This window comes from Gracilinanus agilis, chromosome 5 (assembly GCF_016433145.1).
Source record: "Gracilinanus agilis isolate LMUSP501 chromosome 5, AgileGrace, whole genome shotgun sequence".
NCBI classification, from domain to species: domain Eukaryota; kingdom Metazoa; phylum Chordata; class Mammalia; order Didelphimorphia; family Didelphidae; genus Gracilinanus; species Gracilinanus agilis.
Window position 1 is genome coordinate 141,890,123 of NC_058134.1, and position 72,089 is coordinate 141,962,211.

The window sequence follows — 72,089 nt, forward strand, 5'->3', positions numbered from 1 at the left end:
ATTTATATAAATATACTTTTATATTAACATATATGATCAGTGTTTATATATGGATATAAATATATCTATTTACATTTATATGTGCACACAAATATATATACACATCATAAAGGAGGAAGGATGTGACCCGTGATTTCATTCATATTTGGAATTCTCAAGTGAGCAAATTCTTTGTGCCAATTCAGGTCAACTTTTTCTGTATCGTATAATCTTTAAGAGTTATGTACAGGGGGGCAGCCAGGTGGCTTAGTGGATTGACAGCCAGATGTAGAGATGGGAGGTTCTAGATTCACATCTGGCCTCAGCCACTTCTTTGCTGTGTGATCCTAGCCAAGTCACTTAATCTCCAGTTGCCTAGTGCTTACTACTATTCTGCCTTGCAATCAATACACAATATTATTCTAAGTTGGAAGGTAAGGTTTAAAAATGTGCAGTATGAAGAGACTAAATGGATTTTCCCAGGCTAACAAAGTCATTGTGTATCACACGTGGGACTTAAATTCAAGTCTTCCTGGCTTCAGAGCCAGCACCCTGTTACTATACCATGTTGCTTCTCATACATTTATATTTGTGTATATATTTCTACATAGCTTTATAATATATGAATATATTTCAGAGGCTGCATGGTGTGTAGCTGGCTTTAGAGCAATAAAGACTTGGATTCATCTTCTTTCTCTGTGACCATGAGCAAGTCATTTAACTCCTCTGTGTTCCCAGAAGATTTTCTAAGTTTATGACTTACTATTGACAATTTGCTGATCTGCATTGAGAGAGGAAGTTTCTATACTGAGTTTATCATATCTGTAAAACCATGGGATGTCCTCAACAGATGCAAGATGTCCACCTGTGTCCACCTATTTACACATACATGTGCACATATTTATAAAAGTTCTATATTTTGCATTTATTCAAATCTATAGACTTCTTATTGAAGAGGAGGCGAATAAACCAGAAATGCTATTTTTAAACTACATTGTCCTAGGATTTTTTTTGTCTTTTTCTAATTGCAACAAATGCATATTGAACCTCTCTACTTGTAAAGGCTTTGAGTTCCTTAGGAAAAGGAACTCTCTAAATACAGTGTTATTGTAATGGGATAGTGGGCGTTCAACAAGAAATTCTACTCTAGGAGACCCTATTGAGCGCATGGCTCCTTTTAGCACAAATTGTCTTTATAAGCATAGAAGATGCCAGAGTGGAGGATAATGCTCTATTGAATGGGAGCACACAAACAATGTGTGCATAATGCTTTTACAACTGAAGAAGTCACACCTGATTAATGCTAGTATAAATGTTAATACAGTTTGAGTGCTGGAAGAAGGGTTAGCTGTACTTATTCAGCTAGGCTGCATGTTTGCTCTTTTGTAAGGAGAGCTAAAATTCAAGAAAAGTGGTTCTGGAGAAGGAGTCCCACCATGTAGATGGATCTAACTTTCTTCCTTCCTGATAGGAACTTAACGGATGCACAAGTGACTTCAGATGTCTAAACTTTCCCATCTTTAAGGAATGGGCTACCTTCTAAAACAGGGATCCTTATCCCTTTCTGCATCATGAACCCCTTTGACAATCTGATGAAGTTTATAGCTTCCTTCTCAGAGTGATGTTTTGAAATGCACGAAGTATAATAGAATAAACTACAAAGGAAACAAATTATATTAAAATAGGGGTATCAAGACTTAAAAGAAAAAAGTTCAAAGACCAAGGTTAAGAATCCCTGCTTCACAATATCAAGTGTGAACAAAAGACAAAAGAATGAAGCTCATTCTCTGGGGATCATAATAAGGTCGTAATTATGGTGGAGTTAGTATTTTTAATGTTGTTGTAATAGCAATTGCATTTCTAGATATTTATAACTTACTCTAAAAGTAGTTAGTAAATGAAGTCAGGCAAATAAAACCTGAGTTGCTGAACACCTTGCGAATGTTTGTTTCTTTTTAAAGAGTTTATAAAAATAAAAAAGGTTTCTATTTTTAAAATTCCAAGACAATTCAATTGCTTAGAAGGTACTGACTTTTTCTTATTCTCTAAAAAAAGATATTAAAAAATATAGAATTAATTTCCTTTTTACTTAAAATAATTGAAGTCTTTCTTTTTTCAAAGTCAGATTTCTGAATTTTCTATGAGTAAAAATGAAAATATCTAATTAGGATGATGTTCCTGATATTAATGAGTTGTTTTTGATACTTGGAATTATAAATATGAAATTCAATTAATACTACTCTGAGATAGATAGAACTTTCTTCATTTGTCAAAAGAGATATTTAGACTAGATATCTTCTGAGGTCCCATCTAGTACTATGTTACTAATATATTTGTTTCCTTGAAAAGATTGGTTGACATGGGGGCAGCTGGATAGCTCAGTGGATTGAGAGCCAGGCCTAGACATGAGAGGTCCTGGGTTCAAATGTGACCTCAGACACTGCCCAGCTGTGTGACCCTGGGCAAGTCACTTAACCCCCATTGCCTAGCCCTGACCACTCTTTTGCCTTGGAGCCAATACACAGTATTGACTTCAAATCATCAGCTGGGGCTTTTGTTGTTGCTGTTTTTAATACAGAGATATTTGTTTATGTGGGTTTCACCAGAGAGGCAACTTAGTATAGTGAATAGAGGGTCAGTCTCAGAGTCTAGACCACTTGGGTTCAAATTCCATCTCTAACGCATACTATGTGTGAGATCTTCGGAAAATCCCCAAGCACCTTTCAAGTTTATGTGTTGCAAAGCTGCATCAGTAAAAAGGGGAACCAAAAGCTTCCCTTACCAAACAAATCATTAGTTCAGACAAAAGAGCTAATAACAATATTCTAAGTAGGTAATAGATAAGTGAATTTAAGACACTAAAATCTACCATTTTAAGCCTCTAAAATTTAATAGGTTAAAAAAATTAATAGGTTAATAGAGCCCAATAGGTAAATTTAACTAAAAAGGTTAGATATACCTCTAAAATCTAATATATCTTTGTTTCTTTGGTATTTCCCTGTGATTTTTTTAGAAGTATATACATATCAAAATGCAAAGTTCTGCTAAACAGAAATCAGGTCACTGATTAATCTTCAAATACCAGTAATATAATTTAAATGTGAAATTAAAAATAAGAAAAATACAATGCAATGACAAGATAAAAAAGCAGTATTAATTATAATTACTGACCCTATTATCTCTTACCATTGGGACAATAATCCTGTCACAAATAAGCTATGTAGATAATTATAATAAACCCTAAGTTTATTTTTAGTAGAATTTGATTACCACAACAAACAACCTGCCAAATCTCTGTGACAATAAGATGCCAGTTCAAAATTTTAGGAATGATATTTTAGTGTCAATCTCTTCCTATGCCTGGAAATTGCAAAAAACAAACAAACAAAAAATAATCCAAAAAGCAAAAAAATAATCCACACAATTAATTCTGTAGGAAATGTTAGGTTCTTAAACTCCATTAAACCCCATAGGAAAGTGCAGTCTCCGAAGGTATCATGAAGTCAGCTTTTGCTGACCCCCCCAGGCATGGAATACTTATAGAATAATTTTCTACTCTTATGATAGTTTCACTTAGATGTCAGGGAATCTGGATAGCACGGCTGCAGATGCTTTTAGGGACACATACAGATCATGCCCTGTTCATCCCTTTCTCAGAGTAAAGCATAATGATACTCTAGAGGGAAAGCACTGAGGGATCTCCAGATATTGTAGCCAGACTGCCTCAGTGTCACAAGTTCATTCTGTATTCTCTCCTTGAACTAGATCTCTTGTCTATAGATTTATGAGGGCTGGTCCAAACCAGTGTCTATAATAGGTTTGCATCATCTTTCATTCTCCTTCCCTTCCTGGGGTCCAGGTACCCTGAATTTTTGAGAGGTACAGATAAAACCAATAACAGCTGATGAATATCTGACATTCATATGGGGAGTCCCAAAAGTTTCAGTGCAGTTTTAAACTTTAATAGCTAAAAAGAAAGCAAAATGCATCAAGACTTTGAGGACATTGTATTTAACAATGGTGGTTACTATCCTGAGCTGATGAGCAGGCTGGTAGGTCCCTCTTACTCCCTCCTTCACACCTTCTCCATGAGCCAATGCTACTCACTCCCTTGGGTGTGATTTTCTCTCTTTCCTTGGCTCTTCTCCTCTTGGGAGTGGCTTTCTTTTCAAGTCAGACCTGTGAAAATGCCAAATGGCCACCTCCAGTCTTCATTCAGTCTACTGACTGGTGGCTGCTGTAGCCACTGACATTGACTCTTTTGCCCTAGGCAAACATGGGTAAATTATTCTCTCTGCCCTGGAAAGTTGAAAAAAAAAAGAATCAACAGTTATGTAACTCCAAATCCTCAGTCAGATATTGTACTCTGGCAAAATATCACATTTTAAAATGTTCTCCGCCTTGGCTGGCATTCCCAATCACTCTCTTTCAGTGGTACCTTCTGAGAATTAAGTGTTCATTTTAGCAGGGAGAGTGATTAATCTAGTTTTCATAGTTTGATGCTAAAGAGTTTGTTTAAACTTGTAAAGCCCTCAAGCCCTGAGAGCAGACATTGGGTTCATTTTACCTAGGAAAAAAAGGGAGAGAAAATAGAGGAATGGGGGAAAAAGTATCCTTAGCTGGCAGTCCAGATGAGTTTCAAGGATATCTAAGTAGTATGGTGGATAGAGTGCTTTGCCTCAGTTTCTCCATCTATAAAGCATTCTGGAGAAGTGATATGTGGTACAGGCTTTCCCTAGACATCTCAACATCCCAGATTGTGTAGCATTCAGGTAGTGTTAGGGAAGGTGACCTTGAGGCCCTCTGGCCTCTCTCTTCTTTCTTGATGAGCACAGATAGGCACATCCCAGCTTGCTCCTGATAGACTTCTATTTTATATCACAGAGATCTGATTATCCTCTACATTGGACTTAACTTTGAGGTATAGGACATAACCGCATGACACATCTCAGATCCAGAAACATGCCATCATCGTCCTTTCTCTAGTCATATAGATCCTGCTGTGAAAAGGGTAGATAAAGCCCAGAATTCATCAACTCTAGAAGGAAGTTCTCCCCCTGCACACTGTCTCTGTGGTCTCTCACCATGAATTCCAAATTAATAAATTTCTCATTTTATTTTTAAGCTAAACTTTGGAGTCTTGCATTCTTTCAAAGGGTAACGTGTCCCAAACCTTGTATTTTTACTGTGAAGCTTTCTCAACAGAAGGAACTGGCATACTACTGCTAGGATCTTTGCCAAGAAAACATCCAATGGAGACATGAAGAATCAGTCACAATTGAAATGACTCAATAGCACCAATGACAACCATCACCAAATGAATCTCAACAATGAGGCATCCACTTTAGTATAATTCATTCATATATTTTGGAGGTATTTTCTTGGATCAGTATCTGCTACTGGCAACCATATGAATGATGCCTCTCTGATCCTTCCTTGGCTGCTGAGACTGTTTCTTCCATCTAAGTGACTTCTTGGCTTCTCTTTTTCTCACAAGTTCAGAGAGATTCCTTCTAGAATGTTATGAAATAGGTAGTAAAAGTGCTATTATCTCTTTTTTAAAGATGAGGTTCAGTGAGGTAAAGTTATTTGCCCAAGGATACAAATAGTATGTGGCTGACTTGAAACATAACTAGACCTTTTTATTTCAATTCCATTTTCCTACTATATTATTTTTAGAAACTATACTTTTGTAACCTCTTCATATTAGCAAATAGGAAAAAGTAGAAACTATGATGATTGAAATTTGTATTTAAATGTATGTCACCAATGAGTGTACCATAAACTCCTTGAATTCTAGTTTCTAGTTTTAGAGCTGGAAAGAGGAAACGTAAGTATTATCAATAAATATCTATGGATAACTCCCTATGTAGGTGGCACTGATAGCTAGGTAGGTACTGAGTGTCAAAAGGCACAAAACACAGCTCTTTCCTTCAAAGAATTTATTGCATAATCCAGGAAATTTATATAAATAGATGATAGGATGAAAGACATTTTCTTCTAATTGAAGAAAACCTTATTTTATTTAAAAAGGAGGATAACTAGGAACTGTGAGCTACTTTTAAAGACAGAGAAATGGATAATACTTCCTTTCTTTTTTTTTAAACCCTTACCTTCTGTATTGGAGCCAATACTGTATATTGGCTCCAAGGCAGAAGAGTGGTAAGGCCTAGGCAATGGGGGTTAAGTGACTTGCCCAGGGTCACACAGCTAAGAGGTGTCTGTGGTCACATTTGAACCTAGGATCTCCCATCCCCACGGCTGGCTCTCAATCCACGGAGTCACCCAGCTGCCCCCTAATACTTCCTTTCTTGAACAATCTCCTTTTAGTTAATGTAATATGAATGTTAGGAGACCAGGCTATGATTTGTTGTTATTGGGAAGTAGGACAAAAATCATTCGATTTTTTGTTCTTTTTTGCAACTAACCCAACCCTTGTAATTTCCATAATTTCCTCACCAGATATTCCTTAAACTCTTTTATTCTATTTAGGAAGTAAAACCTGAGGGATATTTGCATCAGCAAAGGGACAAATGATAAGGACTAAGAATCAAAGTAGATTTTCTGACTAAAAGTCAAAATGAGAGTTGAACAAGGTACTCAGCAAAGACAATAAAGGAGAAAGGAGTCAGAAGAACAAAAATAATTTTACTCTAGGTATCTTCTATCTTGTGTGAGCAGCCTGACTAAAAAGAAAGGCTTCAAAATCATTGACTAAGAGGAGAGTAAAGAGAATTAGTGCTTTCCTGTAAAGAAAATATCTGTTAATAATAGCACTGCCTACAGTTAGAGGAAGGACAGAGTAACTGTTGTTCCTGAAGGTAGCACCTCTATTTAAGGCTACATGGGAAAACTAATGGGAGAATGAAAATGATAGTTGAATGATAGACATGATAGATAGATAGATAGATATATAGATAGATAGATAGATAGATAGATAGATAGTTGAATGATAGAGCTGATAGACAGCCCTAGTACTTTTCTAAGGATGGGCAAGGGGGCTTAAAAACCCAGTTACAGAACTAATGCTCTCCCTTACAAGTAATGTTTACTTTACAGAGAATGTTGCAAAGGGCATTAGATGATGGTGAAGTTGGATAACTGAAGACTATCTGTAGCAGAAAAGTGATGCTCAAATTGGAAAAATGCAGTGAATAACTCAGGAGAAATGGGCAGCATTCCCTTTACACATCAAAGAATATGTACTAGTCACACATCTTTGCTGTAGGAAGATCCCTTTACTTAGATGTTCAAATGACAAGAATATTCCATATGTGATCCATATGTGTAGCTACTATTTCCAGTGAGGTTACATTCATTTGTGAGAGCATTAAGTGATAGAATAGGGGATTTCTGTTGCTAATTTTTATTATTAAGCTATTCCATTTAAAGACTTTGTTTTGAAGCAAATTTGTCCTTTGACTAGTAAAAGTAAACATATCAGTGGGGCTCATAAGAATGACATGAAGAAGATTCTGATGCTAAAAGAGCTTATGACCTATAGTGGCATTCTGGGGGCTCTTGAGTGAGGTGTCTTTTGTATACATTAATCAATATCACTATCACTTGGATAAAGTAGCAAAATTGAATTCTGATATAAATGGAACAATGACAATCGTAGGTACAATTCTACCCAAATTCATCCATAAGTAACTCAAATAATTGCTCCCAAAATGCTTATTTTGGTTATGCACAAAAGCAATTTTAGTTCTTTATTTGCAATTAAGAAAAATATTTCATTTTAGACAACCCATGATTTTTGTGATTAATGGGTAGCGGTAAAGGAGGCTACCAGTTAGCAAACATTTCGTTCTGTTTCTGAAATCCAGTTTCCAATACAAAGCTAGCAAGTAATTTGCTAGATTATTTCAACAGTAGGATATACTATCCTATGTATGAAGCCTAAAAAATTTTGGCACATGGACTTGTGAATCAAAACATCACTCAGAAAAAAATTATTAGGTGGAATGTATAACCTATGAAATAATTTCAAATATATTTCAGAGCCATTCAGTCATGATAATTTTTTAAATAAAATATAGAGATTGAATCTTCGTGATGGACATTCTGCATTAATTACCTTAAAATGTTGTGTAAATTTTTCTTCAAAGTATGAAATTTTTTCAAAGTTAATTTTATATTTTCATATACAGTTGGCATTTTATATTTTGTGTCAAATACTGACAGTTATTGTCAATCTGAACATAAAAGAAATTTTTACCCAAGGTGAGAAACAGCGTGGAATGATGGGAAAAGCATTGATTCCATAGTGAGGAGTCAGTAATTCAAATCTTTCCTCAGAACCATCCTAGTTGTGTAACTATGAAAAAGTGATAAATTTTCAGTCTTACTTTACTGATCCATAAAACATGAATAATACTATTTACCTTGGATATTGCATAATGTTGTTAGTAAGATAATTAGTTTTACAACTTGAAGTTCTTTTTTGTAATATACTTAAATCTGATCTACCAGACCTACCACAACTATGTCTTATACAATGAAATACTAATAATTACTATAGAGTGCTAGAAGTCAGAATGAAGATCGTTCTCACAAGTCCTTCTCAAGTTCTTCAGTGAGGATGTGCTGGATGACTCACATCAAAAGAGCTAGCCATTAAGAACTGATGACATCCATTCATTTACTCATTTATAGATGAATTTAGCACAAACCATTCTAAGAGGATGAAATTCTAGAACTTAGTAGTTTACTGCTCAGTATTATTCTCCAAGCATTTTACAGGCATTCAGTCTTATCACCACAACACAATAATAAATTCCCTACCTCATTGGATGACTCCTTATCTTGCCCAAGATAAGGGGCAGCTAGGTGGCAAAGTGGATAGTTCCAGTCCTGAAGTCAGAAGTCTCATCTTCCTGAGTTAAAAAAAATCTGGCCTAAGACACTGATTAGCTGTGTGCCCCTGGGCTAGTCACCTAATCTAGATTGCTTTAGTTTCCTTATCTTTAAAATAACCTGGAGAAGCACTCCAGTATCTTTGCCAAGAAAGCTCCAAATGGGGGTCAGAAAGAGTTGGATATGGCTGAAAACAACTGGACAACAACATCTTACCCAAAGTACCTCACTTGGCACTGAATACATAGTAGATTGCTCAATGCACCTATGACTTAACCTGTTAACCTTTTAAAGTGATTCAGAAAGGCAAATTCCCTAGTCTTTAGAAATCCAATCTGATGGTTATTGACTTTCACTGGTAAGAAACTTTCTTCTATATGCATCAATCTCATTCAAATGCATTATTTTAAGGGGTGTAGGTTGCAAAGAAGAAAATTTAAACTTAATGTAAGGGAAATCCAACAAATAGAACTGTCTTTTCTCATTTCTACTTCATGACTTCTCTGGCTTCCTTCTTCAAACATAATAAAAAAATCCACTTTCTACAAGAAGTCTTTCCCAGTTCTCTTCAATCTTAGTGCCTTCCCTTGGGGATTATCACCATTTTATCCTGTATATATCACATAATTGTTTTCAAGTTGTCTCCCTCATTAGCCTGAGTTCCTTTAGAGCAGGGACTATCTATTGATTTTCTTTATAAACCAAGCAACTTAGTGCAATGCCTCGAAAATAGTAAGGGCTTAATAAATGCTTGTTGATTTGACTTGATATTTATTATAGATCATAATGGTCAAGTCATTTGACCTCACCTTGACTCATTTTCCTTAACTGTAAAATGAGGATGGATAGTACCTGTGGTTCTTAACAGATAGGGTTATTGTAGAAATCAGTTGAAATAATAATATATGTAAAGGGCTTGATTAAATTTTAAGAACTATGCAAATGTCAGTTATTATTATTACTATAATTTTCATTGTTAAAATTCAAGATACCTAAGCTAATATAGAATGCATGATCTCTTTCTTGTCCTGGCACAGCCTATTTTAACCCAGGTTTTAAAAAATCAAGCACTGATTGTACCTTTAACTGGAAAGTAACTCTTGTCCCAATTATTGACACAACTATGTCTACCTTTATTATTAATTAATATTCAAGCATTAGTGCAAAAATTTTTGCTATGATTCATTTTCAATTATATGACACCTTTTATTCATTTATTTATTAAAATCTCATAATATCCTGAGAGAATAGTAGGTATTAGAACCATGTTCTGGAGGACCAAACTCCTTACAATAGGAGCAGGAAGGAGATAGAAATATAGAAGCAATAACTACTGTACCATTTAAATATTGCTGAAATCACTCGTATAACAGCAAAATTTATTTCTAAATTTTATGCCTCTTCTTTAAATTGTACCTTATGACAAAGTTTCCCAAACCAATATATGTGTTTATGGCTGGGCTTATTATTAACACTGTGTGTTTATTGTTCTGCCCCAAATTCTTTTACACAATGGACAATTGAGTATTGTAAGTATGATTGAAGTGTCTCAACCATTTATTGATTTGCAAATAAACTACATTATGTAATTTTTGTCAGTTCTCTCAAAGATTTCCTGGGTTGAACTCATCAGAATTACTCATTGTTAAAGGACTGCCTCAGGGTTTAGTCCTTGGACTTTATCATTCTTTATCTAGCTATTTAAAACTTGGGTTCTTTGGTAGGGAATGTTAATTATTATGATTTTTTGACTGATATCACACTGAGCTTTTTTATATATAAATGAAGCTTTACTTATGTAACTTCAAAAAGAAATCTTCAAACTCAATATTACCAACCTGAATATTATCTAATTAACCAACAAGGTCTGACAGACTGGGAGGTTATCATGAGATAATCATAGCCCCTCAGGTGCTATGAGGCACTAGGTGCAGCTAAGTGCCTCTAATTCCCCAAGGGTGTGATTAGCTCCTGATAACAATGCTCCCTTGAGTTGTTTTATTGCTTTTATATAAAAAAAAGCCTTTATTGTGGGGGAAAATGTTTATTTTTATGCAGGAGGAAGATGGAGTTGACAGTTTAGACTGCGGAGTGAATAGCAGTTACTTGTGACTTGTGGTACACGCCATGACAAATGTGCTCATTTAGAATGCTTCCTAGCCAATCAGGAGGTTGCCACTATCTCCTGTAGTTTTGTAATAAAGCATAACTTGCATAGGGTGCAATCCAGTAAAGCCAAGTTTTCACACTAATGCCGCTGGGTCTCTAAAATTAGATTTTGGCCCATTACTAGGAATTGTTGAATTTACGTGTAAAATAATTGACCAGTGCTAGTGCACTAAATTACCTTGGATTATGTTCATGACAGTCTCCTATGGATGGGGGGAATAGTCTGGGTCTATACCGTATCTGTACTTTGTTAGGAGTCTGCCTATGTGTATAAAATTACTTGCAAAACTTGACTTTTGGGGCATTTGGGGAATTATAAAAAATGCAAAAAAATAGTTTAGGACAGTCCAGAAAGTGGTACGTTTTCAATAAACTGAAATCTGAGACCTGTGAGAGAGTCTTTCAACTTTGCCCCTGGAGCAGTGCCTTTGCTTCATACCCTTTATCACTACAAAAGAGCCATTAAACTTAGATGTCATTCAGATTAATTCTGGAAATTGGCCAAAAAAACACCAAACACTCTAAGGAATTATGGAGCTTGTGGTAGTTATAGAAATGCTGATAGATCAATTCCATTTTTCTTTACTTTCCCCTCATTTTTCCAGTTTCACTTATAAATGCTATTGGGCTAATATGGTTTAGTTGGCTTCTGAATCAAACTTGCTTCAGGCTTATTTTACTTCATATGTTTTCGTCTTTGGGGAAATGACAGTTCTTATAATTTCCCACAATCCACCTTGATTACATTTTCTAACAGAGTTTATCTTAGGTTGTGTTTTCTTAGGCCACCATAACTATCTGCTTGGCAAGGAGACTACGTGTATGTTTTCCAGCCTACTGTGGTTAACCTTTATAGGAAATAGGGATTCTCTATATTGATATCTTTTCCTTTATCCATTTCCTTTTTTTTTTCAGTACCATTTCCGTGCTTGAACAGGTCAGGTTGAAATTGTTGAAATGATAGTCAAGCTGAAATTAATTTTTTTAAATGACAAAAACCTATTTTTATAGGAGGCCAAATAGGTTTCAATGATGGTCTCTCTTTTAAAAAATTATTCAGATAGGTAAGGCCATCTGGTAATAGTTTACATGATAAAATATTTATAGGAAAATGAGCAAAATAAGCAATATGATCGTTGCCTATTTGGGTCATCTTGATGCTTGGAATGGATCAAAAATTTGGAGATGGAAGCCATTGTATTCTCTTGATCTTCTGCTGATAGGTTCCTGATTAAAAAGTCAAGTTTCATTTGGGCACCATTGTCAGGTTTTTGGAATAATAACACTTTCCAGATAAAAATCAGATGATATCTGTTTCTCATTGTGCCCACTCTAATTTATTTTGAGGTTTAAATGGATGATACTTTAGGGAAGGGGTAATTTTATGTTTGTCTTTGTATCTCTAACATGTAGTGTATATAGTAGTACCTCACAAAATCTAGTTGAATGATTTTTAATCAGTCAATATAGAGCTATATTTATGCTTATGTTTGTTTAGAGTAGAATGTTTTAAGTAACAAATTCATTAGTTTTTTTCCTTTTCTTTTCTTAATAGTTTCTTTTCCCAATTATATATAATGACAATTTTCAACATACATTTTCCAAGGTTATAAAACTAAAATTATCTTTCTGCCCCAACTGAGATAGTAAACAGTTTGACCTAGGTTATACATGTGTGATCATGCAAAATATGTTTCCATATTGGTGGCCACTGTTGTGAGAAAATGTTCATATAAAACCAAAACCCCAAAATAAAAACATAAATAAAATAAAGTGAAAAAGAGTATGCTTTGATCTGCATTCAGACTCCATCTGAACTCCGTCAGACTTTCTCTGGAGAGAGATAGTATTATTTTTCCTAATTTTTTCAGAACTATCTTGGATTATTGTATTGCTGGGAATAGGTAAATCTTTTACAGTGTCTCAAAGTACAATATTGCTGATACTATGGACAAAGTTCTGTTTTTCTTTTTTTTTTTGAATATGTCTAATTAGTCTACTTCATGAAATGTGATGAGGAGAAATTATTATATTAGATCAATTTGGAAAAAATTGCTAAGTGTTCATGATGTATAAGTCTCTTACCATAATCATTGATGCTTTAAACTATGGAAGTAAGAAGACAGGAATAATAATAATAACATTTCATCTGTCACTTTAAGTTTTGTGAAGCACTTTATAAATACTATCTTATTTGATCCTCATAATGACCCAGAGGGAGGTGATATTTTTATCCCTATTTTATAGAGGAGAGGAACCTGAGACTTAATGAAGTCACATAAAATGTAATACATGGCAGGGTCATATTAGCTAGAAAATGTTTCAGGCAGTATTAGAATTCAGATATTTCTGCTCGTCAAAAAAGAATATTTGCTTTTCTACCATTCTGAAGCCACCAAGTTAAAAGAATTAGGAGTCATTTCCTCTGGGATAGTGTACCTAAATTAGCTTTTATATTGTGACTGAAGAACTAATTGTGTATGAAAGAAGTTAAGCCATAGAGGCAAGTGAGATTTTTCTGTGGCTGAGCAATACAATCTGGAAGTTACATGGGTGACTGGTTACATAGATAGCTTTCTCTCTATATATATCCATACTTATCTTTCCCTGTGTTGTGTATCTATTTTTATGGGAAATATTTATATGCTATACCCTGGAATGACAATTAAAAGATCTGGATTCAAGCCCAAATTCTATTACTTACCTCTTCTGTGATATCTCTGCAAGGTAATTGGTCACTCAACTTCCTAGGCTTAACAATAAAGGGTTTATATTAAAGGAAAGGTTCTTAACCTGAGGTCCATGAACTTTTTTTGGAGAGGTGGTGGTGGTAAATATTCCAATATACTTAGTTCCCTTTGTAATCCTATTCATTTTATGACTATTTCTAGCATCTAGCATAGTGCTTGCTACACAGTAGATGCTTAATATTAATAAATACATGCTGATTGATGTTGAATGTGATCTCATTTTATCTTATCTCTTCCAACAGATTACCCACTATGCCTTCCACACTCACTTGCTTTCAATCTCTTCCCTCTCTACTGTTATAACTATTATTCTCCATCTCTTTTGTCCTTTGTAGATAAACTCCAGCCTATGTACAATTTGTGCTTCTACTTTCTTCTTGCTCATCTACAACCTGGCTTCCAACCTTATGATTCCATGGAAACTTCTCCCTCCAAAGATGTTAATCATCTCTTAGTTCCCAAATTAAATGACCTTTTCTCTGTTCTTCTCCATTACCTCATTATCTTTGATACTCTTGATTATTCTCTCCTCTTGAGAGTCTTTTCTGCAGCCTTTCTAGACACCACTCTCCTAGTTTTCCTCCCAACTATATGATTGATCCTTCTCTGTCTCCTTTGCTGGATCTTCATCCACATCTTACCTTCTGTCCATAGGTATGCTTCAGGATCTGTCTGTCCAAGAACATCTCTTCTCCCTCTACATTAGTCTTATCAATTCCTATGAGTATAATTTCCATCTCTATGCTAATAATTCTCAACTCTAGCTTTCCTGTTCTAATCTCTCTCGACCTCCAGTCTCATTTTTAGACATCTTGAACTGGATGCCTAGGAGATATTTTAACTCAATATGTCCAAAATTATCTTTCATCCTAAACTCTCCCTCCATCCTATCTACTTCCCTTGTATATAGATGGCAATGCCATCCTCTTAGTCCCTCAGGCTTACAACCTAGAAGTCATCCTGGATTTCTCATTGTCTCTCACCCTCTCCAAATCCCTTAAGATCCTCCCTTGATCCAACCTTTCCAGTGATCTATTGTTTCATTTCTCTCCTCCCCTTCTTGGTTAAAATTCTTTAGAAAGGCATTTTTCTTGTGTCATCTGCTGTCTTTTCTCCCCCTTAAATTGTAAACCTTCTGAATTTGGCTTCTGACCTAATCATTCAACTGAAATTGAACTCTCATAATTATCCACAATCATTTAATTGCCAAAATTAGTGGCCATTTCTTAATCTTTACCCTTCTATCTCACCTCTGCTACTCATTTCCTTAGCTTCTTTCAGGACAGTTCAGATCTCACCTTGTGCCCCAATAGTGTCTTCAGTCAGGGATTACTTTCATTTACACTAGATATATCTCATATGCATGATTTTTGTTTATCTCCATTATAATATGAGCTCCTTGAGAGCGGGGTCAATATTTTTCCTTTGTATCCTCAGTGCTTAGCACAGTGCCTATCACTTAATAAGATCTTAATAAGTTCTTGTTCATTGATTCATCTCTCTTTTTGGACACTAAACTTCTCTTCAAGTAGCCTAGAAGAGTATGACTATTTTTTAACTTTTATGTCACTGTTGACACATATTGAGGTTGTAACCCATCAAAATTCCCATCCATATTTTTAATAGGAAGAGTTTATCTAGTGATACCTCTTCTATTTTGTGCTTGTGAACTAGATTTTAAAAAATAAGTATACCTATTCCTATTAAAATTCATTGAAAGATAGATCCATGTCAGGATCTCTTAGAGCCCTGACTCTATTATCCAACATATCATCTATCTTATCCACTTTCATGGCAAAGAGAAATCAGAGAATTTCAGAATCCCAGAGTCTTGGAGTTAGAAGAGACCTTAAGGATGATCTAATCTATTCAAAAATGATGCTTGCAATATTCCCAATGAGCTGTCGAGCCTTTGCATGAATATTTTCAGTGAGGCAAAATCCAAGAAATTCCACAGTATCCCATTCCAGTCTTGAATTGCTCTAATCATTAGGATGTTTCTCCTTATGTGGAGCCCCAAATTTTTCTTCCAGCAAATTTTACTCATTGGTTCTAATTCTGACAAGAAAATTATATACTGAAAGAGCCAATATGATACAGTAGAAAGAACACTGGACCTGTTAGAGGACCCGAATTTGAAACCTAGTTCTATTTCTTACCTTGAAAATGTTACTTAACTTTTCAGTGCTTTGGTTTCCTCACCTGTCATATAGAAGGGATATACTAGAAGATTTCTAAGGTCCTTTCTAGTACTCAATATATATCTAGGATCCTTCTATGACTTCATCCAAGTCATTGATTAAAATATTCAATTGCCCAAAATGAAGGCCAGATTCCTTTGTTACTCAATTACATATTTTCTTCAAAGATGGCACCAACCCATTAATAGGCCTGATGATTAATAAAAATAAATAAATTAATAAAATTGATAAAACTAACTTTTAAGCACTTCAAGTTTCAGAAAGACTTTGTTTCCATTATCATCCTCATAATAATTCTATAAGTGCAACAAGCATCATTATGCCCGTTTTACAGAGGCAAAAACTGAGATTCAGAGAAGTTAAGGAATCATATTCAGGGAATTTAAGCAACTACTTTCCCATAGTCTCATAATTAGTAAATATGAGAGGAAGAGAAATCAAATGTCTCTGAACGCTAAGTCTCATGCTTTTGTTCAGAATATTATCTTGCCTTTTGACTAGACATCTAATTAGCTGCAAATATACTGAACTATATTATCATCTAGCTCAGAAGTTCTCAAACTTTCTGTTCTCAAGACCTCTTTACAATCATAAAAATCTATTGAGAACCCCTAAATAATTTTCTGGGAGGTTATTTCTATTGATATTTACCATATTAGAAATTAAAACATCTTGATATTATTAGGAAAATAGTTTTGATCTCAAAGGCCCTGAAAGCATCTCTTGGATATACTTTTTATGAACCTTTGATTTCCTCCTTTTTTGTTTACTGCATAGGATGAGTATTTTATTAAATGCTTTATTTAATGTTTATAGTATTCCTCTCAATTTATCTCTACATATCTCTCCTTCCTTTCTATGTTGAACTTCTTGAACAATTAGTTTATATTTATTGTCTCCATTTCCTGTCATCCCAATCACTCTAAAACCCTTTGTTATCTGTTTTCTAATTTTACCACTCTACTGTAATCATTTTCTTGAAGGTCCTCAGTGAATTTTTGATTGTTAAGTTAAATGACTCATTCATCCTCTTTGACCATTTTGTATTACTTAATATTTTAAAGTAATTTCTTCTGAATATTATTTCTTCCCTCACTGTCCATAATGTAACTCTCTACTTATTCTCTTCTTACCCTCTAATCACTTTTTAATCTTCTTGCCCAGTTCATCAAGTATGTATATCACTCATCCCTCATCCCTTTTCTTTTCTCTCTCTAATGTGGTGACCTAATTTGCTTTAATTTTCACTTCCACCTAGGATCTCGAATCTATTTATCTGGTATTAATTTCTTTGTCAAGCTCCAGTTCTATGTCTTGAACTGCTTTCTGAGGATTTCCATATGCATATTCTATTAGCATCTCAAACTCAACTTATCAAAAAGTGAACTCATTTCCTGCCCCAAACTGTCCTGTCTCTTAACTTTCCAATATTTGTTGAAAACACCATTGATTTCCTGGTCACATAGATTTGAAACCTCAGATTATTCATTTTTATTTCTTTCTTTTGCCTTACCCCAGTGGTTACATTGATGTCAATTTATATCCAAACTCTTTCCTATCCATTTTATTTCTTTCCTTACAGTACCACCAGTTTCAAGTTCTTATTACTTTTGACAAAGACTACTGTAATACTCTCCTGATCTTCTTGCCTCAAGTCTATCTCCTTTCTAATCAAGCCTACATCATACATTTATCAAATTAATCTTCACATATATATGTATATATATATATATATATATCAGAGAGAACTATTTCACTCCTATAATCAAAAGCAACCAATGGTTCCTTATTGCCTATAGAAGAGAATATAAATTCAGGTAGTAAAATTCATCATTGATCCTCTGGAATTGTTTGTCATCATTATACTACAAAAGTTTTGACTGACCCCTGTTCATTGTTGAAAATCGAGGTTTTTTTTCCTACTTTGGGAGCCCAGCTTGTTTGACTCTTATAGTCAGGACTCAGGAACATTATTTGCTTCTTAGTGGAATTGAAAAATCCCAGGGATAGAGTACTGAGTTTTTCTTATCCCACATCATTTTCTACTACCTTATCCCCATATTTTGTTTATCTTTTCCCATAGGCTAGTATCCATCTATAGTTTTCTATAACTATTCACTTGATTCAATAACACCATGTAAAATTTGTAGTAGCATTTCTGCTTTAGTCACTTATTTTACTTATCATTCTCTTCATGTAAATTTGAGAAAATGAAAAATGCTTCTGAATTCTTTAATATCTAAAAACAATAAAGTAAAAATATGTTAATCATTTATTACTCATCAATTACAGCCTAATTTTTCAACTTCCATAAACCTCTAGTTGCAAAAATATTGTTGCTAATTGTCTCTTTCTGAGCATTAAGTTAAGTGACCCTTTTTGCTTTATGGTTAGTCACAATTTACATTTCTTTTCTGTAAATGGAATAAAATAATGTGCAAATGCTTTAATGCATTTGCAAGAAAAATATTTTCTTTTAATGACTCTTAATGAACCCCTGTTTTATTCAGGGTGTGAAAAGTTGCCAAGATGTGTAAAGCAATTAAGATGACAAAAAGCATGAGTTTTAAAAAGCCATTTCTCTTGTGCAATGTGTGTGAAAATCCAGAATAAGTCCTCAGGGAAAAAATTAATTTTAATAAGCTTCTCTTCATGCTTAAAGACTGTGTAAATCTATGTTACAAAGTAGTCTGTAATGCATTAATGGAACAAGGATCCAATATGATATTATTGATCTTATAAAAAAAGATTAATTCTATCATCAACTTGTTATTGTAAACTTGATTATATCGATGACAAATATTCTAAGAGACTTGATGTGGGATGACTTTGGTAAATGTGTTCTTTAAAACTACAACACTGATCCAAAGAAGCAAACAGTAAAATAGTCCATGTCTTTTTCTCTCTGTTTATTTTGTTCAATGGAGCAGGAAACTTTTATATGAGGAGTCTCTATGTTGGTAAAAACCAAATTCATTTGATTCGTAATGTAATTGGCCAGAAGTTACTTTGCTATTTTGAATACTTAGAAGTAGGATGTTTTGAAGAATCGATAAAAATTGAATTTTACATGCATTTAAGGACTCTATTCCAGGTAAAACATACATTTTGGCTGAGTGGGGTTCAGATGAAGGGGAATTAAGAGTCATCAGAAAGTAGGCAAACTCCTCTCTTTGATATATAAAGTCTTTTACAGACTGGCTCAGGTCCATTTTCCCATGAATATTATGCATTATTCTCCATTGCCAACTATTCATTTGAGCCAAATAGGACAACTTATTGTTCTTTGGACAAAACGTTTTATCTCCAGTCCACTGTTATAGGTGGTCCCTCATATTTGGGATGCACTCCACCCTCATCTCTACATCCTATATAAATGAACTGCTATTTAGGGAATTTTAAATTATAATTTGTTGGGATAAAAAGCAGACATTTACACCAATATCAAAGGTAGGAAAGCCAGCATGAAAATAACTATAGTGGCTTAAAAAAAACTGACTTTATAAAAAACACTTATAGAGAGTAATCTTATAATATCCTCTACTATTATGATGATAAGATTCTGGTAGAATCAGATGGCCATGGAAAATTTTTATATGAAATATTCAAGTTTTCCATAATTGGAATATGAAAAGAAGGACCTGGTTTAAATTATCATGACATATCTGCACAAGTTATTCATCATTTTGAAAGAGAGAAAATTATGATAAATGGACAGAAAGGAAGGTGAGTCATGACAGTGAGGGGGAGTTAGGAGCTTGAGAAGAATAGAGAAGCTTCAAAACAACTCTTCTGGGGAATGTGAAAGAGAGTCAATTATGGATGAATAAAAGGAATTCATAAGACAGGGAAAGCTCACTTAAAGTCAGCTGACATAAAATTTTAGTGGACCTGATCAGTATCTTTTCCTGATTTCTTCCAGCAGCATTTGGCTACACTAGGGTAGGAGGACAGGAGGAAAATGGTAAGATAAATGGAGACGTGAATAGTAACAGGTCAGAAATGCTTTCCTCAACCCCAATCTCCTTCTCCCCAAAGCCCCTGCCCAAAAGAAGGTTCAAGGCTTTCAAGAACATAGCACTACTGAAATGAAGACAGAATTCATATTGTAGGGAGAAAAGGAGAGGCATGTTGAAAGAATAAACAATAGTTAAGTGATGGTCACAATGGTTGTGAAGAATAGGATTGGGAAAAGAAAAAGAACAAGATATTGTGGCTAAAGGAATTTACTATCCAGGATATTGGAAAGGGAGATTTTGAGTGGCCAATGTGGCCCAAATTTAATAGTATGTCAAATTAGAGGGGAGATAGAAGTCACAGGAATTGAATTATTAAATCCATGAGGATTAAACAAATAGAAATTAAGATTAAGAAATAGATTAAGAAATAGAAAATCAAGAGGGATATTGTTCAGATTTTTTGATCCAGCAATCAGTCTCATGATTGAGATGTCAGTGACAGAAACAGAAATGCTACATATAACAAAATATGTAAAACCAACCTGTTGGGAACACATTTAATGTTCGTTAACTGAGAGATAGCTAAATAAATTGGGGTATATTGACATAAAGGCATATCAATATGGCCTAAGAGGAAATGAATATGAGGAATTCCAAAAATGTGGGAAGATTTCTATAGAATAATGTAGAACATAAAAAGCAGGACCAACAGAAAAAATGTACACAATGTCTATAATCATGTAAATGGAAACTAAAAATTAATTTATCCCAACTACAATGAACAGTGTAGATTCCTGAGAGCAGAAAATGAACCATAAATTTCTTCTCTCAATATAGAGGCGAAGAACTATGGGTTTGGAATATTCCTTAATCTGTCAGGTTGCTGGCTGGGTAGTGTGGTTTGTTTTCATTATTAAAAGATAAATTTCATTATGGAGTTGGTGGCCATGATTATGTTGTTAAAAATACTTAAAAAGGAAATTGTGTACTAAGAGACAAAGACCATGATAGAGGGGACTGTGTAAAGGATCTATGTCAATATATGCCAATATCATTCAAAGGCTTGTGATAACATCAATGTGAGAATTCCATCTGAGCAGATTAAAAAAAATTCTATCTAAAATTTTTTGTCTTAGGGAATTCTCTGAAGCAGAGAGAGGGGAAATGACTTGTTAAGAGGCACAAAACTAGCAAGAGTAAGAGGCAGGATTTAATCTAGTTCTTCCTGACTTCAAATCTAGCAATCAATCTATTGTGCTAGGCTGCTCTTTGTTTGTTTGTTTTTAAACAATTACATGTAATAACAAATTTCCACTCAAGTTTTCCCAGGTCATATAATCGAATTTATTTCCCTTCGTCCTTTCCCTTGCCCTTTCCTTATTGGCAGGTGATTTTATGTGGATTATACATATATTATCATACAAACCATGTTTCTATATTGTTCATTTTTTAAGTGAGTAATCTTATAAAACCAAAACCCCAAAATATAAACCCAAATAAACAATTAAAAACCATATGCTTTCATCTGCATTCAAATTTCAACAGTTCTTTCTTTGGAGGTAGATAGCATTTTTGTCCCTCAGAATTGTCCTGGATCATTGTATTCCAGGCTGTTTTTTGGATGGTGCTATAAGAGGATGAAAATCCCTTAGTAATGTTAGAACTACAGAGTTCATGTTGGATTAACGGGTGTAATAAATATTCTCTTTACTGCTATGGAAGAAATGAAGTGAACTTTAAATATTTCTCCTGTAGAATTTGAAACCATTTTATCCACTGAAAGATTAACAATACAAATAAAAGATTCTATCTATGAAGAAAAAATATGCTTTAGCCTAATAAAAAAAAGAGTCTAGGGGCAGCTGGGTAACTCAGTGGACTGAGAGCCAGACCTAGAGACAAGAGGTCCTAGGTTCAAATCCGGCCTCAGACACTTCCCAGCTGTGTGGCCCTGGGCAAGTCACTTGACCCCCATTGCCTACCCTTACCACTCTTCCACCTATAAGTCAATACACAGAAGTTAAGGGTTTAAAATAATAATAATAATAAAGAGTCTAGACCTGTGTTGGCGAACCTATGATATTTTTAACATCACTCACCCCTTTGTCCACCAAACCAGTGGCAACATATCTTCCCTCCCCTGCCTGGGATAAGGGGTGGCTCACATGAGGTGTGAGGGTTGCAGTTTAGGCACTCAGTCTTTAAAAGGTTCACCATCACTTGTATAGGTTTTTCTTACTGTAACAGAGAGGGAAAAAGGTTGATTATTGTATTTTTCTCCTTTAAAAAGTCATATTTCGATATGTGATATGTGGCAAGTGCCAAGCTTAAATGGAAAGCTTTGGGAAAATAGGGTACTCTCTTCTGATTCACTTTCCTTTTTAAAGGTTTTGCTTCTTCAGGATGGTTATTCAGAGTGAATATTTGCTATCCTAGTGCCATTTCTATGGTTTGGCAAAAGGAGTCTGACAGCTAAGACAAAAGCACCACTCTAGAATCCAGCCACCACATAGTTTGTTCTGTTACAAAACATCAGAAATAGAATGCAAATGTCAACAGATCTCCTATTGGAGAGAGTTTGCAAGCAAAAGCAGTCGCATGGTCTAGTTGAACTCCATTAGACTTGAAATCAAGAGAAACATGAATGTCAAAACCTCTGACACGAGAATTTTGACTGTGAGTAAATCCCTTGCCCTCTCTGAACCTCAGTTTTCTCATGGATAAAATGGAGATAAAAATATTTCAAATACCTTCTTTCTATTCACAGTCACTTACCCTAGTCCAAGACCAAATAATTTCCTATCTTCTACAATAACCTTTTGGTTGGAGACTCTGCTTCCATCCTCTACTCAGGTACCAAAGATACTGTCCTTAAAAGCATCTCACTCCCCTCCAACTCCTACTCCTTAAACTCCAGTGACTCTTTATTACTTCCAGAATCATATGTGATTTCAAATTTGACTTTCAAATCCCTGTATAACTTGGACCCTTTCTACCTTCTTGATTTTCTCATATTAGTGTTGCATATAGTTCTTCTATAACTTAGTAGGAAGTCTTAGAGAACTGCCTAAGGCTCAGAGAGAATGAATGACTTGTCCATATCCACAGAGCTAGTAAGTGTCAGAGGTAGGACTGAAAAGTCAGGTCCTTTTGACTTCATATCTAGCACTCCATCCACTACTAGGGGATGACTTGTTAGAGTTGCTATGAGGCTCAAATAATAATATATGCAATGTGCTATATTTACAGCCACATCTCAGTGATTCAGAGGTCATTCATCTGACAGCTTCAATTATTCATTACACAACCAAGAACCCAGGGTGCTGGACTGAGCCAGGAGAATTGGGATCTAATTCTGGCTTGGGCACTAACAAGCTCTTGTGACCATGGACAAGCCATTTATCCTCTTGGATTTTTTAGTTTCTTCATCTGTAATATGAATAAAATGGATTATAGCAGTGTTTACCAGTTTTAAATGTACAGATCAGTAAAATGTTTAAATTCTTTGCCATAAATCACCCTAAATTCTTAGCTCTTGGATTATTTAGTGGGGAATTAGTAACTGGGGAAAAGGGGCAATAAGGCAGGATTGGGAGGAATAGGAGATCATAAAAGAAAGAATGGGAAAGGACAGGGCAGTTTTCTGTAGTAATAGATTTTGAGAAATAGAAATCTTTCATAGAAAAAGGTTTAGGTTCCACTAACATTTTACAATGAAAGAGCAATTTAGGAATGTAAGATCCTGACTCTAAGATTCCATTCATGTCCAATCTCTCATGATCTTATTATTTTAGAAGGTAGCAAGACATTATCATGTCCCCAACTCCACAATGAACTTTCTCTTGTAATAATGAAAACAATTAAGCCCCACAACCCATAAAGCAACTTTCCATAACCATAGTTCTTTACTTCTTTTGAAAGAAGCCAGAAATAAGTATTGCAAAGTCATGCATTTAGAATTGGGAGAGATTTTAAACATCATCAAGTTTATTTAGTCCAATGCCTTTATTTTACAGAAGAAAAAAGTAAGGCTAATATGACAACTCAAGGGCAGCTTACTCGTGGTCACTCAGGCAGAAAGTGGGAGAACTAGGATTTGGACCTGGGTCTCCTGACTTAAATGTTAGTGTTCATAACTGTATCCCTCGGTCTCTAATCATACACAGTATTACTACTTATGTATTTTACTTATAGGAAAGCCCCTCAGCTCCTCACTCAAAGTCTACTTACTCCTATTTTAGACATAATTTTTAAATCATGCTCGTCTGTTTTCCCAGCCTAAAATAGATTAGCAGCAGCAAATGAGACAAAGGGGAAGTGCAAGAGGCAGACACTCTGACAGCAGCAAGAAGTGACAATCTGATATTGAGGGAGAAGATAGAAAAACTATAAAAAGCGCATACAATTTTTTTTAAAAATTGCAGTGTCTCTCAGTAAGTGGCTAAGTCAATGCCAAAAGGCACTCTGATAGAGCAAGCCCACAGCAAGGTGGGTTCCCTTTATTATCTGCAAAAATCAGTTCTTTTCCTTGTCCACAAACCTTTTACTACCAAAGATCCTTACTTCTCAAAATTCCCAAATAGATAAAACCGACTAGTTCTTTCTTACTCCTCCCTATCCCGCTTTCCTTCCTTCCCTTCCATTCTCAGTTCTTCTGTATTCAATCCAAGAACTAACTACCCAGTCATTTATAGGAAGGCACTATCAGAACAGGCAGATGGGTCTCTTCCCTTGGCTAATTGTCCTCTTGTTTCTGAGCTTACTGAGGCTGTCTAGAGTGGTGGCACCGAGGGTGGACCACTATTATAAAGTCTTCTTTTAGCACCCACAGAACATAACAAAATGTTTGCAACTTTGGGTGGTTTGCTCCCTTTTTATTCTTTTAGTATGGATTTTATGTCCCTTGCTCAGAATCAGAACTTTGGTCACTGGCTTGGGACCAGTTTTTAATCTGTATTTCTTGAGCCAAAGGTTACTCTGGGTCCTTTATTCTTGTTAACTTTAAGGGGCTCCTTTCTGGTATGTTTTGCTGTGAGGTGCTCATCATATCTTGGGGGAAGCTTGGATTAGTAGCGCCATGTTGCTCACAGTGGATGTTGATGAGAACCAGAAGGTTGACTTAAAAGTTGAGACTTGTTTTCAGCTATTAAAGGGCTTTCATAATAGAGCTAAAATATACCAGTTAAGACATTGGCCTCCTAGATGTCACCCGAATAAGACACTCTATCTCTTGGCTCCAGGCATTTTCTCTGGCTGTCATCCATGCCTAGAATAATCTCCCTCCTTGGCTCTACTGATCTCCCCATTTCTTAAGCCCCCACCTGAAATCCCATCTTCTTGCAGTAAGCCTTCCTCAACCCCTTTTTATTCCAATGCCTTCCCTTTTAATTATTTCCCATTTATCCTGTATATGGCTCACTTTGTATAGATTTGTTTGCATTCTGTCTCTCCCATTAGATTGAAAACTCCTTAAGAGCAGTCTTTTACCTCTCTTTTTGTATCCCCTTTTCTTAACTTAGTAATTGGACATAGTATGAATTTAACAAATGTTTGATTGATAATCAATTGATCAAAAATCAATAATCATCATTAAACACCTATTGGGAGGAACCAACAGGCAGCATGCTAGGTTCTGGGTATACAAGGTCAAAAATCAAACAGTGCCTCCTCAATGAATCTTCCTTCTAAAAGGGGAATGACAGTAGGGGGCTTTAGAGTGGAGCAAAAATGTCCTCTACTCCTCAGTGGGGCCTTTGGGAAACCATTGTATTGGGCAGTGTTTGATATACACTAAATTATTTTCCAATTTGAACAATCCAGTTCCTATTTCTTTCCTATTTGCCCCTCCACCCCTGAATAAATGGGTTCAAATTTATCCTCTAACACTCATTAATCTCTGTTTGTCTCAATTTCCTCAACTTTAAAATGGGAATGATGATAGAACTTACCTCTCAGGGTTCTTGTAAGGATCAAATAAGAATATATTTGTAAGGTACTTAGGATTATATCTAGCACACAGAGGGCATTTAAGAAATGCTTGTTTGCTATCTTCCTAAAATATTTTGGGCATATATTTTAATATTTTAATATTTTATTTTATTTAATATTTTAATAAGGCAAGAGAATAAATAATTAGGTTCACAGATTAGGGTCAGAAAAGGTAGTCAAAGCCATAAAATCTAATCTTTTCAGTTTACAGATGAGGAAACTGAGGTACAGAGATGTTAAGGACTTGTTCTATGTCCTTTTTAGGGAGACAGTACTAGTAAGTGTCTGAGGTATTAGTTCCAGACCCTTAAGTCTAGTGCTCTAGAGAATTATTTAAGAACAGGTGAGAAAGAGCTTCATTCATTTAAAAGTCAAATATTTATTTGGAAAATATGGATTACTTTCCAATCCAACTATTCAATAGATGAGGTGTTGTTGAATAAGGCACTTTCTTGTCAGGACCTCAATAGTCACCCTTATAGTATTCATTCTCACACTGAAATTATTTTAACAAATGTGGCTGGATCAGACTTAGACTTCCATGTAGGTAGAAAAGCTCCTCCCCCCCAACACACCCCTGCCCCACTAGGGCTGAAGAATCAAAGAAGAATGTAAACGAAAACCAAATGATGCAGGTGGACATTCAAGAGACAAACCTCAGTCAGAAATGAGGTGTCAGAAGATGCCCAGACTCCTGATTTGTTTCACAAATACACACAGCTGACGGATGCATTTCCTTTTGCTTTTTGGGGGGGAGACAAATTTTTTATTTGATCAGATATTAGAAACCTCCTTCTCCAGATACATACTGGCAACGCTTTTGTGGCTTCTTGTTTCAGAGAGTTACCTGAGGGGCTAAGACATTAAATGACTCCCTGGTGATGCAGTTAATTGTGCCGGAGGCAGGACTGGAGCCCAAATCTTCCTAACTTCAAACCTCTGGCTACTATATCATGCTGCCTCTCTTGTACTGTTTATGATTTGATGCATTTTCACACAAAACAGGTTATTTTTACTTGCTATGATATATTCATATATTTGCTTACATATCAGGCATAATATATTATAGAACACAAGATTATATAACATATAGTATATATTATGTGTATAATATTATACTCTAATATATTAAATATCATGCTAAATTAAATTATTTTGTCTTATGATTGGTAGTCCACGACTTCCAGAAAAGAGAAAAACCTTTCCATTTTGGTGGCAGGTTGGTCTGTTATTCTCATTAATTTTGCAGATGTCAGATGCCAAGAAATTTTGTAACTCTCTGTTAACTCACTTCCCACATAAGGGATAAACAGCTCTTGCCTCTGTATGTGACTCCTGGCAGTTAGTTATATTTGTGGTGGAAGAGGGTGAGGGGCACTTAGAAGGGATATAAAAATAGTACTATGAGAACACGACTGCCTGTCAGGTGCTAAAAGGAAAAAGGATAGGATTTACAGAGCAGTCGTCTCCGATCTCTCCCTCCTCAGCTGCTGCAGGATGTTGCTGTAACTTAAGAGACAGTCCCAATATTGAGAGCATTAAAAATAAACAAACAAAAATGACCCTCCAATCTAAGGACTAGGAGAAAAGTAAGAACTGGCATTTTTTTTCCCTAGCAGTTTCTTTTCTTTTCTTCCTTTACCTTTCTTTATTACTGACTAGAAGTTAATAAAGTCTTTGATTCTTTTTCCTTTTATAGACCATCACGAACTTGCTGAATGCTTTTTAAGAAGTGATAGGCTGTTTCTCTAAGGCTCTTTCTGTGAATCTCTCTCTGAGGCCACATGTTGTCTCAAGGAATAGGTGCTTACGTTGTCTCACATTCGCTTAGAAGGCAAGGTGGTGCAACAGAAAGAGCACTTGATTCTGGAATTATAGGACCTGGATTCAGCTTCCACCTAATTACCTGTGTGGCTTTGGGAAAGGCACAACATCCCTGGGTCCCAATTCCTTTATTTCTATAAAATTCAGGGGGTTGGATTTTCTCTGCAACACCTTCTAGCTCTTAATCATGTTCTTTCTGTCTTTCCCCCAAACCTCAGTAAAAACTTGTTTGAGTGATACGATCCTCAGAAAACCCCAGAATACATAAAAGTGAAGACTTTCCTGACTCAGAGCCCAGCATTGCTCCCATCCTCATTTGCTTTCTTGCTGTGGCACAGAATTGAGTTTCCTGGGTCCTTGACCTTCATTCTTCCTAAGACAGCTCAGAAAATATCTTCATTTTCAACGGTACGGATGACTCACTGCCCTGCCTCACTGGTGATGGGGCAGCCTCACGTTGGTACCAAATCAGCTCTTGATAACGTAGCCCTTTCTTCCCAAGGCGGTTGTGAGCATCAGATGAGATCTGTATTTGTAAAGCATTTTGTAATACTGAAAGCACTCTATAATGCTAGCTATTATTACTGAGACTATGTCTGAGCTGTGAGTTTGGGGATGGGGAGATTGGGTGGGAGCTTCATGTCTATGCCATTGGCCTCCCATCACTGCCTTCCTTGTGGGGTGTTGTTTTTCTCTGGGAACAGCTCCTCCCTTGTTTGCTCCCCTCTGCTACTCCTATCTTTCTCTGGGGAATAATCAAGTATCTTGATCTCATTTTTGATCAAAAAACAAAAACAAACAAACAAACAAACTCAAGTCTATGGTCACCAGTGCACAGCAGAGGAAGGGAAGCATGAGGGAGTATAGATTTACCTATTGGGAAGGCATCTGTTACTTCAAGGTCAGGGTTGTATCACAGAGTAGTAGACCATTGAATAGATGAACATGTCTTTTTCTTATTAGGACAACTGGACCGGTCCAAGTCAGTGAAAATTCCAAAGAAGAAATTGTGAAAGGAACGTAAACAGATTTCCTACAGAGGCCTCCGTCTCCCTCCATATCCAGTTTTGCTATCTTTTGATACTACCTCTTTTTTTAATTTTAATTTTTTATTGATTAATTGAGAAAATTTTTCCATGGTTACATAATTCATGCTCTTTCCCTCCTCTCCTCCAACCCCACCTCCTATAGCCAATACACAATTCCATTGGGTGTTACATGTGTCATTGATCAAGACCTATTTCCATATTATTGATATTTGCACTAGGGTGATCATTTAGAGTCTACATCCCCAATCTGATTCCTATCAACTCATGTGATCAAGCAGTTGTTTTTCTTCTGTGTTTCTGCTCCCATATTTCTTTCTCTGGATGATGCTACCTCTTCAATATTTCTTATATCCTTCTTTTCCTCTCTACTCTTACTTCCACTATGCTAGTTCAAGCCTCCATAATTACAATAGTCCACTAAGTAATTTTATTTTTTTCTAGTCTTTCTTCTCTCCAATTTATTCTTTTCAGAATTTTTTACATTAATTCACAAAATTAATTTCACATTAATTTTCAAATTAATTAATCACCAGGTAATTTTCCTGGTGCTCTCTTCTTCTAATAGTAGGCTACTACTCAAAAAATTTCAGTGGCTCCCCATTATTTAGGCATTAAATCAAGCATAAAAGCCTTGTTCTATTCCTTTATAGTCTGACTTCAACCTGCCTTTCCAGGCTTATTTTATAGTAGCCCTCTTCATGATCCAATAAAACTAGACTGCTCTGCATACACTGATCTTGTCCTGTTATTTTCTGTTACTGTGACTTGGATTGTCCTCACCCTTTATGCAAAGAAAGGATTTCCTTCTCATCTTCCAATCTCATATGTTGGATGTCCCACTTTCTTTTTCCCCAAATCTAACATGTCACTTCCTCGAGAAAGACTTTATTGAATTTATTAGTCATTAGGCAAGGTCATAGCTATTTTATGACCCTAGCCTGATAATTGAATGAGGAGCTTGGGATATTACTACTAATTATTGCATCTCCTAAGTTTTTATTGGAAAAAAGACTCATGTGAAACTTGGAGCCTAGAAAGCCATTCTGCATGAGAGGAATTTGAAAGTCATAGAACAAAAGAAAGTCCAAGGAAAAATACCCCTTATTATCTGGGCCTAGGAAGTGTCTTCTCAAAATCCTACCAATGATGGGTGGGACTCAGAAATAGCAACCTAATAGGAGGGCAACTAAAGCAGAGTTTCTCAAACACTTTTTTTTCTCGTAATACAGTATTATTCTTTGTCTTGAAATATGGCACACATTTTATGTGAGTGAACTTATGACTACACATAAAATTTTAATATGAGTTTCATACAATTCATGTCAAAGCCATTGAGAAACTTATAGTACCCTGTACCTCAAGGCACCTTTTGAGAACCCATGTTAGAGAATGTAAGGTTTTGAAGACAGGGAAAAGGCCATGAGGGTTGGTTGCTTGAGCAAATTGAGTTCAGTGGTAGAAATTTAGAGAAGAGGATGCATAGTATTGTAGAAAATAGACAGTCAAAAATAATAGCATTCATACACTACTTTAAGGTTTGTGAAACATTTTACAAATTATTTCCCATTTGATCCCCACAAAATCTGTATGAAATAGGTGATGATTATCTCCATTTTGCAGAAATAGAAAATAAAACTCAGAGGGGTTAAATGACTTATTCACGCCTACGGTCTGAGGATAGATTGGAATCAAAGTCTTCTTGACTACAAGACCAGCATTCTACCCTCTGAGACACTAGATGACTCTTGTTAAGATGTTCATAGGAGCAACTAGATGGCTCAGTGGATAGAGAGTCAGGCCTACAGATAAGAGGTCCTAGGTTCAAATTTGGCTTCAGACAATTCCTAGCTGTGTGATCCTGGGCAAGTCACCTAACCTCAACTGCCTAGCCATTCCTGCTCTTCAGACTTGGAACCTATATTTAGTATCAATCATAAGACAAAAGATAAGGGTTTAAAAAAGATCTTAATCACGGAGGTTCTTTGGGGCTACGAACTTCATTAAAAAATAATGCAATTGAATATAATTGATTCTCTTTCAACACAATGTATTTTATTTTATGCATTTAAAAACATTATTCTTAGGAGTGCATAGATTTCTCCAGATTGTCTTAGGTACTCATGACACAAAATTATTAAGAACCCCTGTTAGGGTCATAAAAACCAAGGAACCACTTTCAAAATAAATGCTTCAGTGACCATGTAAGTCACAAGAATAACAATTTTAAATGATCAGAAGAGCAAGAATGGGCCTAGATTAGAGATAAGAAGCTTCCTATAGGCCTAACCAAGAGGACCATTCAGAAGAGGGCACAGGAGGCAGATTAGATAGCCTCACACTCAAAGGAGTTCTTAGGCTAACATGTACTCATCATTCAAAAATCTAGGATAAGACCAGCACTTGCCTGCATCCATTACCAGGGATTAGGGAAGGTTTACTGTAGAAAGGGAATATTCAAGCCAAAAGGCTTTCAGAAATAGAACTAAATTTTGAGGAAATTAATTCAAGAGAATTGAATTTCTAACTTTGTCAAGTTGAAACCATTGGCTGGTGGAATAAAACTGATAGCATGGGGATCCTAGAGATCATTGAGTCTAACTCGCTTGTTTTAAGGACTTTATGATCCCCCAGATATTTTAACACTATTATTCCATCCATTACTTCAACAAGAATTTATCTGGTGCTACTGTAAGGACTATGGTAGTTATGAGTCCAAAGTAAGTATGATTATTTCTGTACTTGAGATATTTTTCCCTAAGAAATATCAAACCATGTAAAATCAAGCAATAAAAACCACAAGGCTTACTGGGAAAATAGGATTGGGGCATAACAACTAAAAACTTTGTTAAAGAAAATAAAAAAGAATTAGGAACCCAATAAAGATGGCAACACAATTTTATACAGATAAAATAGAAAATGCTCAAGAAATGCAAAAATACTATCATAAATACTGGTGGTGTTCCTGACCTCTGGCTGCTGTTTAGACAAGTTCCGGAATGGAAAGGGCACCACTAGGAAACTCCAGTTTCAGACTTGGGGGTCTTGGTCATGGTAGAAGGTGGCCCTCCTTAGTCCACAAATCCACACTTTACCTTGAAAAGGACCTGACATTCATTTAAGAAGTGGGTGTTGCCCTGGGTCATTGGGTCATAGTGCAGGTTTCTGGGTTCTCTTGATAATTATGGCCTGAGTTTGAATTCTACCTCAATCACTTATTGGCTTTGTGGCCCCGGGGAAAATCAATTAAGCACTCTCCATTGGTGTTGTTATCTGTAAAAAAAAGAGATACTGATAATAACTACCTCAAAGAGTTGTTGAGAAGTTCAGTAAGATACTATATGAAAAGTGCCTTGTAAATCTCAAAGGTCTGTATTAATGCTAGTTATTATTATGGTTATTATCATTCCCTCTGTGGCCCAAGTCTATTTTTTGTCTTCATCATGACCTTCGTTTTCTCCCTACTTCCCTGTTCTACCACTCTACCATCCCTTTTCTGCTTTCGCTTAACTCCTTTCATGGTCTTACCCCTATGACTCATCTGTTTGATTATAACCAAACCCTGGGTCACCCACATTATTTACCTTCTCTCCTCCTACTTGCATGTTGCCATATACTCCTGGGAAAAGTCACAGAACCATAGCAACTGGGTCCACTACACATTTTTTTTGGGTAACCTCAGCAAGGCCATTGTTACTGCAATCTCAATCCTTTTATTATTCCCTGGTTCTCTGTCACATTTTTTTACAGATGGAAGTTCTTGCCCTCCCCTAAGCAGAGGGTGATGCCTCTTATTTTACTGAGAAAACTAAATTCAAATATTATAAGCTCCCTCTTCCTTCAAACCCAGTGCCTTAGAACTCTTATTTCTACATCATTATCCTGTTTTCTCCTTCTTTAATTCAGTGTCTGAGAAATAGATGGCTCTTCCTCTTACCCAATGGAAATCCTATTTTGTGTCATTGATCTCATCCATTTTGTTTGCTCCTTTCATCATTCTCCTTCTCTCTGGTGGGAGCAATTGCAAAATGTTTGCCTTCATGCATGCAAGGACAATTTTTATTGAAAGTAATAAGATCTTCATCTAGATTTGGTTGGTTGATGATGGTTAGGGGATGAGAGGCTCAAGTTACTGAAGTTACTTCCTAGTCACTTGAGAATAAAAATGACCATGAGGAGCTCCAGGTACCCTCTCTGATTCTCTCAAGTGCAACTTGTGCAAAGGAACTTGGATCAGCTGAATCAACTCTTCTGTTAAAGAGTTGTAAAGCTTTTGTTGAGCATTGAATGACATACAACTCATTTACTGGTCTGAGTCAGGCTCAGCCCTGAACGCCCTCTCATTTTCAATTTTTCCTTATCCCATGACACTTTCCTGATGCCTACCAATATACCTGGGTTTACACCATCCTTTAAAAAATCCCCCCAAACAAAAACAGAACCTTTGTTTGATCATGTCATCCTCTCATATTACAATACTGTGTCTCTCTTTATTTTCATAATTCAGTGAAAATGTGATAGAATTCAGAGGAAATTCAAAGGAAATCTCATTTTGGCCACTTACTGCTTTTCTGACCTTTGATAAATCCCTTCATCTTATAGAGTCTTAAGTTGCTTATCTCTTAAGTAGGTGGGTGAAAGCAATGACCTCTAAGGTCACTTTTAACTCTTAATCTATGACAATTAAAAAAAAAAACAGCTAGTGGACCAATTTGGCTAGAGCATATGATCCATGAAGATGTAAGCTCCTTCAGGGAATGGAGTGCTTCATTTGAGCCTCTACATCCCCAGCTCCTGGTAGAACTCTTTGCAGAGTAGTCTGTCGATGCTTGCTAAAGTGAACTGATTAGAGTTAAAGAACAAGTGGAAGTGAGAAATGAGTATTTTTTTCATTATTTTTAGGTCATGAGAACAAAGCATGGAAATGGAAAATTGCTTTGGCTTCAACCAGCTTATATTATTTTCATCTCTTAATGCAGCTTCCTAGCACATCCTTTTATTACCTTGACTAGTTTTCAAAAGAGTTAGAAAGTATAATGGCAGAGTTCAGCAAGTTGAATAAACTACACACTGAATTGAAATTAGACACGTAAAAATGCATGAACCCTTTCAGTTGACACTATTAAATGTATTTCCTAAATACAAACAAACAAAACTCATAATATACTTTATTCAGTGTGTTTGATTTATAAGGCAGGGAGAGTTTCAGACCCATTATTGTTTGAATAAAACTCTTAAGTTGGCCTTTAAAGAAAGTCTTATGAGTAGTTTCCTTGAAAAAGGCACACATCTGCTGAGTTTTTAGCTATGTTTACATAATGCAAAAACATCTGGTTAGTTGTCATAAATTCAGTTGCAAATTCAGATGATTTATTTGGCTTTGTCGAAGCTAAATGTCTGGATGATGGATTGAATTTCTCAGAATTTTGTAAATAAAAGATAATCTTTCAGGCTATGAAGATAACTTATATGGGCATGACAGATTTGGTCATTACTTTTTTTTATTATAATAATGGAAGGAGAGATGTGGAGTCATTGGTTTCAATGGAAGTTGAATGGGTAGGTGAAGGTTAATAGCAATATCTAGGTGTACTAGATTTGGAGTCAGGAAGACCTGAGTTCAAATAGACTCTCAGATGTTTCCTAGATGTGTGATTTATTACTAGGTTTTGGTAGGACATAACTTAAATATCACAGAATCCTTTTAAGAAGTGGAAAGGACCTCAAACCAAATTGGCTCCAAAAATGCTCCCTCTAATATCCCAACAAGTGGTCACCCAGGCTTGTGTGAAGACCTTTAGTAAGGGGCTAACCATTAGGTTAGGAGGCATGCCTCCTATTCTATTTTGAGATAGTTCTAATTGTTAGGAAATAGCCAACCACTCCATTATCTTTGCCAAGAAAACTCCAAATGGGGTCACAAAGAATCAGACCTGACTGAAAAATGACTGAACAACAAATTGTTTGGAAGCATTTCTTATTACCAAGTAAACCTGCCTCTCTATAACCACCATCTATTGCTCATAGTTTGTCCTGTGAGGCCAAGCTAAACAAGTAAAATTCTTCTTCTATGTGATAGTCTTTCAGATAAAGACAGTCAGAATATAAGACAGGAATTTTTATATAATGCTACAGTACCTTAGTAGCCTTCCTGACATGCTAAATGAAGGAGTCAGGAAGGCTCAAATCATTTGGGTCATCCTAGCACAGTAAAGGCTGAAAGCCCCATGTTGAGAAGTTTGAATATGAACCAGCTGCCCATTCTCTAATCATCTCTCTCCTCCAACTTCCAATATGAATCAGCAGCTGTCCTGCCCCAGGCTTCCTGTGCCACCCCCCACCTCCCCTCACTTCATCCCTTTACCCAGTTAGGAACTCTTTTAAACTCTTTTAAAACCTGCCATGTTTTATTGGGCTTGGGAGTTTAGTTATGGAAGTATTGAATTTGAGCCACTATTGAGGTGGCAAAATAGGTAGAAAAGCCTATAACAGAGGTGGGGATTGAAATAGGGAATTGGAATATAGGATAAGAAGTATAGATTTTGGAGTCTTTTTGCCTAGAGTTGATAATTGAAGTCATAGAAATGCATAAGATCACTAAGGGAAAATGTTTAGAAAGAAAAAAAAAAGCCTAGAAAAAATTAAGTGAAATCCATATTTAAGGGTCAGGAAGAGGCTAAGGAAACCAGGAGACCAAGAAGGAACAATCAGAAAAGTAGGACAATGATGAGGGTTGTTGTTCCAAGCAGAATACATATGCGTTTTTATCTTGTGAATGAAAATCCTGTGATATTGTGGTGCATGAGACTATTATACTGTATTTGATAGTGTTGTGACTTCATCTGTTGTTTCTCTTAATTAATGTGGTGATTCCTTTAACCATGATTTGATGGCATCAAGTGAATGACTGCACAAAGTGAGAAGTGTCTATATTATCTGGACAGACAGTTCAGTAAAATGTTATTCATGAAAAATAAGGCATGTTCAAAAATGGTCATTAATTAATGATTAGTAGATGTAGGCTTTCAAGAGTTGGCATATTCAGCAAATAACTGGGATTTTAGCAGTTGTGAGATCATCAAAGTTAATTTAAATTTGATATTTCCCTTTGTCCTTGCAACATTGTTTTTTACTTTTTTTGGATTGATGCAATATATTTTTTAAACACTTACTTTCCTACATTCCATGTTAGAACCTATAACATACATTGGTTCCAAGTCAGAAGGGTAGTAAGGGCTAGGCAGTGGTGTTTTGTTCCTTCCATATTTATAAATGAAACACTTTTTTAGTGTTTCTAAATTTTAAAATCTGCTTGGTTGGTAATCAAGTGGTTGGAATACTGTTTTGACTTTTATTTTAAGCGTGTTGTTGACTAAAGACTTCATTGAAGAAGCATTCTATGAGTGAGGTCAATTTGAATCTGTAATCAGTAAGTAATGTGGCACCTGATACTTTTTGGTGCCCGATATTTTTGAGGACCAATAATTCAAGTGGATTTTGTTGTTGGACAGTATTCTGAGAGATTTGATGATGACATTTGATGGCTTGAGGTCTGATTTTAAAAAAATACTGAAGATCTCTTTCTAATTAGTTGAAAAATGCGCAGATTAATATAAATATGAAAACATAAGCTTCTGATAGAAAAGCAAAAGCCATCAAATGTATATTAACCTAAATCTAGTCTGATCAGAAGAGGGGAAGTTTGGTGTCATAATTTCTCTCTTTATGGTGTTGGACTAATTTAATCAGTTAAAATGTATTTTCAAAATCTATACCACAAAACTTAATGCTTCCATAAAAGTTTACTTAATTTAAAAAAAAAGTCAAAAGTGTCAAAAACTACAGAAAGGCAAAGAAGAATGAGATTCCCAAAGATGCAATTAGATGTCGATATAAGGAGAAAAATGACTTTCCAGAGGGTGGTTTTAATATACTATAGTGTGGCTGAACAGAATTCAATTTGGTCAAGAAGAAAGCCAACAAGAATGGTGCATTACTTAGAACAGTGATTCCCAAAGTGGGCGCTACCGCCCCCTGGTGGGTGCTACAGCGATCCAGGAAAGTGGTGATGGCCAGACTTTTTTTGTATTACATTCTATTCTGAGTTCAATAAATAGTTTCATAATTTCCAGGGGGCTAAATAATATTTTTTCTGGAAAGGGGGCAGTAGGCCAAAAAAGTTTGGGAACCACTGACTCAGAAGAATCAACAGCACAGGATAAACAGAGAATTCCTGAACCAAAAACTAGAAAATATTAGGGAAGATTGTCAGTAGATAACCATTAGAGCTATGAACAGAGACAAGAGTACTGGATTTAACTAGTGAGATAATTTGAGTTTCATTTTAACCTCATCAAACATGATCAGCAGGGTTATTTAAATTGAAAAGAACAAACTGTGGCAATGGGGGAGGATGATTAGCAAAACAGATAATCAGTCTCCAAATAATAAAGTTTTGATCCTTTGATCAAGGATAATTATTTATAACATCATTTGAATTCAAATGAAAATTAAACCCATCTATAAGAATGTTAAGATAATTATTTGATAAAGGAAAAAACTGAAGACTATCCCATGAAATGCCACTGAGACAAATGTCTAAGAAGTCAAAGCACATTGTATTGAAAGATCTGTAAAAGCTGTACAGGAAACTCACATAGAGAGTGATGTAACATTATGTCCCTTGACGTAGAATTAATAAAAAGAATTTGCCTGTGGCAGTTTGGGAATCTGTACTTCTCGATGATATTTCAGAAACATCGTAAAGTCTTTGATATCATTTCTTTTGCAAGGTAGCCCACTGAGTTCTCCTTGTCTATATGCTGGCAGCTGTTTCAGCTGATTGATGTTTAAAGGTTGCTTAAGAGGACATAGGCTGTTTCTCTCTGGTTTAGCTAATCTCTTGCTTAGTGTCCTGAGCCCAATTTTCTTGACCTCTGAAGCAGTGCTATTTCAGAAAGGTTTGTATAGCTTGAAGGTTTTGTAGTGGACCTTTTAGGATTTTATTTCTAATAGTCTTTAAGACCCCAGAAGATGTCAGGACCTACCTTAATTGGATTTTTGTTTACTCAAAAACACAAAAAATTAAATGCATGCTTCTCAGGGAATTGCTTTAGCATTTCCAATTACATCGGAAACTGCTTCTAGTAGAAATTTGAGCTTCTTATGACACTATATTTACCCTATTAGAAAGAGTTCTCAGAAAGAAATGTAAGTTTCATAAATGGAAATAAAGTATAGTTTCCTTTTCTTCCATATATCCCCTGCCCAAAAGGCTTTATCTGAATCTTCAAGTTCTGTCTTCAGTAAATTTAAAGACCATTTTCTTAGCTAGGATTTAGGACAATCAGTTTAGGAAACACTTTCAAAGGACCACATAGGTGAATGTAAGTGGGTGAGAAATGAAATTCTAAGTAATATCCAGTGCAGCCAATGACAATTCTAAGAAAAAAACAACTAAATGACCTACAAATGCTTTATGCAGTTTATCCTAGGCAATACAATTCAACATGGTTTAACATTTGCTGGAGTGTAAACCATGTGCATGGACATATATGAGTAGATGCCCAGCGAATGTTATTGAACAGTTGCATTCTACTCTAGAATTCTAGAATCCTAGAATCGAAATTGCATTCTACTTCACCCAACCTGATCTATACAAAGAATTAGATGAGTGACCTACCCTGTAATCTACCAGCAATTTTGGTGTAAGGGAAAGAACTCTGAATGTGGAGACAATAGACTTGGATTTGAGTCTTGTTTCTGACACTTATTAGCTGATTCCTTGGGCAAGTAACTTCTCTGAACCTCCCTTTTTACTCACTATTAAAATAGAGGTAATAATAAGTGACTACCTCCCTTTTCAGGGGGAGATAAGAATCAAATGTAAAGTCCTTTATGAATAGGTAATGATCAGCTATTATTTTATTCACCCCTTTTTCCTCCAAGCTGATTTGGGAGATTGGTAGCAGCTGGAGGGAAAATATTCCTTAAAAACAGCTAAGGACATAGCTCCAATTTGGGACTTGTCTGACAGCCTAGAGTAATTTGAATAATCTCATCCAAGTGCTTAGGAAGAATAAATTGGGGAATGGTGCCCTGGGCAAATGTTCCCTTGTGTGGGGACTGCAAATCCCTGGTTTCAGAAGTGGAAAGGACTTTTGGGTTTCAGATCCCCTTACTTAAGCATGAGGTCAATGCCAACAACTTTTACGTAATTCAGTAGGAAGACTGTTACAAGAATGGAGCGTGTGCCACTCCTCAGAAGTTACTCTACCAGAGATTCTTTTTATTATTATTATTATTTCATTACATATAGAAACAATTTTGACAATTTTTTTCTGACTTTATGATTCAGATTCTCTCCTTTCCTCTCCTCTTCCCAAGGCAGGAAAAAAGTCTGATAAAGGTTATCATGAAAACATATTTCCAGCTTTCATGAAAACATATTTCCATCTTTCCCATGCTGTGCAGAAGACACATACCACACACAAAATAAACTAAAAAAAAAACCTTGGGAAGGAAATGAAGTAAAAGATGGCATACTTTGATCCTTAATCAGATTCTATGATTTTCCCCTTTGGCTGTGGGTAGCATTTTTTTTTTTAAATCAGGAGTCCCTTGGAGTTATCTTGAAACCTTGTTTTACTGATATTAGTTTAGTCCTTCACAGCAGATCATTGTAAAATATTTCTATTACTGTATACACTGTTCTCCTGGTTCTGCTCACTTCACTTTGCAACAGTTCATATAAGTCTTTCCAAGTTTTTCTGAATTAATTGTTTTTCATTTCTTATGACACAATAGTATTCCATTGCAATGATATACTATCAGCCATTTCCCATTTGATGAACACCCATTCCATTTCCAATGTTTTGCCATTATAAAAACAACTGCTAAAAATATTTTTGTACAAGTATGTCCTTTTTCCTTATACCTGATCTCTTTGGGAAACAGATCCTGTAGTCATATTGCTGGGTCAAACAATATTCAAAATTTTATGACTCTTTGGGCGTGATTTCATATTGTTCTCCAGAATAGTTACATTGTTTCACAGTTCTACCAAGTGTGTATTAATGTTCCAATTTCCCTACAACTCCTCCAATATTTATTATTTTACTTTTTTTGTCAGACTGGCCAGTCTTATAGATGTGAAGTTGTATCTCAGAATAATTTTAATTTGCATTTCCTTAATCAATAGTGATTTGAAAGATTTTTTTTCATGTGACTATAGATGGTTTTACTTTCTTCATCTGAGAACTTCCTGTTCATATCCTTTGACCACTTATCAGTTGGAGAATGCTTCTTATAATTTTTATTCTGTCCTCTATATATTTGAGAAATGAAGCTTTTGTCAGAGACATTTGCTATAAATATTTTTTTTGCAATTTGTTGTTTCTCTTCAAATATTGTTTGCATTGGTTTGGTTTATACAAAACTTAAAAAATTTTAAATTTAAATTAAATTTTAAATTTTAAAATTATTACAAGAGAGAAATAATACAAGTTAATTAATTATATTGGGTTTATTGGTTGGGCCAGTATCATAACTGATAAAGTGATACAGTTTTCCATGGCTCTTTCACAACCAGGGACAACCTGTGTTAGGTCAGGCAGCTTAATAAATAGGTTTTCAGGAGCTCATTATTCAACCCCTCCCTTTACCATCCCAAGACATTTTTAATTGATGATTACTAATTAAGAGGTGGTCAATCAAGTTTTCCATTTGGAAAGAAGTTATCCACCATCATCTTAAAGAAGAGAATTGCAAATGTGGTAGACACCTTTGATCCCCTGTCCAAAGGTTGATCTCATGTTAGTTTCATCCCTGCCTAAAATGGAAAGATCTACAGTTCCCAGAAATATCTGTGGCCAACTAGCCCTTCACCAGGTAATATCCCATTCACCTATCTTCCATGGTCTTCCATGATTAAAAGCTTGAAGAGAATAACTGAATGGTCAGGCTCAGTTATAAGCTAGATCCCATTTCATGAGTAAATTACTCTTTGCATTCAAATTAGCTACTTTGGGAGAGGAAATAATGTACTGTTGGATACATTTCTGTGTCAATGCTTGGAAGTTCCCTATTCACTCCTCAAATATGGAAAATGCCAAACTTAATTGCCAACAAGACAGTATTTACCAGCTTTCTCCCTAGCAGCAGTTACAAAATCCTCAAACCCTTTTTCCCTCTGCTTACCCCTGGCATCAATAAATCCCCTTTAATATCTACACAAAAGCCTCTGGTGAATCATTGTACTTGATATTAGGGCAAAGGCTGAAGAGAGAAGGAATAACTTTACTTTTATTTCTTGAGGCCAAACCTAGGCATCCATCTAAGGCAGGAAGTTGCTAGCCAAGATTTCCTGTAGATTCAGTTTCACTGGCAGGGAGGAGCCTCTTGTCTCCTCCCTCAAGGGACCTTAGAAATTAACAACAAAACCTTTCAGCCAGACCCATATTACTTCTGGCTGACTCAATTTTTCTTGTATCACAGAGATAGCCTCCCTACCTGAAAGGACCCAGCCTGTTTCCTCCCAGTACCCTCTGTCTCTAGCCTCAGTGACTAGCCTGTTTGAGCAGCCCCTTCCTTATACTCCCCATTCATTCCCTTACCTACCTTATATATATCTCCCCTTTATTCCTAACATCATCCATATCCCTTTTATTCCATTACAGCATATATATCTTATAATTTCTTAGTTGATATTAAAGTAGCTCATCCTAATACCCCCCAGTCAAGGCCCTAAAATAGATTGTGTGTTCTTTGAAAGAAGATTTTATCTTGTATTGTATCCCTCCTATTTAACACAGAACCTGACATCCAGAAGGAATTTAATACAATTTTTTGGAAATCAATAAAAGTAAATTCAGGAGGAAAAAATTAGAGGAGTTAAAGAGGTTATGTACGGACAAATAATTTGTCACATGGCATCTTTAAAAATTATAATAAAATATTATTTTTCCAGATGTCAATATTCTTTTTAAATATTCATTTTCTGATATTTGGTCTCTTTCTCCATGCTAACTCTTCCCCAAGAAGGCAGGTAATATGATATAGATTATACATGTATGATCATATAATTCATATTTCCATGTGCATCATGTTGTGAGAGAAGACATTATTTACACTAGAGAAAAAAATCATAGAGGAAATAAATAAGAATGATATATTTCAATTTTCATCCAGACTTTGCTCCTCCTATGGTGGTGGATATACTCTTTTTTGTAATGGATCTTTAGCAGAATTGTCCTGAAATTGTCCTGGATCCTTGCCTTGTTAATTATTATTGACTATTGTTGTCATTCATAGTTGATCAACATATATTATTGCTGTTAACTGTGTACAATATTCCCCTAATTCTGCTCACTTCGCTTTGAATCACTCCATATAAGTCTTTCCAGGTTTTGTATGTGTGTGTGGGATCATGTTATTTGTCATTTCTTCAAAATAGTATTCTAGTACAAGCATATAACACAATTTGTTAAGCCATTCCCCGGTTGATTGATATCCTTTCAATTTTCAGTTCTTTGCTACCACAAAAAGAACTGATAAAAATATTTTTTCTGCATGTAGGTACTTTCCCTATTTTTAATCTCTTTGGGATACAGACAAAGTAGTAGCATTGCTGAGATACAGACAAAGTAGCTATGCACAGTTTGAGGGCCCTTTGAGCATGGTTTCAGAGTATTTTCCAGAATATGTATCACTTTGTAGCTCCACCAACAGTGTATTAGTGTCCCAATTTTTCCACATCCCCTCCAACATTTATCATTATCCTTTGTTTGATACCTCTGTTTTTTCTAATCAATAATGATTTGGAACATTTTTTCATATGCTTTAAGATAATTTGGTAGTTCAATTTTAAATATTTTAAGTGGTTAAGAAATACATAAATACTATAGTAAATAGTGACCATGTTCACAGCCTCAACTTACACCCACCCCTGGGTGACTGACCAACTCTAGGTCTTTAGACCAGAGGGCATGGCCTCCCCCTGCCTGAGGGAATGGGTAGATTTGGGAGGGTTATGGGAGGGGAGAAACAACCCATCCCTTGCCATAGTTCCTACTGCATTAGAGAATAGGCAGTAAATATGGAACTTTACCTTGTCGAAGCTCTGAAATTTGCTTGTGGAAGTGAGTGTCACAAGGCTTTCAGCTTGTGAGCTCCTGTGAAGTGGTTCCACTTTCTGAGTTCTTTAGCTGTTTCCCAAGAAGGAAATTCCACAGAAGCAAAATGGAAATGCAAAGTCTGAGGTGTGTTTAGAATATACCCTGTAACAAATCAGGGGAGGTGGAACAAATTCATGTTTTCAAAACATAATTTATTGCAAAAGTGTCAGCATTTAATAGGACTATAGTGTGACTTCAGGATGAAAAACTGGACCACAGTAGAGGAAGTCCAGTTGGCTGGACCTTTGAATATAGGCATAACAGTACTAGAAGGGAGAGTTAGAGCCAGGTCCCAGGGCTTTCAAGGTCAAAGGGAGGTGGGGCCAACGACTGATATTTGTTCCTAAGGGTAATAGAGAGACCCCCTAAAGTTTAGTGAGTAGGGAAGTGACATACTCAGCCATGAGCTTTTGGAAAATCACCCAGCGAAGTGGAAGGTGGACCAGAGTGAGGAGAGATTACTCAGGAGAGTTCTGCAATAGTCCAGGCAACAAAGAATTGGAGTACTTAGTTTTATGAAAAGGGAGAAATGGAGAACATTGGAGCTAGGAAGAATGACAAGATTTGGCAACTGATTAGATATACTGGGGCAATTAATAAATGTTTGCAGAATTGAATTAGTAAAATTCATTTTATTCTTTTCATTATGCTAGAAACTGTGTTTATGAAACTGATAGTTATTGAGAATAATTATAAAAAGGTTATTCAAAATGTGACAGATTGGATAAAAACACAGATGTCTCTTACCCATATGTGTGCATACTTTATCTGTAGCTTCTTCAGCTTGCACATAGCCAAAACTTGTTACTAGTTCATCCCTGACTTATTTTCCTAAAGGTGATGGCCACTAACTATCAGTGACCTAAGAAAATATTTCTCAGGATTAAAGATCTTTTTCTTTCATTAATTGTAAGAATATATTTAATTGATTTTGAAATTTAAACTGCTACTTGTCCAGAGTTCAAGGTATCTGGGATGTAATCTTATTTCTAGGCCTGAAGGACCAAGAAAAATTGTAAGGTTGAAATATACAGGTTCAGTGATTTCTGAAACAAAGTAATTTTAAAAATCCTTTTATTATGAATTTTGGCAGACATTAATAAATTCATTTCAAGAGGATTTCATGTGAAAAAGCTACCTTCTATTATTTATATTTCTAAGTGTTTATTAGACACAGCATAATCAAATTTCCCTACTTACCTGTCCCTTCTGATAATGCTCTATTCTGTATAATTTTTATATTCATTGACCGTTGTTCTTTTTCTTTCTTTACTATCACTACCCACACTTTGCCCCCCAAATCTTTCCTTCTTCCCCCATGAAAACTCTCACTTATAACAAATATATATATATATATATGCATATGTATATGCATATGTGAATACACAGTAAAGCAAAACATTTACACGTCAGTTATATATGAAAAAATAGGTCTCATACCAAACCTCTCACATATCATCTTCATGTCAAGAGGTAAGATGCTTGAAAGCAATGTAATTTTTATTTTATTTTTTAACATAGATAAATCAACAGAACTAGATAGTGTTTCATAGCAAATTAGAACTTTCACATCTATAGCTGATCAGACACTAAGGAGTCTTATTCTAGAGACTCCCATGCTTAGGATGTTGGAGAAGGAACAAGATTGATTGCCAGTGTTTCTTGAAAAGAATTTCTTATACATTGAGCTACATTGTAAGGAAGTCACCCTTTTAGATAAGTCTTCTGCAGTGATAATTCAAAAATTTTAAGTAACTGGGATTTTGGTTGGGGCTTGGGGGAAGGGAGGGGTTTCCAAAGATGCATTTTGAAACACTCTACAACTTAGTGGATATTATTTAAGAGGTGTTATGGCTGAAAATATTCAGCCTCCATAGCTAATTGGATAGTGAGCTTCCATAGATTGTTACAGGCTGCTCCTCAAATAATAAATATTCAGTTATTTTCCAGATCCATATTTTCATCACTTCCAGCTTGATAAAGTATTCTAAGAATATGACTTTTTATTTGAACCTTTGAGAACTCTGTGTCACCTCCATGACATATTGCAACATCCAAAGAGGACTTTATACCATAAAATAATGATAAGAAAAATTGATATAAACTTAACATCTATCAGAGGAACTAAGCATACTATGGCTTTGTCTAGCTTGAAGTCCATTATCATCTCTCCTTTGGGAAGGGAATTTTTCTCCCCATTATTTCACTTTGTTTGACACCATCAATGAGTGACTTGGAGGTCGTTTACCACTGAGATATGCAAGTATAGACAAACCTTCAGAGAAAGAAAGTTGAAACCAATGAGATGGGAAACTGATCCCACAGGTACAGCCCCTCTGCCCCCCTGGGAGGTGCCAGGCAATTTAAGGAACTAGGATTGGTTCCTGAGATGTCATGTGGGAGAGCTAGTGGCTGGAGAAAATTGCTAATAAGGAGAGACCAGGAGTCTGCTCGCTCTCTTTTGGCTGGAGCTTGGAACCTGAAGGAACCCCTCTTGGTGGTGAGCTTCAATCCATCAAATGCCAAATAGGGTAGTAAGCTAATCAACTCTCTATCTCTTCCTACATTTCTCTCTCTTAACTATCACTACTTTGATGTAATAAAGCTATTAAAGCTACTAGCAGCCTCATAATTTAATTTTAACTATTACACTCCTAAAGAGAATTTACCATAAATTCCAAATTAAGGAAGAACTCAAGCTGAAACATTTCATTAACTACTTGATAAATATGGAAGACATCTATATTTTAAAAAAAATTAAAAGTTCCATTTGTAGAATATTTCTTTAATGATGTCAAAATAATTTACATGTGTCAACTGATATTTTGATATATATAATTTGACACCCCAAGGGTCAAATTCTTAGTATGTACCAAATAAAGATGGAGACTAAAGGCTTTGAACATAAATCCAGAAGTCAAATTGAACTAATAGATAAAAGAATTAGTAATATATTTATCTCTTCTATTGAACATGTTGAACAAAAAGCTTTCAGGAAGAAAGCTGAGGATGAACGTATCAAAAGATTTTTTCTTAAGTCCTCATACTGCTTGACCTCTCTACTATACTTGACACTGTTTACTACCCTCTGGATATTTTCTCCTATCTGGGATTTCATGACACTACTCTCTCCTGGCTCTGTTCAAACCTTCAAAGTTTTTTGCTATCTCATCTTCTATATCTTGCCTCCAACTCTAAGAATTCCCCAAAGCTTTGTACTTGGCTCTTTTCTCTTTCCATTATAACTTAGTGACCTCATCAACCCCCAAAAGGTTAAATGATTCCCTCTGCAGAAATCTCCCTGATCTATATGAGCAGCTGTAGTCTCTCCCTTAAATTTTAATGCCACATCACCATCTGCCTTTTGGATATTTCAAATTGGATGTCCCAGAGACATCTCTATCTCACCATGTGCAAATTGGAACATATTTTTTCCCACCTAAACTGAGCCCTCTTCCAAACTTTACTAATTCTCTCAAAGGTACAGACATTTTTACATTCTTTGTGGTTTGGAACCTTGGCATCATTTATCTGTTCAATTTCCAAGATTTTTTTTTAAACACATATCCAAGGAATTACTAAACTTGCTATTTCTATGGGGTTTCATTCATGGCTTATTTATTTTCTTTCTGTGAGTTTAAGTAATTTAAAATTCTCTTTCTTTTTTTGTTAATATAGAATTTCATATTTTTAAAGACATTAATCCATTTTATTTTAGTTGTCAATTTGTTGGTACGTAAGTGAGCAAAATAGTTTCTAATAACTTCCCTTTGTTCATTTTTCACATTTGATTTTTCCTTTTTCCTTTTTGATTCTGACATTGTGTCTTTCCTTTCTCTTTTAAAACACATTAGCTAATGATTTATCTACTTTATTTTTAAAAAATCTCCCAGTGTTATTCATCAATTCAAAGGATTTATTTTAATTTCAATTTTTAGTCCCTTCTAAGAATTTCTGAATTTCCCTTTTTGGTGTTTACTTGAAATTTTAATTTTTTAATTTTAATGTTCAATTAATTAATCTTCTCTCTCTCTCTCTCTCTCTCTCTCTCCTTTTTTTTTTTTTTGGTTAACAAAGATTTCCCTCTCAGGACTGTCATGGCCATATTCCAAAAGTTTTGGTAGTTTGTTGTCACTGTTGTCATTTCTTGTCTATGGCCATACCACTCTGAATGCACCCGATCTCGCCTGATCTCGGAAGCTAAGCAGGGTCAGGCCTGGTTAGTACTTGGATGGTTAGTACTTGGATGGGAGACTGTTGTCATTTCTTTAATGAAATTTTCTGTTGTTCCTATGATTGTTTCTTGGACTCATGAATCCTTTAGGATTAAATTACTTAGACTCCTACTGATTTAATTCTTTCTTCAAAGATCCATTATTAAATATAAATTTATTGCATTGTTTGGGAATGAAAATACTTCATATCTTTGACTCACAGGGAAAAAAAAGAATTATATACCAGATGCTCACTACCCTTCAGAAACTAACATGACAAATTTCTGTACTATAAATTAAAATGTCAAACTATCCTTGAAAATTCAACAAATAGACTGTTCTGGAATCAGAGCATTATCACAGATAAATACTATCTTTTATAATTACCTGGGTATTAGGTAGGCCCATAAAAATGTAAGAAGGTTATTTTAAAAATATAATCTTCTGATCCACATTGGATGGCTACTTTTCAAAATATAGAGACCTAGCAGATTAAACCGAAACCATGTAGGAACATGAAGTATTTCTCATCCTGTCTGCTATTGGAACTATCCATAGACTTTTCAGTGAGTCTATAGAAGAAAGGTCTACATCCTGATTTGTTGTTATTTCAGTTATGTCTGACTCTTTGTGATGCCATTTTGGGTTTTCTTGGCAAAGATACTGGAGTGGCTTACCATTTGCTTCTCCTGCCCATTTTATAGATGAGGAAACTGAGGACAACTGGATTAAGTGACTTGCCCAGAGTCACATTGCTAGTTAGCATATGAGATCAGAATTGAATTCAAAGAAATGAGTTTTCTTGACTTCAGGACAAACTCTTTCCAATGAGTCACTTAACTACCCCAATACTTTAATATAATTTGAAACCTCGGTTGTTTTATTTACATGTATATATTATTGCCTACTGAGTTTCCACAGCCTTTTTTGGAACAAAGACTAAGCCCTGGGGAACTCACTATGTTCAAAGTTCTAGAACTGAAACTGCCATCTTTTAGTCCATATTGTTCTTAGTGGTCAGTTGCTTCACTAGGTTCATTCCTCCTACCATCCCTCTCATGTATATGTTGTCTCTTTTCATAAGAATGTAAGCTCTTTGAACACAGGACTATCTTGATTTTATATTTGTATCTCTAGCACAAGCAAAGGGTTTGGTATTTAATCTTTTTTCCTTCATTTTCCACTTAGTCAATAGTTCCTCTAATAAGAAAAAAATAGTAGTAAAGTGATTTGTCCAAGACTGTTTCTTAGTTCTCATAAAAACAAAAAGAATGACCTTACCAACATTGACAAATTACATTTATATGCTCTTCTATTGTTTGCTGTATAGGTGGAAAATCTCGAACCCCTAAAACTACATTATCCAAAATTTCTTTCTGTATTATCCAAAATGCTTTTCCCTTTGTGTATGTTTGTGTCTTCATGTATTGGTTTATAAGTTCTGTAACTCCTCCCTCTTCCTCTCTTCTTGATCAAGACCATGACTTAAGTTAGTTAGCTCCCTTTTAACTACAGTTTTTTGTTAGTTTATTATTAATAAAACTTTTTAAAATATAATACTTAGCTTTTGAATATTAATTTTCATCTTTACATTTTGAAATGCTTTCTTCAAAATAACCACATGATATAGGTAGTACAAATGATATTATCTCTCTTCTACAAAGAGAATTTAATTTCTGAGTCTTTTACCTCAAACTCAGGTCTTCCAACTCCAAGTTCAGTAGTCTTTCCAGTAGACTTTATTGCTTCTCTCAAAAGCTCACTGAAGGAATAAGTATTAGAACAGTAAAATCTGTGCTAGTTGGAAAACAATCTAGACTCATCCCCAGCATACTGGAAAATACAAGCCTATCAGAGGTCGTAAAATGAGAGAAAATATTAGGCAAGGTCACACTGGCATGGATCTGTTGCATTGCGGAACTCCACTTTCTAGTATCTGCGGATAACTACCTGTTATAATTCTATATGGTTCCCTTTGGGTTGTGATATGATGTATCTAAATTCATATTTCTAGAAAAAAGTTTCTTTTTGTTGTTTTAGCTCAGTCATTTTAGTTATGGCTGATTCTTTGGGACACTATTTGGGGGTTTCATGGTAAAAGATACTGGAGTGCTTTCTGGGGCCAGATTTGAACTTGGGAAGATCAGTATTACCCACTTCAGGCCCAACAGTCAATCCACTGGCCACCTAGCTGACCTAGAGTTCCTTTACAGGTTTCTTCTCTGTAGATATGTATGTATGGGGGAGAGAGATGGGGAAAAGAGTCATAAACCAGTCAGTTTTTCAGGGGTTAATGAGCCATTGATGAAAGCTCAGCACATAGATTCAATTCTGAAAGTCTTCTTCATCATCTATGTCTTTTTAGGGCAGCTAAATCACACTTGATAGAGTGCTAGACTTGGAGTAATTAAGACCTCAGCCTGAATCTTGTCTCTAATACTAGCTGCCTGTCCCTGGGCTATCCACTTAACCTCTGTTTCCTTATCTGTAAAAATAGGAATAATAATAACACCTATCTCAGAGGGATGTTGTGAGGTTCTAAAAAGATAGCAGGAGTCCTTTGCAAACTTGAAAGTGTTGTATAAATGCTAACCATTGTAATTATTATTGTTTTTTTGTTATTATTTATATTCATGTCCCTAAGATAATGGTCTGAGGCATTGTGCATAGTTTTATAATAAGACTCCTGTGTGTTATTCATTTTTTAAAAGGAATCATGTCATCATCTATGGGAAAACAATTTTTTTAAAGGGCACATTGAGGATGCTGGTGAATAATGCCTCAGTGTGGTCCACAGGTCCAAACGCCTCCGAAAGCTGTTATGAAGCGTTCTATTTTGTTCACCAGTGGAAGTACCCAGTGCATGCAGCCATGGCTGCTGACTGAACAGGTTTCACAAATAAAGCCAAGCATGTGGACACTTAGGAGCTGACTCCAGCTAAATTGGTTAATGACTAGTATCTTCTAAATGAGGTAGCAAGTCCAAAGACTCATAATCTCTCCCCATGCGCAGATTTTAATTAAATAATTATAATGTCCTTGTTGTAATTATTTATCAGTAACTATGCTCCTGAGTATTGCCTCTTTTGCCTTCAGCTGTTCTCTTAGCTCAGTTGAACAATGAAGAATCCGCTTGGTAAAGCGGATGGAAAAATGAATGATTCTTATTCACCACAAAACCAAGGTGTGAATGGTGTGGTGGGAGGTGGGGGGAGGGGAAGCAGAAAAGTTTCCAGGTTTCTCATTTAAATATTGCTATAGTCTTTATCAAGAGAAGAGGAATGGTGAAAAGGCATGCTTTTCTGGAAGCTAACAGTACAGATATTCATCTTGAACTTCACAGATGAAGTCACAATAATGATATCTTTGGAAGAATGGTACTTCTGACTGTTGTGTTATTCACTAATATTGCTCTCTTGAGTCTGTAGCTCCTAGTATGATACTGGCAAAATTAGGTAACTCAGAAAAAATTAATATAGCTAAGGAATTATTTTATATGAATAAGGATGCCTTTAATAGCCAATAGGAAAGCAATCGATAATAAGATCTATGAAGAAAAAAAACAAGCAATTCCTATTATTCGACCTTGGAAAAAGTATTTAAAAGCAGGTTTACTTTATAGTAAAGGCTTTCTTGTCTCCTTTTTTATAAAGTTCAGACTTATGATTTCATATATGTGAGCAGCTCCCAATGTGAAAATGCTCCCTAAAACTCTAGAATCTGTAAGTTAGAGTTTTAGAGAGCTTCATGGGGCACTGATAAGTTTAGTGATTTGACCAATGTCATACATTAAATTTGTGTCTAAAGGTAAAACTTAAATTTTGGTAATCTTGACTCTAAGGCCCAAACTCTATTCATTACTCTACGCTGTATCTCTTAATAAGAGTTATATCAATGAAGCACTTCTGATTCACAGTGAGTATATTTTATTCTGATTCACAGTGAGATGGTGGTTACTTGCAATGACTGAGGGAGCTGCCTCATCCAACATTTCTCCATACTGTCCTTTAAGCCATTGATTCTCTAATTTGCCTTTTTGAAATTTTTTTAATTCCTTGCTTTCCAACTTAGGATCAATACTATATATTGGTTCCAAGGCGGAAGTACTGTAAGAGTTAATCAATGGGGGTTAAATCACTTGTCCAAGGTCACACAAGTAAGGAAGTATCTCAGGTCAAATCTGAATCTAGGACCTTCTATTCTAGGTCTACCTCTCAATCTACTAAGCCACCTACCTGCCCTCTTTGGTTTCTTATGAGTTTTAATTTCCCTCTTTTGTCTGCCTTCAATGATTTTATATAGCTAATCAATGATTTGGGATCATTGTGGGTTTTTCTAGTCTAATTAATGGGAATCTAGTTGTTGGAGTTGATGTTAACCTGGTCTGTGATTTCCTTGTAGGGAGCTATTATTGAGAGACACATTCTAATAATTCAGATTAGCATCTAATCTGCAATTTATATAGCAATCAAGACAGAAGTTTGGTGGACATGCACAACTAGTGGGCAAAATGTAGTTGGAGATCCAAAAAAGGATCTATAGGTACAAAAAAGCAATGTTTGCACCTGAGGGGTGGAACCAAAAAGGTCCTAAGAAGAGAATAAAGAAAACATAGAAGGAAAACCCAGGAGAAAAAGTCCAGGAAGAGAAGGGGGGGATATTATGGGAGTTCATAAAAAAATCAACCATAAACTGGATTGGGTGATTAATTTGGATTGAATGAACTTCAGAGGATTAGCGGTTACTAACTGATGGTGACAGGGATTCAGGAAGTGGCATTGGGGAGCACAGAGTATTCTGACTTGTTAATCAGGGGTATGAGTGAAAATGCAGTCAGTGCTGGAAAGGGGAGCCAGGGATGCAATGTCCTCTAGAGGAAGCCAGTTTTCAGTGAATGCTAGAAGATGGAAGGGGTGAGAAAGGAAGAGATATAAAATGACAGCAAGTTTATTCATTACGAACCAGGTGCTCCAGAGGGCATGGAAGAAGGTGATTCTTCTACAGATCTGTAGTGGGATGTTGGTGAGAGTTGAGGAAGGTGGAAACTAGGAGAGGTTGAAAAGTTTGTTTTTCCTTTGCCTACAGGGAGCGGGGCTCAGTATCATAGGATTTATCTATTGAGAGATGAATACAGAAATAGTTACAATGAGGTGTTTTGATGAAGGAAGGTTATTAGAAGGCTTAAGGGTGAGGTTTTCTGTTGGTTTAGCCCTCCAATATCAGACCTACTTTGTTGCTGTGATTTGGGGTTATCCTAGTGTTGTGGCTCTAGCATCACTGTACACCTTGTTGAACCATTTCAACTTTACACTCCTTTATCCTAAAATCTCTTATTTACTTGTCCTATTGCTGATCATGGTTTGTTTATCCTCTCTGATGGATTGCTCTCACCATCAATTTCTTTCACTCCTATTCATATAGGAGTTGAATAGAACTGGAAGCCTAGTAAAGAGGTGGGAGGTGTGGGTGCAAGCCCCCAGAGAACAGCCTGGCTTTGTTGTGCCCTCAAGCTAATCTAGAAATCTAGCAAAAAGGCAGGAAGTCATTGGTCTCTGCCTGCTTTGTCAGCAACAAGCAAGGACTGGCCTTCTTGTGCCCTCAGATTAGTCCAAAATCCTAACGAAGAGGATATGTGTGGTTTATACTAGTGTAAAACTCTAGCAAAGAGGAGGCCATTTGTCCCTGCCTTTTTAGCTGTTGCCAACTGCCCAGTCATGAATAGACCTTAATCGTCTTGTGCCTTCAATCTAGAAGAGAAAACATCAATGATTATTGGCCTAAATGAATACTTTGTCACATATGTAATATATTTTTGATAGTTATACATGCATCGAAAGTGACATCGATAAAGTTATAAGTAAGGTAGCATGCTTTCATAAATGATATTTCGAAAAAGATCACATCTTTACCACCACACAATTTACTAAAAATGTGGAAAATGCAAGATTCCAACTTACTTATTGATTGCCAATTACAAAAATGCATTTCATTTAAGAAAGCAAAATGCCACTATAATGACTTTAGAACAACAATATGTTTCCAGTTTACATATCAAAATTATTCAACAATCTTTGAAAGATGTCACAAGAGAGTTAAACTTAATATATGACCATTTGATCAATATCAAATGAGGCATAATAGAGGAAGAAATATGCTCACTAAAAGTGAGTCACTTTCTTGTAGAGGATCCAGTGCAGGGTTCAAATTGAAGAGGAATTCTGTATACGTGGCATGGTCTTCCATATGCCTTTGTTTGTGGGTGATATTATTTTGGTTGGATTAGGCACTATTAGTATCCTTACATGTGTCCTTTTGGAAGGGAGCTATAAATATTCAAAATAGTTTGGCCTAACTACCCACAGGAATAATCAAGTGGTGGAGAATGCCTACTCTCCATGAAATTATATGTTCAAAAAAATTATATGGTCAACCCAATAAGCTTATTCATGAATAAATATAGAAACAAACATTTATTATAATTATTATTATAATTATTATTATTACATAAGTAGAATAATATTTGGCACCTGCTCAGATCATCTAAGATGGAAATGCTCATATAGAAGATATTTAAGACCTACTTTGGAAGACAAGAGGACCCACATATTCATTGACATTTTGCATTGTCCAAGTCTACTACATGGCTCATAATATACTCTTTTCACTAGCTTCCTAACTAGAATTGGCTGTACCTTTAAAACTACCAAAGTTGGACAATCTCTCCATCTCTATTTCTGACCTCACCCAGAGATGAAGGACCTCTTTATCCAGAGCAGGTAACACTATATAATAATAAGGGGAAAGCATGAGCATCATCTTGCTTTAGCTCCAGGTTATAGGGCTCTGAGAAATGGGCTTGGGGCTTTGGTCTTGTTTTCTAGGTGCAGAGAAAGAAGAGTCTCTGAAGGAGAAGTTCCAGGAATTCTAGGCTGGATATTATAGCTAAGCTGTTATTAAGGTCCCGAGAAACCAAGATCCTAGGAAACTAGCCTAGGGGAATGTGGACTTGGAAATTAGTAGGCCTTATGAACTATATGAATCCAACTATAAAAAAGATAGATTTAGAAAACTGGAGAACTACTAATTGTGCTTGTGGAGGTTGAACCAATATTATTAGATTAAAAATGACAATGCTACCTAAATTAATTTATTCGGTGTTGTATTAATAAAACTTCTAAATCTTTATTTTATAGATCTAGAAAAAATGATAATGAAATTTATATGGAGAAACAAAAGGTCAAGAATCTTAAAGTAATAATGAAAAAAGTAGGAAGAAAGGGGATCTTTCAATTCTAACTCTCAAACTCTTCTATAAGGCAGCAAATATTAAAGTGACTTGGAGTTCATTAAAAAAAGTCATTTGGCGTAACAGATTATATATATATAATATACAGAAGTAAGGAAACACAGTAGTACAGGGTTCCATAAACCAAATGATGCTGGTTGTTGGAATGGACCCACCATTTGATAAATACTGCTCAAAAAATAGATAGCATTCTGATAGAGATTATGTTTAGGCCAACATCTCATGTCACATCCCAAGATAAGTTTAAATGTTTACACAATCCAGATATAAAAGATCAAACCATAAACAAATTAGCTTATGGAAGAAATTATCTTTCAGATCTATGACTAGGAGAAAAATCTCTGACTAAAATAATAGGCTCATATAAGATATAATTATAACAAATTATAAAAAAAGACTTTGCAGAAACAAATAGATTGAGGAAAAAGCAACTGGAAGAAATTACAGAAAGTTTCTCTGATAAAGATCTCTTGGTCAAAGTATATAACGAATGAATTCAAATTCCCAAAACTAAGAGCCATTCCCCAGTAGATAACTACTGGTCAAAGGAAAGGAAGTGGCAGTCTTAGAGGGCAGATTTCCAAGCTACCAGTAACCTGAAAACATGCTGTAAATAATTAAAAATTATGAAAATGGACATTAGAGCAATGGAAGTTTCACTTCATACTCTATTAGATAGCCAAAGATTATGCCAAAGAGAAAAATGGGGATTCTACAGGAAAACAGGTATACTATGGGTTGAACTGTAAATTGGCCCAGCCATTCTGGAAAGAAAAATGGAACTGTGCCTCAAATGTTACTAGTGTGAGCGTACTCTTTGACTCAGCTCTGCTACAACTAGGCCAGTACTACAAAGAAATGAAAAAAAAGAGGGAAACAATCTATTTTATAAAAAATATTGATAGCAGTGCTTTTCATAGTAGACAAAAATTAGAAGCTAATTGAGTATCCTACCTTTGGGGATTGGCTGGATACATTGCTTTATGTGTAAAGAAATATTGTACTCTGAGTAATGAGGAAATGCAAATTTTCTGAGGAAACTGGGAAGTTCTTTATTTTCTGATGAAGGACAAAGGGAGAACTGGAACAGTTTCTCAAATAACATTATAGAGAAAAAAAATGTTAGAACTCTGAGAACATGATGATAAACCACAACTCCCAAAGAATGAAGATGAAATATTCAATTGCCCTCATGCCAGAGAGGTGAAGAAGTTAAAATGGAGAAAAAAGATACTCATTTTTGGACATGTGGGAATGTCTAAAATTGAGAATCTATTTTGAAATTAGTTATGTATATTTATAATTAAGTATTTGGCTTTCACATTTTTATTTATTTTTGTTTGCCCAGTGTGGATTAGGGTCAATGGGAAGGATATAGTGATAAAAGTAAAGCAAAAAAATGAAAAAAAATTAAGGTATTTTAAAAGATGCTAATAACAAATAAGAGTAATTATTAGAAAATTTATAAATATTCAACAGTAAATGAGGGACAATGAAATATTGTAATCATTGATTATATATTTTCATTGAACATTGTATATTTTTTTTATTTAACTGTATTTTTCAATGAAGGAGCTTTAAAATGACTAAAGTATAGCATAGTATAAATTGAATGCATTTCTTAAAAACAAAAACAACCCATTGGATACATTTTAATTACTTCTTTTTTCCTTCTTTCTTCTCCTAGGTCCTTTATGGAGAATGTTATAGTCCAACAGTCACTATCTTCTTGATTTCAAGTTATTTTTTTTATCTCCCTCTTTTCATTCTTCTTGGTTCTTCCTCCTGGAATTCTTCCATTTTGCCATAAGTTTTCAGTTCTTTTCCTGTATGTTTTACTTTAAAATTTTCATTTGTATCTAACCATTGATGTGGAATTAGTAGACTCAAGTTTAGGAAGATCAGGATTTGAATCCCTACCATTTGCCCTTAGAAGCTATGTGACTCTGGGCAAGTCATTTATCCTTGTTGGGACTCAGTTTTTTCATCTGTAAAATGAAAGCATTGGATTTGATGACATCAAATATCTATTTAAGCTCTAAATCTGTCACCATATGAACTACGGGAAAGTAACCTTGGTGAACCCAAGATTACAAAGTTTTATAGTCCTATTCCTTTTATTGTTTTTCAGAGGATTTTTCTTTTTCTACTCATTTCTTCACTTTTAAGACTTATACCCTGTGTTTACTCTTCTTTTTCACCTCAGTCTTGCTAGAGGCACACTCTCTTTTTCATCTCCCAGTGGCTGTCTTGTCAACTTACTAGCACTTGCCAATCACTGACAACCAGAATTCATTTGGTGGTCACAACAACATTGTATGATAGATAAAAAAGGTATTACTCCATTCATTTTATAGAGGAGGAAACCCCATCTTGGGAAGGCCAAGAAATAAGAAATTAAGTCTCAAGAAATAAATGAATTCAGAATCGAAGTAAAAGGAGGAGTAAAAACAAGGTTTCCTCATCTGTAATCTAATTTTTTTGCCAGTGATCCATGCTGTCTCTTATGGTCTATTTTTAACTTCAAGATTTTGCTCTCTTCCTGTTTCCAAAAGAATAGCTCCTGATTTTGTAATCATGTGTAGTAATTTAAGTGCCTAATCTAAATCATTAGGGTTGGAATTCCAGAGTTATGTTGTATGTAGCTTACTCAAAACAATACATTGTGGGGGTGTGCTTTAGAAAAATATATAACATTTCTTTTATTTAATTTTAAAAAATTTTATGTATTTGTTTCTTTTTTTTCTTTTTTTAGAGGATTAAAATTTTTTATTTATTTAGAAAAAATTGTCCATGCTTACATGATTTGTATTTGTTTCTTACATTAAAATTTCTAGATAGCTCCTTCACTTTCCTCTTCACGCTAGATAAGGAACCATTCCTCAAAAAGATATGTATATGTGAAACCATACCTTACTTGTTTCTACTTATCAGTTCTTTCTCTGAAGGTTGACATATATAAAGCATTCTTCAAACAATATTTCTATTGCTGTTTAATGTTCTCTCAGTTGTGCTCATTTCATTCTTCATAATTTCATGTAGATCTTTCCATGTTTTTTTTTTAAATTTTTTTAAATTTTTTTTAACCCTTGTACTTCGGTGTATTGTCTCATAGGTGGAAGATTGGTAAGGGTGGGCAATGGGGGTCAAGTGACTTGCCCAGGGTCACATAGCTGGGAAGTGGCTGAGGCCGGGTTTGAACCTAGGACCTCCTGTCTCTAGGCCTGACTCTCACTCCACTGAGCTACCCAGCTGCCCCTCCTTCCATGTTTTTTAAATTAACCTACTCATCATTTTTTTCAGCTCAACTTGCTTTGCCATTCCTCAATTGATTTATGATATTACATTCCAACACAACAACTATAGAACCTCTCATTATACTTCTGTAATTACATGTTTCTTTTCCTTTTAAACAATAAAGACTGAAGAGTATTATGTCAGCGCCCATAACTAGGAGGCACAGAATTATTGAGGCCAATTAAAGAAAATTACAGAGAGAGAGAGAAAGAGAGAGAGAGAGAGAGAGAGAGAGAGAGAGAGAGAGAGAGAGAGATTCAATCAACTCAGGAAATTAAAAGGAAAACTTGACTTATTTTTTTAACTTTATTACATTTTTTTAAAATTTTAAACATTTATTACTATTCATAACTTTATTACATTTTAATATGCCTTGACCAGTCATTTCTGTCCAAATAACCAATTTAGTTTATGTATATAGACAAAATCTGAGTTTTGAGAGTCTTCATACCTTTTGCTCTCTAGAAAAATATAACATCTATTTACTCTTGGTAGCTTTAAAATAAAATGAAATGTACTGCAAATATTATTTTTGCCTTAAAAATTATTTTTGCTACTAAGAAAACTTAAACTTTACCAAATGTGTCATTTAATGATTGATCTAATGTGATTTTACTATCTCAATTAGTCTTTTTCCCTCATCATCTTATATAAACCAGTGCTTTAAAATGGCAATGAAAATGTTTCATTTATTTCAAAGTAGTCAAGATTTAGGGAATAAAATGTTTGGTTCTATCTCTTTAATATTGAAGGAATAACATTTATTCAATAGGTTTCTTCTGGCATTCCTTATTAGTCTCCTATTATTGTGAAAGTATGCCCCAAAGATAATCCAGTGCAAATAGTATTCATCCTGCAAATATGGGCACTTTTTAAAATGAAAGAGTACTATACCAGAAATCATGAGATCTGAGCTTTAATTCTAGTTCTTTCATTAACTAGAGAAGTAAAACATTAGACAAGCCCCATAACTCTTTGAAACTTTTGACATCTGCAAAGTGAAGTAAACCAGTTTCTAGCTAAGGTCCCTTCTTAATTCCAAAATTCTATGATTGTATGAGACTAAATTTTCTTATCCAGTCATTATAATCTACTTGCCATTGCCAAGATGTCATTTTTCTCATGTATACAATGAAATAATATCAGTTGAAGAATAGTTACTTAAAGACATATGTTTCAGTTTTAGGAAAATAATTTAATTTATTATGGCCTTTGGGAAATTACAGTTTTTATTAATGATCCTTGATTCTTTCAGAAAGCCAATCTTTTAAACACTGGTAATCTTCCAGAAGAAGTAATATGGACACAAACTATTGAATATTTTAGTCTCTAAAGTACCAAAACTTTAAAGTACCAAAAAAAGATCAAATTATGTCTAATAAATTCATACAAATTTGATATTTATCACACCATATCATGACAGTCTTATGTTCCTAATAAGCCTCTCAAACTATTTTAGAGATCTTCAATATTTTAGAGCTGTTGAGACCAGGTTTCCTAATTCCATAAAGAATAAAAGCAATAGAACTGATTCCTAATGTGCTTAAAAAATGTTTCAAAATAGCTACTCTAAATAGCCATTCTTATAATTCCTTTTCTTTTGAGAAATAAGCATACTTAGATGTATGTTTAAAACTAAAACTTAGGAATGGCTATATATAATTTTATCTCCTGCATCATTTTTATTTTATTTTTCCTTATTAATAGAATTTATTCACAATTGTCCCAGACCTTCCTCTTCTCCCTGCATCACGGTAGGCATCATCTGGTACAAAGACATGTTTGTATTAGTTATAGCTTTCATGTTTCCACCTTTCAGTTAACTCTCCAAAAGTAACATTCACAATTTATTATTTAAGAATTAACATTGTAGCTGTGTATAACATTCTCTTGGTTCTATTCATTTCGGTGTTAATTATCTCAAATAGTTCTTTTCAAGTTTTATTAAAATTATCCTGCTCATCATTTCTTATAGCTCAGTAGTATCCCATCATAATCATATACCACAATTGTCTATTTTAAGTTAATTAATCAAGAACTTAAAGTATCCCTACTAAACACTTAGTAAGTCACTAACAAAGAAAGTTTAAGCCCTAAAAGGCTACAAGCACTTCCCCCCACCCCCTGGGCAATGCTAGGCAAATTGAAAGGTTGTGATTGATTCCTGAGATGTGAAGAGGAGAGCTGATGGGTGGAGAAAACTATATATGTGGGAGTCTGAGGGAGATTCAGGAATTCTTGGATTCTTGAGCTGTAGTGCTCTTCTTTCTTGGTGGCCTTGGCCTCATGTGAGCTGAAGGTTCTCCACAGTTTTTTCAGTGTCTTTGGTTCTTCGGATTTTGGCTTCCTGATCTGGACTTTGGATTCTGGTGAAATTCACATTCGGATTCGCGTTGTGGTCTGGAGGGTTAGGAGGGTATTTTTAGCTAAGTGATATTTTCTACCTCCGTTCTATATTTCCCACTTTAATATCTCTGCTGTCAATAAAGCTACTAATAAATAACCTATTGACTCATAGTTTAACTTTAACTTTTATAAATGGTGACCACAATTTTTTTAACCATTATTATTTTTGTCAAACCAAATTTTTAACTATTACATTTGACAATCCAGTTTTAATTATTACATTATATAAGCCTCACAACACCCCTATGTTGTAAACTAGGAAATGTATTATTATCCTCAACTTAAAGATTAGGATATCAAGGCTCAAAAACTTTAAGTGACTTCCCAAAGGTTATAGCTAAGCAAACAAGGGAAGTAAGACTAGAACACAGGTTAACTGACTTCTAATTTACTACTCTACTTTCTCCTTTTTTTATCATGTTGATATAATTTTTAATAATCATTTTTGAATATTTTGTGATCCATATCCTCTCCCTACTTCAAACTCCTCCCTCTCCTGAAGACAGCAGGTTATATGATATAGGTTGTATATGTGTTATCATATAATACATATTTCTACTTTTGTCATATTGTGAAAGAAGACATATATTACTTACATTAGGGAAAAATTCATGGAGGAAAAAAGTGAAGAATGGTATGCATTTCTGCATTTACACTGTCAATTCCTTCTATGGTGGTGGATATCCTCTTTCATCATGAGTTCCTTGGAGCTGTCCTGGATTATTGCATTGCTAATAATAATTAAGTCATTCATGGTTGATAATTGTGCTTTATTACTGTGGACAATGTTGCATCATTTCATTATAAGTCTTTCCAGGTATTTTTGTGATCAGCTTGTTTGTCATTTCTTATGGCATAATAGTATTCCATTATAATCATATGCTACATCCTGTTCAGGATTAACCAACTGATGGGCATCCCTTCAGTTTCCAGTTCTTTGCCACTACAAAAAAGAGTTGCTATAAATATTTTTGTAAAAGTAAGTGCTTTTCCCCTATCTTTAATCTCTTTGGGAAACAGACCTAGTAGTGATATTGCCAGATCACTTTCTGCTTTTTAAAATTTTTTATTTTGATTAGTCACTTTCTTTTTTAAATTTCCAATTTACTCTGGATATCATCAGAATAACCCTTTTATCCCTTCACCCCTTCCAGTGTTGTCACCACTAAAAACGGATGTTGAGTGGCAGAGTCCATGGCCCAGTCATTATTGCCATCTTTCTGCCTTTGTAACAACATTCATCTATCTCACATCTAGATTTTCTTATGTGTTTTTCTTTCCACACAGAATATAACCAGGAGAGTACATAGCTCAGGAAACAAATTGGTTGGATAAAATGTTAATATGTCACTTTCAACCATTTCTACCATTTTCATGCTTTACTACACAAAAACAAATGAGTCAGTTCCACCTACTCATGCTAATATTTTAATCTTACAGCTCACACTGCACCCATTCTTGATTCCTTGAGCACTGAGACTTAAAACATAATCTGTTAAAATAGTAAAACTATGTAGCTGGTTCCTTATATTTTATATGTCCATGAGAAGATATAGATTTAACAGGAAAACTTAGTCAATGTTTTTGTCAGTATGCAGAAAAAGTATGGAAGATTCTAAATCCAAAATATCAAATTAAATTCAAGATTTTTTCATTGAAAATATTATATTGAAAATCATTGAATACTTACATTGAAATTCAAGTTAGAGAGCTGCAGAAAATTTCTCTAGAGTGCTCCTTTCACTTTTTTTATGTTTTTTTATACACTTGAAAATTTTGTATATTTTAACTAACAATAGACTTTTCCACCTTTTCTTCAGGCACATTCTTTTCTTTTTTTTTTTAAAGATAAACTCCCACTTAGAAGAGGATATTTGCTTCTGTTTATTAATTGTTCTGTCGGAAATCCTTGTCTTGGAGTCAGGAGGACTTCTCTTCCTCATATCAAATTTAGCCTGCAACCCTTACTAGCTGGGGGATACTGAATAAGTCATTTAACTCTGTCTCAGTTTTTTCATCTGTAAAATGAGGTGGAGTGGGGAATGGCAAATGACTCCAGTTTCTGACTAGGGTACTCAAAAAAAGGTCACAAAAATCCCAATGTGGCCACTATACAACAAGGAAATCTGTTGTTTGGGGTTTCCTTACTAGAATTACAGAATGTAGAAGCTAGAGGGAATAAAAGATTTAGAGCAGTTATTCCCAAATTGGATGCCACTGCCCCCTGGTGAGTGCTGCAGCGAACCAGGAAAGCGGTGATGGCCACAAGTGCATTTATCTTTCCTATTAATTGCTATTAAATTTAAAAAAAATAATTTCCAGGGGCCTAAGTAATGCTTTTTCTGGAAAGGGGGCGGTAGGCAAAAAGTTTGGGAACCACTGATTTAGAGTTACATAGGATCTCAGGTCATCCAGTCAAATGCTTTTATTCTACAGATAAGGAAACAGAGGCCAAGGGAAAGTAGGTGACCTATCAAAGTAATTAACAGTCAGGATCCCCACCCTTTGATTCCAAATTTAGGTGTTTTCCACTGAACTAAGCAGCAGACTTTGGAGATGATCTAGTTCAGTAACTTCATTTTATATTTGAGGAGATGGAGGCTAGTGAGGTTGTAACTTTCTGAAGGTCAGAGAAAAGTTAATGGCAGATTTAGGACAGCTTTCCTGACATCTAACCCAGTTCTTTTTCTACTGCATCATGCTGTTAGGTTAGTTAATATGTTGTCTTTCCAAATGTCAAGAAGTTGTTCTATTTTTCCCCTTGCAGGAAGAAATCTGTATTTTTGAAACACAAACTCATGGGACTAAGAAACAAACATTACCTGAAGAGAAAATTGGAATAAAACATCCATCAAACAGACCATAACAATTCATCTTCATATCACAGGGAGAAATGGAAACAACAACAAATGAGCAAATTTTACTGAATTTATGAGTTTGAATGATCAAGTACATTTGTAGCTTTTTGACTTTCCAACTGGAATTCCCTCTAAAAAGGACAATAGGATATGCAAGGCTTCTTTCCTTTTTCTGAAGCTCCTTCCTGTTTTGTTTGTTTGTTTGTTTGTTTGTTTATTTCTGGAAAACTACATAAAGAGAAGATGCCTACTACTGATTCAGCCCAAAGCACTCTATTCTAAGACTTGAGGAACAGACAATTTTTAAACTGGACACACTCTACTTGATGCTAATCACGTTTTCTCACTTGAAATGACTCAATCAATGTATTCTTTTGGTTCCCAACAATCACCTTCACTAATTACTCAAAAATCTACTCTATGCTTTATCAGAAAACACAGGTATACTTTACTCTTTCAATAATCACTCTATATCCTATATATTGTTCCAATTATGTCTGGATGGTTGCCTACCCAGCTGGTAGGACAGAGGTAGGAGCCCTGAGATCATTATGGAATTCTGGATCAAAAAGGACAGGAGTTTTTCTCAGCTCTGGAAATAGACTTTTGACCTTTGAGTTAGGAAACAGACTATAGTTCCATTCAGGTATGAGCTAACTCAAATACTTTGTTCAATTTTCTTTTACATCTCTGAAATCAAGAATTTAGGGTCTAATTTATTATTATTGCGATTATTTTGTTAATTGTCTTTACAGAGAATGCTAAGTAGCACAATGGATTGAACCTGGAGTCAGGAAGACCTGAGTTTAAATCCAGCCTAAGGAACTTACCAGCTATGTGACTTGGGCAAGTTACATAGCATCTGTCTCAGTTTCCTCATTTGTAAAATCAGAATAAGAATAGCACCTTCCTCTCAAGATTGCTGTGAAAATCAAATGAGATAATAATTTTAAAACATTTAGTATAGTGGCTGCCACATAGTAAGCTTTACATAAATATTATCATTAGACTCTAGACTTTAGAAAATAAAGGAGAAAATATTAATAATGTAGATTAAACTTTAAAGTGTGCGGACACACTTTTCCCTCTAGAGAGTCAGTTTGTTAAACATTTACCAGCACACTTCTGGTTACACCAAAGGGTACTGAAGGAGGTTTATGTGATCTGTGATAATAGTCAGAGCGGAACATAAGCAGATGACTGCTTTTCCTCCCATTAGGCATAGTTTAATTCATTGAAAAGTGCAACAGTGAACAGGGTTCTTGGAAGGACAGAGAGGTAGTCTGCCTATGACTGAGAGGAATGGGAGGAGAACAAAAGCATCAAATAATCCTATGAATTCCTGGCAAGTGATTTGCAGAGCATGTTTTGGGACTAAGGACTGAGCATAAAAGACAAGCCTTCGGGCACAGCAATAGAACAAAGAACATAGACTAAAGTTGTTGGATGCAATCACCCTTTCAAGGACTGAGGAGAGCAAAGGAAGATTCACTCTTCCCAAATTTATCTCCCTGTGCTTTTACATAATTTTTTTCTTTTTTCCTGATTTTTATAGCATATAACAATTCATTTTCTATCATGAATATACTAATATATTTAATTCTGTGCTAGAAAAGGAGAGAATGGAAGATGCTAGGTACTAGCTGAGGTACACAGAACTAAAAAAATAAAATAAGTTCGGAGGACTAAACTTTGTCCTACTAGTCTGACTTTGATTCTCTCTTGGGGCTTAAGATCTAAAATAATGCTTAGTTTTTGCTGTGTGTTTTTTTTTAATTTCCTTGGTCAGACATCAAAGATACCAAGGTCATACATATACTGCATCGTGGACTATGGCCAGTTGCCCTGACTTTTGTCTTGCCACTGGACTTCAATGGCTCTGGGAGAGAGAATGAGGCTGATGACTATGTACAACTCTGCCTCACTTAAATCCAGTTCAAATGTGAGACAAGACTTTACTCCCTGATGTCATTGGTCCTTTTCTGTTGTCTTCTCCAATGAGAACGCAAGGTTGCTTGTATTTGTATGCCCAGTGGTTAGCAGGGTGACAGTCACTTAATAAATGCTTACTGTCTGACTGATATAGGGAATTCCCAGGAGAGGAAATACCTCCATCAATGTATATAGGCTACTGCTCTGAAATTGAGAGTTTAAATGACTTATCCAGGGTCAGTTAATACCCTCTTGGCAATATGGTTCTGAAGTATGAATTGAACCCATACTTTGGGATTTTTAGGCTAGCTGTCTATCCACTGTGAAAACTGGAGAATCTTCTCTCAGATTAGAAAAGAAATAGCAAGTAACACTAACTATATGGACATAATATCAATACAACCAAGTGAAAAAAATAAAATTATATAAGTTATTCAGCTTAGTGTATCTGATGCTAAATAATGTATCTGTTTCAATCTATAATTATGGGGATTGTGTGTATATTTTTATATCATATAAACAAGTCATATGAAGGCTTTTCAAATTACTAAGGTTTTCTAAGTGCTTCACTTCATTCTGGCTTAGTACTTCTATTATTTTGAAAGATATTAATCCAGGCTTTATATCTGTAAACACTTGAAAAGGTAAATATAGTCAAGATTGATCAGAAATACAATACTGTATTCCTGGAAATTCAATAAGAAAGGTAGCAAATTTCTCTTCTTCCTCCAATATTACTTATTTTATTGAGGATGAACCAAATAATGGACAGATAGGACTTTTCAAATCCTAAGAAAAATCTTCCCTTATCCAAAAAAGCACTTTAGTAGAGTCCTACAAAAGTATGTTGTAGCACCATCTAGCACACTCCTGGTGTATCTACCACACCAGAAAACATTTCTCTTTTCATATACAGAATACAGTTGATCTGAATACCTGGAGAGATACAATAAAGTATTTTCTTTAATAAACTTGGAAAAATGCAAATAGACATAACAAAAATAATAAATTGATACTCTTAAGAAATTTTCTTTATTTAAAAATTTGTCAAATAAAACTTGTCAGATATAGAGTTCTAGCTTTTATAGGTCTAAAACCACATCAAGACTATTGGGATACTCTGGACTTCAGAAAATATATTTATTGGCATTTTTGTGCTAAAAGAATGAGTTATATTTTAAATTTGTCATGGAAATAATCTAATCCTCTAAGTTGCCTATTTCGTAGACTCATTGATGGAATAAAATTAAGTATATATCCATGAGAACAAAATACCTTACTGAAAAAAACTCAATTAGACCATCAACTAACTGTTTTCTCACTGCCAAACACCTGATTTTTTTTCTGATTTACCATTTACACAAAGAGAAGCAATCTTGCTCTTTACCTCTTCTGATAAGGCAAAAATCTTTTTGATTGGTGTTCCTAGTTTTAAAAATTGACTTTATTGTAGGCTGACTTCCCTTATTGTCCAGACTTCCTTTCTTGGGGACCAAGGAAAATGAATTTGATTCCTTTTCCACATGACAGGTCCTTGAATGCTTGGAGACAGCTATCCTGTAGATTAAGTAGAGTAGTAAAGTGTCAAGATCACTCACTATGTCTGGATTCAGAGGACCTGAATTTGAACCTTGACTCTGTCACTTATTCTTTGGGTGAACTTAGATAAGTCTCTAAGTCTCAGTTTCTTCATCTATAAAATGAAGTGTTTATATTGGATTGACCTCTAATTTCTCTTCTATATTTTCCTCTCCCATCTATAGTTCTGTGACTACTCAGAAGAGTTTGTTCCCAACACCATTTAAGGTCAAAACAACCAACTGTCAATTCCTAGTATTTAAAAAAAGTCAAACCATATTAAATTCATGTAGAAAAATACTTTTTTGATCCAGTCCAGTTTAACCTTATGTGTTGTTCTGCCAACTACACAAATAAAAATGGTTTGAAATCTTATTGATAGAAAAAAAAACAATTAAATAAAGTTCAATTTCAAAGCTTTTCAAAATGAATTTTGCTGAATTCAGGTGTATTTTTTCACAAAAACAACACAGAATAAAAACGTTACCCATTTGAAAAAATGATTTATATGGAAAAGCACAACCTAAATGGCCTGAAGCAAACAGCCATTTTAGGACTTGTAAGACACAGACTCAGGGAACAGCATTGCTAAATTCTTAGTCTGTCATGGATAACATTTCTTAAATGGAGTGTCCAGTTTCTTTGGACAGGGATTGCTGGGATCCAGGTGGTTCAGTTGCCATCAGCAATCTTCTAATAACTGGGACTGGAAATAGTAACCTTTTCACTTCATCCTGACAAAGATTTCACATTCTAACACTAAGCTCGAGAGCCACAGAAAGCGAGTCAGCTGAAGTTATATTTAAAGTTCTAGCTGCCTTGTTTAATTAAGAAACTTGTGCCTGCAACCAAGTGGATCATGTATAGACACAAATCTTAAGAAGGATGAAAACAGAGCACCCCAATTATACCTCTTGCATCAGTGGTCTGGTCCCCACCATTTCCATTGAAAGAACACCTTTTCTGATGACATAGGAGTGCAAGAATATCCTTTTATCACTGGACTATATAAAATTGACAGAAAGAAATTAGCAGTAAAGACTTTTCAGAGAAGGGTTGGCCTCTTGGGTATAACAAAGCAGCCTCTGAGAGGGAGGCAGTGGAATTTCAACACTTGGGTACCATGCTTTGCTAGGTTATTTAAGACATTACAAGTAATGCATTGTTTAGTGGTACCCATGTACCCCATTAAAGGCATCGCAGTGTGGCATGGATTCAGCAAGTTGCAGTCATAATGTGCCAGCTGGAGAAGATTGGTGGGGGCTGGGGGGAATCCTCCTTCAATTTCTGCTTAATGTTCTGATGAAAATAATGCAGCCTCTTGTATTGGGAATGTATTTACCTTTAGGACAAGTTGAGGACCATTCAGCGGAGAGACAGAAATGTGACTTTAGTAATGTGGAATTACCTTATCTTCTCCTCACCCCAAACTATTTTTTTGGATTCTTTTCTTTCTTTTCAGGGATACATGCTTTTCCCCAGAATGTAACTTTTACTTTGGAGAGTTAATTAAGCTTAGCAGTAGACTAGCATTTAGTGGTTTTATGGAAATGAGAGAAGTAAGTGATATTCATGCAAACACTACTGCTATACTTTGCAGTGATCTTCATAAAAATTTTATGGTGGCTGAAGCCCTTTGGGGGCCCCTTTGTAATAATTACTTGAGGCAAATAAAAATTGTGTATTAGTATTTTTTTTATCAAATAAAGTAATTTTCATTTGCTTTTCTGTCCTAATCATTAAAAGCTATCAGGAGGATTTCTTGGTCCATCTGAGCATGTCTACTAAGAACTACTCCTATTTAACTCACTCTTAGATCACACTATGGCTTGAGAATTCTTTTAATCTCTTTTCCATTTATAACTGTACTGCTTGACCTTTTTTCAGCAAGGTGTCTTGTATATAAAATGTCAGCGAGAGGATTATAGACATGGGACAAAGATATAGTTTAATTAAAAAAAGTCCTGTGAGATTGAAAAAGGTTACTGGCCTAGATCACAAATATTTAATGCCAGATGACTATTTATGATGCTAAAATAACAAAAAAAGGACTTATGGGTAAGTTGTAATTGACCAACCTTTAAAGTTACCCAAATAATTAGATTATACTTTTGGTTGAAACTTTTGTTTTAGCTTTAGGCAAACCTAAACATTTAAGCAACAAGTCTTTCTAGGTTTCTACTATTTAAAGGAATAGCATTAAAAAATGAAAATAAACTCAGAGTACTATGACTAAGAACCCAAGATAGAGAAACTCAAAAGATTATCCAAACATCTGGTTATTTAAACATAGAATGCTTTTACTTTAAAAAATATATATAGAGAGAGACATAGATATAGATTTGTTGTTATTGTTGTTGTTTAGAATTTACTGGATGAAACTTTGTGGTGTTTGAACCAACTGTATAAAAACGGCACCTATCTTTCCTACTCCTAAAACAAAACAAAAAAACCCCTACCAATTAGCTCCCCAGATATGTCTATTTCTATAAAACTTGAGTTTGTACCAAATGGCAAATATCAATGGACAATTAGCATTTTGTCCAAAAAGGAAAGAAATATATTGCAACAATGTAGGCTTTGTCCCAAATTCCTTGTTTGGGACTCAAATATACACAGAATCTATTATAATTACTGAAAAAGAAAGAATTCTTAGTGAATGTTGAAAGAAAGGAATATAAAAAGTATCTTGGATTTTATTTGTTGTATATTGTCACTTGTCCAACTACTTTTTAAGATTTTAGAGTAATTTTTACTTTAAAATTAAATATCCCAAACTCAAATATTTCCATATATATAGCAGAACACAAAAGTGGATTGTATATAAAATTATAAATCACTCACAATACTTGGATTTAAAAAATAATAATTTCTCATCATTTCTTATATATGTTTTCCATTATATTCATATACGACAATTTGTCCAGTCAATCCCTTTAAGTTGATTTCTTTTCTTTTCTTTATTTTCCCTATTGAATCCCTCTTCAGAATCAGGAGCTTTGCTTTTGACTAGCTTCAATCACATATTGGTCTTCTTGGGGCATATGCCAAATAATAGGTTTGCTCAATTAAAAAATTGTGATGTTTCATGACATTCCTTACATGTTTTCAAATAGCTTTCCAGAACACTTATATTAATTCATAGCATCATCAACAGTATATTAATATACAGTACTTCCAACATTGTTTTCAATTTTTTCCCATTTTTATGTGAATAAGATAAAATGAGTTATTTTAACTTGTGTTTCTTTTAGCAATAGACATTTTTGAAAACTATGTAGAATTTTGATCCATTTGATGATGACCTGTTTTGTGATGGCCTTTGAACACTGCAATAGTGTCAAATGGTCATGTAGTCATTTACCAAAGGTAAGATGGTGTACCTCCAACTAACTGTTGATGTTTTCAAAAGTAAGATTTAAAAAATGCTCTTTACTCTTATTGATGTCCTTTAATTTAATGCACTTTTACTTTCCTCCTAAAAGCTTGAGGTGTTTTGTAAAATCGTAATGAACAGAGATTAATACTCACCTTATATGAGGTTAGAAGTCTCTGTTACACACATAGCAGTTCATCAAAAAGATTTTCTCCGTAAACTTACATATCTCAAAAAATGGACTTCTTTTTTTTAAAGATGTTTTATATGGAGGTGCTGTCCATTACATTGAACTGCTCAAGTTTAAAGATTTACATGATCTGTGGCATAGCTACTACTGTGTTATCTTTGACTTTTACAAATTTTTTTCCTGTAACATTTTTCTCCAATTATTACAATCCTTGAGTAAATATATAAACTTTATAAGCTTCTTAAAGCATCTAAATGCCTATAGTTTTAGATATCCAATTCACTGGAGTCAACAACTAAATATCTAAAGACCTGGTGATTGCTGCAAAAATTGAGTAATGTGTTTTAAGTGATTTATCAAAGGACCACAGGACAATTCATCTCTATCTCTTTACTTCTGACCAATCTGTCCCCATGTTTGACATGAACCCTGTCCTTGCTTCTACCCCTCCGAATCCTTAATTTTCTTCAATTCCTTTTTCTCATCCCCCTTGCGACTAGCACCTACTCCCCCCAACCCAATTGCTTTTTATTTATTTTGTATATTTGTATATGTGGGCATATCATCTTCTTCCATAGAATGTAAGTCGTTTCATTTGTTTTTGTATTCCCTGGATCTTGCAAGGTATGTGGCACAAAGCATACAATCAATAAATGTTTGAGGACTGAATAATTGAGCTGGAGATCATTCCCAGTGAGGACAAAGTTGGTTTTTAGTTCCCTCCTGGAATTGAATCTATACTCATTCTGAAGGTGTTTTGTTAATCATAGAGCCACAGAATTTTAAAGTTCGAAAAGATCTAAGAGATTATCTAGTCCTTTTTACAGAATAGGAAATGGAAGCTCCATATAGAGATGTGACTTGCCCAAGTTCACAGAACAAGTCAATGGCATAACTGGGTCAGAAGTCCAAGTTCGGTATTCTTTTCATTATCCTAGTCTGCCTTTCAACCTAACCCACTGAATGACTAGCTATTGGAGTTTTTCCTAGTGCTTTAAAAAAATGATCATAACAGGATCCTGGAGTCCTAATGGTTCTAGAATTTAACAATGCGTATATTTTTCTACATAAAGGACTAAGGATTCAAAATAAACCCTTCTTTATGGATTGATAGGAACCCAAAATACCATCTATGACTTAGATTAAAACTCGGCTTATTCTAACATCCCACTTGCTCTTCTGCAAAATGAAATGTCCTATCTTCCACTGAAATAGAAGTCATTGTATTTATTTAAAATTCTTAGCTGTGACTTCTAAGTGGCTAGAATAGCCCTCTAGAGCTTTTGATTTCAATTCACATTAGATGGTACTATTTTTTGTTGTAAAGGGGACTGACCTCCAGGTCTCTACAATAGGTATATTTGTATATAATATGTTCTTTTCATATCATTACCTCCAAATTGAAATAGATGGAACTATAAAAAAGAGTTATACTTTTTGTGTGTAAAATATACCTATTTTAAAACATATATTATATATATAATATTTCAATTTGGAGACAATGATATGAAAAGGACACTGCTTGGAATTAGGAAAATCCTTGGATTAAAATCATGCATTTAGTATTTATATATAACATAAACTATCTAAGCTTAATGCCTTCCTTTCTAAATTGAGGATAATGATACTTACAATGCTTACCTCGCAGAGTGGTGAAAATCATATTCCATAACATTCCTAGCAGTGGTGTGGTGGCACTTGCTGTAGTAGTTAGCAAGCAGACAGGGCAGTCAATGACTCAATTAGTTTATCCCCCTTTTGTAGATCAGGCTACTTGTTCCCTTTGAAGTCTGACTTCTTCTCCAACCTCTCCATCAAACTGTCTAGTCTGAAAGTGGGTTTCTTCTTAAATACACTTTTTTGCAGAGATGGTAGAGGATGTGTCTCAGTGCCAACCTAGCTGGTACACTTCTAATGACTCATTACAAGAGGAATACTACTACAGAAGTATTTTCTTAAGTTGTAAAAATAAATCAATGATTT